The sequence below is a fragment of the Mesitornis unicolor genome, unplaced genomic scaffold (genome assembly GCF_000695765.1).
Source record: "Mesitornis unicolor isolate BGI_N332 unplaced genomic scaffold, ASM69576v1 scaffold14214, whole genome shotgun sequence".
In the NCBI taxonomy this organism is placed as follows: Eukaryota; Metazoa; Chordata; class Aves; order Mesitornithiformes; family Mesitornithidae; genus Mesitornis; species Mesitornis unicolor.
In genome coordinates, this window is record NW_010182141.1 from 1,484 (window position 1) to 73,572 (window position 72,089).

General features: G+C 38.9%; 1 protein-coding gene across 1 annotated transcript; it reads right to left on the reverse strand.

Annotated features, from left to right (window-relative positions):
* Nucleotides 1-1,305: 1,305 nt before the first annotated feature.
* PAWR (PRKC, apoptosis, WT1, regulator) lies at nucleotides 1,306-39,077 on the reverse strand. The gene is made up of 7 exons (XM_010183682.1): nucleotides 38,941-39,077; nucleotides 35,855-35,930; nucleotides 35,421-35,549; nucleotides 16,705-16,739; nucleotides 8,083-8,230; nucleotides 6,591-6,695; nucleotides 1,306-2,007 (listed from the first exon to the last, which is right to left on the reverse strand). Exons 1-7 carry the CDS (start codon nucleotides 39,075-39,077, stop codon nucleotides 1,921-1,923), a joined length of 717 nt encoding a protein of 238 aa, XP_010181984.1. The 3' UTR covers nucleotides 1,306-1,920.
* Nucleotides 39,078-72,089: the final 33,012 nt, after the last annotated feature.

Consider the following 72,089-nt stretch of genomic DNA (forward strand, 5'->3'; position numbering starts at 1 on the left):
TATGTTTGGCATGCCATAAATCAGTGTGTGCATTTCCTACCTAGTACACAGAGAAGGAAATCAGATGTTCTTCCAGAGAAAACTTTGTATTTATTCAGAAGGCATACATCTCAACTCACTTTTTTATTACTTCAAATTTTCAATTTCATGAAACTGATAAATTAATGGACTTCTTACTGTTTGAATAATATTAAAAGCAATATTCACTGGTGTATATTGGTGTTCAGAGGGCCTATACAAACACCCCATACCTTTTAAACCCCTGAGCAAAGGTTTTAAATGGTGTCCCATGGGATCTCATCCACCATGAGGGAAAAAGACAAGGCATCCTGGAATATGTCTCTTGAAAAATATTTTAAAGCTTAAGAAAGTTCTTCCTTATTAGAATACAAATGCAAAATAACCTACCCTATATCCAAAACAATCCAAGGAATAACAATAATACCTGGATTTTTAAATTTAAGAAACTCTTACGGTCATTAAATACACATTATGAAAACAATTGGCAAATCTGAAAAGGTGACTGTTATGATACATTAAGGTTGCCTTTAAGTTTTAAGGTAAAAAAACCTACATGCATGCAACTCTCTGACAGCAAACTTCAAAACAGACAAGAAAAAACACGGACTCTTCAAAATGTTTTCATTTCTAGTGTCTTGATTCAAATGACATACATACACTTATTCTGACCAGGAATGAAAAATGTGCTGTGTTAAGAAGAAATAAAATATCTTTAATAAAATAAAAATAAAATAGGCAAGAATTTCAAGAAGAGGACTGTTTAACTGAGGTCTGTGGTTAATGTCAAATGAAAATAATGTCTACTGTCATGTTATAGAAGAATCAGTACACAGTCATAACTGGATTGTAACATGTAAACAGGCACTTTTAAAATACCTTGTTAGTTTAAAATCAAGGATAAAAGATTTTCTTAAGCCATCGGATGTTTCAGAAGGGCATGAATCACACGTATGCCTCTCTACTTTGCTATGTACAAAAATTTCCACACAACTTAAAAAATGAAAACATCAAAAAACTTACATTGGTTATGAACACTACAAATTTTAAGATGACAGCTTAAAGTAGAAGAGTATTGCAGAAGTATCTTTGCTAAAATGAAAGCTCCAGGTTTTGTTTGAATTCTCAACACAGCAAACAAACTCACTGTCTGATAGAAAAACTTGCATTTCATTGCTAAAGCAAAAGCTTTTAAAATAAACTGCAATGCACAACTTCTATGATATTAATGCTGATACCACAGGTGATTTATTGTTTTTTTTGTTTTGGTTTTGTTTTGCTTTTAATAAACCTCCCCCTCCTGCCAGAATACTGTTATACAGAAAAAAACCCGCTACTCTCTACTATTGTCAGTCTTTCAGATATGGTAAAAAACCTCAGCATACAAGAGTTTTAGAGCAAGTAATCAATCTGCAAAATGTTATACATCAGTAATAAGGCATCCACTTTACAGCTGTTTAAACAAAAAAGGAAATATTTCCCAAAATATATATTTTGGATCTGTGTAAACAAAGCTCTTATGTATTGCTTCCATTCATTTCAAAAATATACACCCACAAGAACTGAAAATTATTTTGGTGCCATGAATTTTAAATTACTGTAATTCATCCAGATGTAATCTGAAGATACAAAACCCAAATATATTTAACTTAATATTTTGAAATATGACAAAAAACCTGAAATAATTCTTATGTGAAAAGAAAGCTAAAAATATACCCCAAATTTGATGCCATTTCATTGAATGAAGAAGAAAGTACTATGAAAATAAACATTCATCTGGTTTCCTAACAATAAATATAAAGACAATTATTATAACATACTGGAACACAAGAAGTATTACTATATTGACCTTAACGTTCAATCAGTAGTTTTTAAATCTTTCCTCATTGAGGCTTGCATCTTCTACCTTGTCAGCTGTCCAACAACTTTTAAGAGGGTTTTATTTTCCTGCTTCAATTGTTCATTCTCATCTTCTATATCATCTAGGTCCTGTGAAAGGAAAAAGAAAAATAAATGTTTCTGAGGACATAAATACAACCTTCTTAATTTGTAGCAGCATGACTTTAGCATCTTAGATCTGAAATTAAGAAGCTGGGGTTGGAAAGAATTAGTGTCACAGTAGCTACCCTAAAATCTGTTAAACCAGTCTTCTTCCAAGTGTTACTGTAATTACAAAACATTAATATTATATTAATGGAAATATTATAATTACTAATATTATATTATGGAAACATATAAACTAAAGCTACAACAGGAATTAATGCACCAAGAAACCGAAATAGGATGGGTGTGATTATTTTACTGGCATATGAAAAGAGTGTATTAGTCAGCAATTGCCTCTGCTCCCCAGACTGTGCTTGTCTGCAACCACCTCGCTTGCATTTACACATCACTGGTTATTACTGCAAGAAGACCTGCTTTGTGTGTTCAATTAAGTACCAAATTTTTACAGAAAAAGTGCTGCCTGCCCATTTTTTGTTAATTTTCTATGAAAAAAAATAAAAGGCATTTTGTAAGTTCTATCTGACCTGCTACTGAAAGGACAGACAGTATACACAGTAAAAATGGGTGCTTAAAACTGATTGCTCCCACCCCAAACGTTTATCCTTCTTCCACTGGTTATCATCTTTACCCAGTTCCCACTTAACTTCTTCACTTCCTACCAAGTCTTTTTCAGGCCTTTAAAGTGAAAACCAGTGAAATTGGCTGTTTAATGTAAGCATTACTTTAGTAAAAATAATTTTACTGTACATAAAACCATGGAAGAAACAGAAGATTGACCTCAAGGACAGCAATTAGTAGGAAAGTGAAAGGTGGGCAAAGGCAGAACCACCAGGATTCTCATTAGAGATCCCAGGTGCCATCTGATTGAAGTCTGCAAAACCCAGCTGTTGCAATGCTCCACTACACATAAAACAGTATAGAAAAGAGATTTTCTCTCTCTCATTCCTTTAAGTTGGTAAGCGGTCTTTGACATACAGAGTCTATTTTCTAGTTTCTTTTTAGCGGGGTTAATCCAGAAGTGCACGCTAAAGATGCTGTGTTTAATTGGTATCATGATTTTTAATAGCCTCTTCAGTTTGCCAAGCCAAAATCTGTACTGCAATACCTTCACAATTACTTTACTGTTTTTGTAATGTAGAATCAAGAATTCGCTACCAGAAATTCCTCGTGGCCTCACAGAAGTTGTGCTGCATCACAGTACAAATGACTTCCAGGAAAAGCATTTGACCACTCCGATATAACAGATACAAGTGACTTAAATATCTAAGCATCCCAAGTTTTAATGGATGGGCACTATAAATACAGTTTACTATTTAAGAAACACACTTTGTTTTCTCTCTTGTGCAGTTCACATCAATAATCAGATGAAAGGGACAACATTTCTCCAATAAAACAGTATTATTTAGTTCAGGATACATAATACTGTTTGAACTTGTCGGTAACCTAGCCATAAAATGCTGCAATTATAGCTTACCTAAAAACCTTCTGTTTAAAATGCCTGTAATTTACTCAAAATAAAATATTAAAAGTTTGTGAAATGTTTATGCAGCAAAAATAACATTCCAAAGATTACTACAAGTAAGAATTTCTTGAATACAAGCCAGGAAAAATAACTATTGGTCTTAAAATATCCACAGAAACAATATGCTGAGAGATGCAGGTGTTTTTTTGCCACTATGGTATTTAAAGTCCCTTATTCAAAATTGCAACATAAATTTATGCTTATTAGTAAAAAAAAAAGGTGCAATAGCAGGCAAGCTTGGCCTTCACATACCAAAGGAACTGACGGTAATTGGGTTGTAAATCCTCACTGCCAGACTCTCCAAACACACATTTAACTACAATGACATCTTGGTGAGGTCAGAGATGACCAAGTGTAAACTCGTCAACAGTTGAACTTAGCCTACAAATATTTAAATGTCTTGAGATGCCTTTCCCTTCAGATATTTGAGGTTTTTATGAAGCAATTACCCTTTTCTTACAAAAAAGTGGCAGACATACTTTTAGTGGCTAAGGTACTGGAGTGAAAGAATGCCATTTATGGCAGAAAGCCTTTCCTGTTTCTCAATATAAATGCAGCTCGTGTTCCTTAACTATATTTGTGATTCATTGACTGATCTCAGTAAAATTATACTGTTACATTAAATAAATATATTTACTTAAAATGAGAAAAAGCCTGCCAAAAGATTTTCAGGATTCCTGGAAAAACTATTTTTGAAGTGTTAATACAAGATCCAGGATGCATCCATGCTTATGAACTGACTGAAAGAGCATTTCTTTAAATATGAGGGCTGAGCAGTCACAAAGCTATGGCTATGCAATAAAATGGTGCTCTAAAAAGTCATTTAGGTTCTTCGACTTGAGATTCTTTCATACCTGTGCAACCGAACATGCAGTAACTGCATATTTTGATTAATAGTAAAGATGGAGAAAGACCACGAATGCTGGACGGTCAAATTGAAAGATCCCTAAATAGGTTACCTACCAGCAAAATCTTTTAAAAAGATCTCTGTGTAAGTTCACTCAGTAAAGTTTAGTTGTCAAGAAGCCTGAGCAGAAGGCTGAAGATCACAACTGTTCTTCCATGCAAAGCATCCAGTCCTGGTGCCAGGTCTACAGAGCACCATTTCATGGAGAACTGATGGATGGCCAAGTGCTGCCTCTCATGCTCTCAGTTATGACAGTAAGCTCTAGGCAAATAAAACTGCTCTATTAACTTTCATCATGGAAATGATGCAGTATTTCTGTAGCCTTTCTTAATATTCTAAAGCTTTCCTCTTTCTAAATCCACATGGATAGCCAATATAGAAGCAATCATAAATCCAAAAGCTATTTAAGACAGACAGTAAACCTACATTTGTTTTAATGGAAGCATCACTTGAGACATGGGTTCAAACTTTTCTAAGACACCAAATTGTGAAGCTGGTCATAAAGTCAAGAGGCAGCTATTTCCTTGTTACGGAAACCCCAAGGGATGCAAGCATAAATAACCACAATTAAGCTAACAGACAATGTTACAACTATGATAAATGATGACCTGATGGAGAAAAAAATAAGAAAACATTCTCTTCTGCATTTATGAGAGGCTAACCAGGCAGCACCAATAATGTAGCTTTGATGATCTCATGGAATGGTATTATTTTATTAATTTTCTGGAAGGACTATATTCTGTTTTACGTTTTCTTTCCATGCAACATGCAGCAATTGCCATAATACTTCAACTCTGGAAAGGCACAGGCACTGCTTGACTTCACTGCTCATGTTTGACGATGGTTTCTAGTCGGACACGTGATGGATTGAATTTAGGATACCATATTTCAAATATAGCAGGAAAAAAATAACATTGTTTCTGGAAGAGCAAACCTTGCAAACAGTTACGGTCCTAAAACCCAAGCTTTCAGTGATTTAAGTTCTTTTGACTTGTTCTTTCTGACCTCAGAGCCAGAAGTCAGATGTGAGCAGCAGTATTAAGCAGATTTGCCATCCATTATGTAGAAGGTAGGAACACTTGCCTTGACTGTAATAAGATCATCAGCTTCCACGTGACACAATCTTTGCAGAACTAAAGAATGGCATAAAGACCTTTTCTTCAATTAAAATAGAAGTATTGTCTATTTTGGAGAGTTTTCATTTATCCTACAAATTAACTTCCAAATGTATTAAAAAAAAAGAAAATAAAAAAGAAACTTGTTTCAGAATAATCTCGGCTACTTTAGTCCTCTAAATTAGTTTCAAATAAATACTGGAAAATGAATGTTTGCCACTATGCACAGCATTATTGCCTCCTCTCACTGCTGGGTTGACCAAAGCCAGTTCTGAAATTTTCTTCTGGATTTTCATGGGAATGTCTGCACTGGACCAGGAGAAGCACAGTTTCCCAGAACATCCAGGCTGTGCTCCTCAGCCAGGAAGTGCAAGATGAGGTGACTAATCCATCCTACGAGAGCTCCAGTCTGCCCATAAAACTGGGACTTGTTAAAATCTTCTATCAACTTTAAAACTTCTCATCCTGTCACATTCCCAAGCATGTCTCACTCTTCTACCCCCTCTTCTCCTGCCTATACACCTTGCCTGGATGATGACAGCCCAAGTCTCCTGCCCCCATCTTGATCTGCCTTTACTTGAGGGTCAACAATGAAGATTATGAGAATATGTGTCAGAGGATAAAGCACTTACTTCTAAACCTTTCTAAGATTATCTAAACCATTATTAGTAATTAAAAGCGTACTAAAATGAAATTAAATTTATAACTACTTTGTCTAACAATTTATTGAGAAAACTGTCAAAATCCTGACTTAAAATTATTTCCTGGTATGCTACATACTGAATTTACAAAAAGAATCTCAGGTGTTCCAATAACACACAACTTACAGAAGTTCATACTGACAAACAGAAGTCACCTGGAAAAGATAACACTTACTGATATGCCTCTATGAAAAGTCACACAAATACGAAAAAAGCCTCCATACTTAATTTTCATCTGATGTGTGTCTGAAGAACAGCACAGAAAATGGAGAGGCTTTTGTCCCCCTCTTTATATAGTACCATGTGAGAAAGTATGTGCTTACTCTGTTTAATAAATCAATTTCTTCCTTCAGCTTTCCAATTAGTTCCTCTTTGTCCTGTGTCATCTTCATTAATCTTGCATTTTCCTGTCTCTCCTTTACAAGTTCCTAAAACCAGAAGATGCAATGAAGTTTGAAATGTCACTTTTGGTTTCAAGAGACAGTTTTAAGTTATTACCACTTCAAACAAACAAACAAAGAAGAAAAACCCACACACACTGACATGTAATTCCTTTTCTACAGCAAGTCAAACACACATTTCAAGGAGCTTAAAGAAGCATGTTTTACCCACAGCAAACTTGTGTGATATCTCTGATTCCAGAGATAATGTTTTAATTCATATTTAACTTAAGCCTGAATTCAAAATTGGATAGGATCAGAAGTAAGTAACTGTAATGTATCAGCTTCCAAATTTGTTATGTTCAGAGGGTTAGTCTTTTTTTTGAAGGGAAGGAAAGGAAGGAGCAGGGCAAGTTTCATGGTGGTTTTGGTTGGTTGGGATTTTTTGTACTACCATTAACAAGGAATGAAGACTCAGTGTTAGATCTGTGGGCCTGAATGTGAGACATAATAAATGTGCCCATTAGGAATTCAGCAAATATGAGTTCAGGATACTGAAGGAAAGCCCTTAAATCTTCCTCTATTTTCTGTGTTACTGGCAGTTAAATTATTTCAGAAGGAAGCTGATGTGGAAGGGAGGATTACAGAGTACTTCTTTCAAAACAGGCTTCCCAAAGTCTTAAAAAGAAGTGATTTCTACAAAATATGCTTTATTTTCATCCTTTCCAAAAAAAAAGAACTATTAAAATTGTGTTTGCTTAGTAACTTTCATCCATACAAGTTCAAGAACACTTCGCAAATTACCCACAAAAATCCACTTCAGAGGAAGACAGAGAAGCCAGTAATAATTGTACAGATCACATTATTTAGCAAAATACTGGTTTAGGTGAAAAACTCAGCTTTAGCATTATTACGTTTTCCCAAAATTGTTCATATGAAGCATGTCTGAAATAGTGAAAACTTTATATTAAATATATATTTTAAACATTTAAAACTTCAACAAATAACTGGATAAGAATTAAATTTTATAATATTTCAGTACACTAAAAAATCCAAACTAAGAAGTAGACCAAACAGGCTCACTAATTTTCTGAACAGCCAGTGAGCCCCTCCTTCCCCCAAGTTCTTTGCCTTGTGTTGATGTCACGAGGTACACATGAGAAATATGCAGAGCACTGCTGGCTCTCTAAGCGTATTATCTTCTTTACCTCAACTATTTCTCACTTATACACCAAATGAAAACTAAACATGTGTGACTAGGAAGTTCACATTCTTCTCAGCCAGTCTGACTCTTCATTCATTTTTATAGACATAACTATCTGTACTTCAAGCATTTAGCATCATTTCTATAGATTTCAGTTGTACATTTCCCCGTGGAATTTCAAAGGTACTTTATTTCAGATCTATGCCATGCAGATGTTAAGGTGGTACTTACTCTTTCAAGTTCCTCAATCCTCTTTTCCAAAGCGCTACTTGGTACAGAACTGCCTGAAGAATTTGCATCCCTGCTGTATCTGCTGTAAGTTGTCCTGTCTGTTCGGGAATACCTATTTGGACCATCGTCTTCTGGTGCATTAGCTGTGCTACAAAGGCAAAGAGCAAAGCAGACATGCATTTAAACATGTAACAAAATGGAAATTCCAAAGCACTCAATAGGTCAGTCTCATAAACTGCAGAGAACTCATTTCACAGCTCTTGTGCTGCTGAGAACTCACTCAATCCTCTACCTCAGGGAGTCAAATACTTGGATAATGCAGCTCTCATCTCACATAGGTAATCAACTTTAAACTCATACTTTACTTATCCTACTTTTAAAGATTTTAAAGTTTTATGCACTGTGCACATTAAAAACCAAGCTAAAAAACTTTATTTTAAAAGTGAAGTACCACTATGGAGTTTAAACCAAGCATATTTTTAAGCAGACAAAGGATGGAAAAAAAAAAGTACACGTCTGGAATGTAAGAAGCTTACACATGTCAATAGACTTTTCAAGAACTATGAATATGACCTGTGAGAAACTAGAAAGCAAATCAAAGTAAGGAAGTGATTAACTGATTGACCCAACATTAATTTTATGCCATTTCCAAATATTTCACTTCATAACTTGGATATGCAGCAGTTTGTCATAGCTCACTATGTGAGTAGGCACTCACCCATTAACTGATGATATGATTTTTGCTTTAGACTGTGTGTCTATTTCTTAAAATCACTGCAATGGAATCTTAACAGGTAAGCACTGCAAATGCATATAAGCTACTTTTAAAAAAGCTTATATATTCTCCATTGTGAGTGCTATGTACAAAAACAGTGCCATTTAAAAATATATGTATTATGAGTCAAGCATTTTCAAAGTCAAAGATTCAACAGTGTTCTTCCCATAGCTATTTTCTTCCTAATGGCAATGTTATTTACCTTCAATGTAGACTATAATGAATTATTAAGAGCAGCAGAACAGAGTGCCGTGGGACCAGGCAGACAAATACAGACCTTTCCCTTCTCAAACCACCAAATCTACACTTCTTTGACTTTAAAAATGCATAGCTAAACAGCCAAAAAAACCCTGTTCAGTCTTCACTAGGAGAACTCAAATGGAGATCCTCAAAAGCAACCTGGAGATGGTCCTGGGAAACCAGGTTTGGGTGGCCCTGCCTGAGCAGGGGGATGGACAAGATGCCCTCCAGAGGTCCCTTCCAACCTCACCCAGTCTGAGATTCTGTGAAATCACACAGCTGAAATATGTATACATGGTTTTCTAGACCACTTAGGAAAAGAATGAAAAGCACTACATTTCTTTTAAAACATAGGAAAGTATGATTAATGTCTTCATTTAACAGCAATGCATCTCATAACTCTAGAAAACCCCTGCTGACAATGTGCAAATCTAGATGGATACGGTGCAAATCCAAAGCAGGAGTATCTGGCAAAAAGAAATATTTTCGTGGATATAAATATTGTTTTGCCCCAGTATGTGTGAAATTTCCAAGGCACGCTGACACAATTGTAAGGAATTTTGTAGCTCAATGTTATTACCATATTTAGCACTGCTTATGCTTCATCTAGACGATTTTTTAAGAAAAAAAAAAACCCAACATTTCTAGGACCGGATACACATGTTGCAACACAACATAAGAGAAATATTTTAGCTTAACTCTATAAATTCTAGATTATTTAGCTTTCCAAAAGATGTGCTGTTTTGTGCTGTTAGTCTCAAGGATAGTCCACACAAAAAAGGCTCAACTTTTCATCACTCAAAAATGAGCCCTTTTGCCAATATACTGGAGTATCTCAACTCAGCTCCAGCGAGTGATCTTGGCAGATACTCCTACAGGAAGGTTAGAAGAAAGAATACCTACATAGGAAGGGTTTCATTAACACTGAAAATTAAAAATACTTTCTGTATATTCCCTGAAACTCACACTCAAACGTTTCCTCAGCTATTCCACTGGGGAGCAGACCCTACTGGACACATTTCAGTATCAGCAAGTACAATGGACATATCATGAAGACTTCTAGGAAATGTGATTTAAAACAAAACATTTAAGGTGGTATTAGCACGTAATGTAAAACAAGGAATGTGACAGATGTAAAGGTCATTATTTTGGCTGTTACAAGCAATGACCAGTACATAGCAACAGCAAAAAAGGTACGTGCAAGACATAGTAGACATATCCTTCACAAAGAATGGAATTTTAGTCTTCAGATACAACGCCGCTTTGTGAGCCTTACACAAGAAAGAAAACCTATTCAGAATAACAATATCACTGAACTTGGTGTCTATGCTTTACTAAGAGAAAATACCTATCAAGCAGCCCCAAAGAAAGATACCTCTATGGAAATAAACCTGGATACTTTTAATATATAAACACAAAATACATTATATATATCAATATGTAACAATAATACTACTTCTGCTGCTACTACTACTAAGAATCATCTGCCAAAACCAAAGAGCTTTGTATACTACTAAGAACACAATTGGGATTTTGCCTTCCTTTGCGTGGGGGAAGTACATGCCTGTGACAGCAGAACCTGTTTCTCTTGAGACTGCAACTGAAACCCTACTTCCTCCACGTCCTAACTGAATTAAAGGTTTACAAATACCTGCACCTTAGAAGTTGCTGGAATCTCACAATAGGGATACAAGAAAAGAAAGTCTATTGTCAGCAGATGTACATTGAATAAAAGCAGTCATTAGCACGAGAAGAAAAATGACAGGAGCCTGCAAGTTGAAAAAAACTTAGAGGCGCTGCTCAAGAAAGCAATTAAAAATGTATTCCCCTTTTTAGCATTCAAGTACCTTATGCACATGGCAACACATCTAACCACTGGTTGCGGCTGCAGAAAACAGTATTTTTAAAATTATTTTTTCAAGAAGAGCATCTAGATTGTATCTGTAGCCATATGTAAGCCGGATCAGAGTGCCCACCAGGAGAGTAACAAATGAGAATGCACCTGGATAGAAACACCCCTCACGACTGCTTCAAAGGGGAGCGTTCGACAAGAAGTTTAACAAAATTCACCTACTTGTTCCACTACTGACTTCCAATTAGCCATTATCTAGCCATTATTTGAGCCTCATCTCAAATGTGTATTCCTGTACTAGAATGCTGAAAACAGAAAATGCTTTTGGAACTTAAGACTTGCTTTGAAAGTTCTTTCTGGCTGTATTTAAACAAAAAAAAATACAGCAAGATTAAACCACATCACAGCTTGACTACTCTACACGGAAACAAAAGCTTTGTTTCAGAATGATGGTCTAGTAATTTCCCTAAAAATAAGACCAGTTATTCACACAGGGACAGGTTTAGCAGCAATATTATAGAAAGATGGAATAAATCTTGCTCCTTCTAATGCCTCTTCGGTTGTCCCAACGTCTTCCAGAAGCACTTGCCAAATTGCAGGTTCATCCAAATAACATCAGTCAGTCAAAACCAGATTTCATTGATTTAAATTATTACATGTTCGTTTTTATTGCCAGAACCCTGTCACAGTATTTGATTTGGAAACACCTAATTAGTTCTGTCACTGCAACCCAGTCAGTTGCTAACAGCTTCTCTGGAAGAATGAGCAAAAGACAGCATTTCTAAATAGGCCACCTTGGACTTCTCCTACTTGGGACTGTTTTAAGCTGAGTTCAGGCTTTCAGAGCTGAGCTAAGGAAGAGCAGTGCTGTCTCCTCTAGAGCTGCACGTTCAAAGCCTCCTGCACATTCCCTGGCTCTGGCCTTCAGGTGCCTGAGAAGGAAACCATCCAAGGAGCTGATGCGGCAATTGGAAGCCATTGACCCCTGCAGCACCGCCCTGTTCAGTTGCACAAGCACTGGCACAACGAACAGTGAAGAACTGCCGCTGGCCCAACTCGGACCATCAAAGACTCCTGCAGAAATAAACCCAAAGTGTTTCTGCCTTCTCATAACATCAGCACAGGCTGAAAGGGGGATACAGAAGTCAAGAAAAGCACCTTGAGTGACCCCTGTCTATTTTAAGCATTCCTATCTGCACAGCAGATAGGTCCTAATGTCACAAGCTAGATGGGACAGTGTTTCAACAGCCAATCCTGGCTGCCAAACTCCCAAACTTTTGCCAGCAGGCAAGTCTGGGCACAAAGTTACGAAACAGCATTTTGCAGCTGTATTTTTTTTTGCTAATTAGTGAGACCAAGGTTAGTACGATGGAATGTAAATTGTTATAGCTTAAGCTTTGTAGTCATCTAAAAAAACACTGAGCAAGAGAATTTCAACAGGGGTCTAATATTTCCTTCAGAGCATCTCCAATGAGTGCTGTGAAGCACGAGCTGCTTCTCTTCTTGCGCTCTCTGCTTCCTCATTTCTTTTCCAATTGTACAATGCAGTCTTTTAGAATCAGTGGGCAAGGGTCTCCACCTGCCGTGTTCCATGTCAACATGCTGTATTACTGTAAAAAGCTCTCCAACATTTTGTCTGGAAGCCTTAAAACCATAGCATATTGTATTCATTTCCATTAATAAGGGGAAACTTATAAGGAGAACACACCCCTGAGCCACCAAGAAATTTTAATCTGTTTCTGTAAACTGATCCAGCCTGATCTGTCTGATCCATGAACCATGTAAAAATCTTCAGAGTTATTTTAAATCCCAATTTACAAGGTTTTCTTTTCACTGTAGGGCATTTCTAAAAAAATTAGCTAAATTAGTTCAGAAGCTAGTAGACAGTCTTAAAAATAAGTTTTTAAAACAAATTCTCTGTTCTTATAAAAATATTCCTATGTCTACGTACCTATCTTGCTTTACTGTTACTTGCAAACAAACTTTTTAGTTCACAGAACTCAAGAAAAACATTAATTCATGTTCACATGTAGATCACACTCAAATATTTCAATAAACAGAATACACTCTCTCTTTTTTGATAAATCAGTGGTGACACCAACCATGATGACAGCATCAGACCCGAATCAGAAAAACATTCTCACTAATGGCAGTGTGCCTGTTGCTTTAAAATAACTACTCACAAAGCAGAGCAAAAACTGGTAGACCCAGTTAACAGTAACGGGAGTTGGGAATGGCCCAGATGAGGCACCATCACATGAAGAAAAGCTCAGGGGAAAATGAAAGGTGAGGAAGTTGAAACGGGCTATCACCACTGAAGGGTATCGATACATTTTAATCCCATGAAGCTCACAGCCAGGACAGACAGCTACTCACAGCTCCCAGATATGCTCATGAACGTGTCCTGTGGATTCATGTCAGCCTGACCCTGAAGGTTCTGGTCAGGTTTTTAACAGATCTTTCAGTATTAACTCCAAAGCACAACTGAACCACCACTTGCTCCTGAAAACATTTTATGCGGTTGATCGCGCAACTACAAAAGAACCCCTACACAAACTTTTGGGGTGTAAATATGAAAATTTTTAAAGTAAATTCAGAAGACAGGCTAATGCTAAAGATCCTCATCCCAAACTCTTATTTACTTTACTGCCTAAGGAGACAAGCTCAGTTTGTCCAACTCAACTAGAACAGAAATAGAATAACACAGCAGCAGCCAGAGGTCACTTGTAAACATCTCTTTCAGTCAATGGGCACTCAGTGAAACAGGTTTCTTAGCGATGTCATATAAAAGTTTAACCATGGGTTTCTGTAGCCATATAAAACAAAGTAGCCAGTGTGTCTGATTAAATAGGTAGTAAAATGGATGTGATTCCTTGGGCCTGGAAACATACTGAGAGAACAGCACAAGATAGATCCCTCCTCTCTTGTCTCTCTTGCTTTGCTAGAAAGGAAAGGGAAGGTACCAGAAGCCCAGGATGGCATCAGTAACCCAGGAACAGAAGTCAGGAAAGGACAGAGACAAAATAGAGGGAAGACAGAAAACTAACAAAGAGTAAACTAGTTCCTCAGTGGTTACATATAAGAATGTATATAAAGCAGGAGAGCAAGGAAAGGGTGTCTATCTGGGCTAGGAAAAGGAAACCAGTGAAGTGAAGAAAAATGCTGAGATGAAGAGATGTCACTTCTGGTACAGAACAACTGGGGAAGAGGGAGAAAGCAAAAGAGACAGAGCAGAAGTAGTAAAGAAGAGGGAAAATGACCTGAAAATTCCTGACAAACAATGAGTCTGTAACAGAGCCCAAGATTTTAGGTAAACATCTTTTCACTTTTGCTGTCATTTGCCTACAAAGTCTACTAACAGTCTCTTCCCCACCCACAAAGCACTGACCACCTATAATCAGAGTAGAACGAGTTTCAAATGGGATCTCAAAGTGGTTGTCCGTATGCGAGAACACGCTTTGCTCTCCGTTTGCTTTGAAAACCTAAGGGAGTATGCCCAAATTTGCTAAAAACACGGTAAATTGAACACATTCAAGCCTTCGAGCAGCTTATGGTCTCAATCCAGCCTTTTGGAATGCAAATTCCAGTTCCAGGTGTAATCACAGAACGGCATTTTCTGTTTCCAAAGGACTTCTACTGTATGTGGGACTCAAGTGAGAGCTCAGTGACCTGAATCTCTGCAGAGAAGGCTGTTTGCTGTAAGACCTGACTGAAGACAGTGGAAGGGACAAACAAGGGAAACATTGGCAGAAGAGGACTCTGGTCCCGACCCCTTTAGCATTCACACCAGAAGTGAAGCCACTGGGAGGCATACTTTGTTCAGGTACTCTTATCTGAAAAAGTACTTCGGAAGAGGCAGAAATTTCCAGATATAGAGGAAAACCAACAGATACTGTTAGCTCTAATCACAGTGGACATTGCATGGAGGTACAGTTAGAATAAAACACACTTAGTACTTGTGAGCACCAAGCCCTGTGGTGACCTGATAGGAAAATAATCCTGTTTTCAACATGATGTTTGAAGACTATGCAATGAGTAAGACAGAAGGCAACATCTATAACAAAATACTGAACAGCAGCTCACAGGAAGTCAGATTCCTCCCGAATGTGATGCCAGTCCTGAGGGGGAAAGTTCACAAAGAATGTACATCCTACACATAACTAAAGCTGACCGAATGAAGACTCCACAAACAAGTCTTATTTTAGCATTTTCTAGCTTTCGAGTATCCTATTTTTGCAACCCTAATCAGAAGAATTAGCTTTTTTACAAATACGCTACGAATGTGATTGCACAAACTTCTATTTATTACCACCTTTCACACAACCAAGTTTTTGCAAGTGAGGATACACAGCATGTGAACAAAATAAAGATAAGGTTTATGAAAAGCCACAAAGTACGATGACACACACCACTAAGTATTCGGCAGATACAAACAGCAATGAAATTCTGCCTGAGGACCGAAGAGGAAATGGAGACTGAACTAAAATGTGTTTGATTAATAAGAAAGTGATAATGAAATTACACAGTTGTAAGGTTGTCACAGTAAGTTCACCCATTCTGCAAAGACAAAGTGATTTAAAAAAAACAACCCTAGAGCAATAAAAAGCATCACTCAACTAGATTTATGAGAAGCCAGGAATATAAATATAAAAGACAGTACCACGCTAAGAAATCTAAAGCATAACAGGATAGGTTATTATTTTTCACTATGAGGGTGGTGAGACACTGGCACAAGTTGCCCAGGGAAGTTGTGGATGCCCCCTCCGTAGAAGTGTTCAAGGCCAGGTTGGACAGGGCTTTGGGCAACCTGGTCTCGTGGGAGGTGTCCCTGTCCATGACAGGGGGTTGGACTGGATGAGCTTTAAGGTCCTTTCCAACCCAAACCATTCTATGATGCTATAGGTGAACAAGTCTGAGGGGTGGAAAATGCACCAGTGAAAACTAGATAACTGAAGGTGCTCTTTGCATTTACTTCTATAGCCAGGAGATATAGACAGATATACACACACACACAGAGATCAATTAACCATCTACATGTTTTACCTGAGTAAAGGTTATCTAAAAGAGAATATACTCATTTGTCATAAAAATGTCTACAAAAATGCCTTGCTTCAGGTGACATATATTAGACACCATGTTACCATCACATTTTCCTAATCATTATGATAGCTTTGCCAATATTACTTGCACATGGGCAAAAATTTCACACACTGGTCAGGTGCATTAGGAGCTTCTGAAATATCTTTCAGTTTAAAAACTTGAGTATTGACCAGGGTAACACTTGGCTCAATGACAACCAACCAATAAACAGGAAATGCTACATCTGGGCAGCATCCCCTACAACTGAGACAGCAGTATGACAAAACCATAGAAATTTATTTCAGTATTACTGTGGAGAGTAATAAAATTATCTTCCTGTATAAATTTATGAACCACCATCTTCTGAAGTTTAACTGTGAACCTATTAGCTCCTAGGTAATGTGTAGTCAAGTCAGACATTTGCTTGGGAAACTGTATTGCACTGGTATATATAAATACCAGCTACAGAAATACCAGCTGAATTTTTTTTAAAACAGTAGCATAATAGAGGGGTTTGGATAAGTTTGCTGCATCTCTCAGGTCCTTACCCCAACATCACGCTATGTATCTACAGTAGCAGTATGATGGCCTCTACTACAAACATGCATTAAAATCAGCTTTATTTCTGGCAGAACTTTATATGTAGATAAATGTGTTGTGTACAAAAATCTCATACCTTTTATACCTGCTTGAAACCATCCTGGAGGAGTCCTAAAAGAAACAGAAAAGAAAAACTAATTAACATTTTTCTTGTAATTGTACTTCCAAAATACTTTATCACTCCATAGAAAATGAAGCCTGCAGTTAAGAGCAGGAGGCCCATGCCTCAAAGAGCTGCTGTACAACTCAGTTTTGCGCTATCTTGCTGTCAGGAACAGAGAGAACACCAGGATTACTGTGACCATGTTACTGCTTCTGAACATCAGCTCAGAACCCTGAAACAAAAGCTTCTGGTTACATCTTAAAACTGGAGGCACTTTCCATGCATATGGAAACAAAAAGATCAGTGGGGAAAAGGGCTCATTTATTGTGTCATAGTCCCTGAAGAAACATCTGCATGTTACATACAAATAAGAAAACCTGAAACAAAATGCTTGCATCAGTAATGCTACACTTGTAGCTTTCCAACACCAGTCTGATCACACAGAAAAATTAAGACATGTTTCAACTGGTAAAGGATGGCTCAGATTAGGCAGAGTAAGTCCACAAGTATTTTTTAGGATGTTGTAAGAACACAAACCAATTATTTCAGCAGCCATAGACAAAATTTCCCCCAGCATCGGCAAATAATAGGTACAAAGTCAGGAAAGAATATTTAAGGAGTTAATGAACTGAAAAATTGTCTTTACTGGAAAAATAATGGCAAGCATGAAATTTTCTCTAGTTATGACACTAACTGCAGGCAGAGGAATAAATGAGTTCTCAAAACCAGATGCAAGAGAAATTCTATCCAGTAAAAAATCCCACAAAACACTGCACTACCTTCACTAATCAGTGTATTAATGTCTTTTTAAGCAAATAAACAACCTAAAAAATAGGATAAAAATACTTACTTTATTACAGAAAGTAAAGTTGACAATCATATTTGTATTATAGTAGCAAAATTTGATCTCTAAGTGCATTTTATTTTATGAAGCATTTTCAACTTCTGCAACATGTGCTACACTTCCCCTAATACAAGAAGAACAACAACAAAATTCAACAAAGTCAAGTCACAGGAATTATCTAAAAAACCCACAAAGTGGCGTAAAATTGCTTGCTTAACATTGACAACTGTTTTATCATTACTGACAGTCTAAAAGGTCACGTAAACATAAATTTTAAGTGGTACCAACACTATTATTAAAGTTTGCAACGGGTACCTTATCTCTGAAAGGTCATGGCAGCAGGGGGAGGTTTCTGAGGACTGGAAGGAAGGAAGGAAGGAAGGATCATTCCTATCTTGAAGGGGGAAGGTCCAGGGAACTACAGGTCAGTCCTTACCTCAGTCCCTGAGTAGGTGATGGAACAAGCCCTGAAGGACAAGAAGGTGATGTGAAGTAATCAGCGTGGAAACACAAAGGGGAGGTCATGTCTGACTGACCTAACAGCCTTCTCCAAGGCTCTGAATGGCTCAGTGGATGAAGGAGAGCAAATGATGTTTATCTCGATTTAAGCAAGGCTTTCAACACCTTCCCACATAACACATGAATAGGCAAACTACTGAAATATGGGCCAGGCAAGTAGACTGTGAGGTGCAACGAGAAGTAACTGGACGACTGGGCTCAAAGGGTTATGACCAGCAGCACAAAGTCCAGCTGGACACCAGTCACTTGCAGAGGTTGATCTAGGGGCCAGTACTGTTTAATATCTTCATTAATGACCCAGAGGATGGGACAAAGTGCACCCTCAGCAAATTTGCACACTACGCAAAACTTGGATGAGTGTTTAATAATACATCAGGTGGCTGTGCCGCCATGCAGAGGGACACTGACAGGCTGGAAAGATTCAACAGAGATCTCCTGAAGTACAAAAATGGGAAATGCAAAGTCTCACACCTGGGGAGGAATAATGCCAAGCACCAGTACATGCTGTGGACCAGCTGGAAAGCTGCTGGGCAGAAAAGGACTTGGGGTTCTGGTGGACACCAAGCTGAACATGAGCCATCGATGTGTCCATGCGGCAGAGAAGGCCAATGGCATCCTCAGGAAGTGCTGTCAGCAGGTCAAGGGAGGTGATCCTTCCCCTCTGCTCAGCCCTGGGGAGGCCACATTGGAGTGCCAGGTCCAACTCAGGGCTTCTTACTGCGAGAAAGACATACTGGAGAGACTCCAGCAAAGGGCCACGCGGATGATTTAAAGTTTGGAGCACTTAACATGAGGAGAAGGAGAGAGCGGTGGGAATGTTCAGCCTGAAGAGAACGCTCAGGAGGTACCTTGTCAATGTGCATAGACACCTGATGGGGTAAAGAAGATGGAGCCCTACTCCACTGTTCCCAGAGAAAGGATGAGAGGCAATGGATAGACACAGAAATACAGGAAGTTCAACTTAAACATAAGAAAATACTGTCTCACTGCAAGATTAAGCACTAGAGCAGGTTGCCTAGAGAGGTTATGAAGTTTCTATTCATGGAGATAATTAAAATCCAACTGGCCACAGTCCTGAGCAATTTGCTCTCATTGACACTGCTTTGTCTGCCAGGGTTGGACAAAAGACTTCCTGGGAACCCTTCCAGCCTTAATGATTCTGTGCTCCTGCTCTGCTCATCTGAGCTCTGCATCTATATTCCTCTCCCAGCTTAGTGAGCTTACGTGAACACATACCCAACATCTGGCAGCTTCAGAGGATTTCATTCTGCCTTCTACTACTGTTACTTAGGGACTTGCCTATCTGCATTTTTACATACAGAGGACTGTAAGGGCCTGATTTTTAGCTTTAAGACAGTCAGCAATAACTGATGTGTGAGAGGAGATCCAAGTAGTTTCGTCTCATATGTTAAGATACTTGCTCACTGTATAAGAAAACTGAAATACCTGATCAGTACTATCAGTCGCAGCTGTTGGTGGCAATGGTCTCAAACATCTTGGTTGTCCCATTAGTCACAGACAAGTGGCTCAACTGTCTCAAGCTTGGATGGAGAAAAGAGACATGTACATGACTGGGTCAAAATTTTGCCTGTCTGTAGATACAACTCTTGCCAATAAAGTAGGAACTCTGAGCTCTCAGCTTCTTCAGTTCTTATTTTTTAAACAGCTTCTTTTTTAGGAAAACGCTGAAGCCTTGATGTTATATACCCATGCTTTCTCATGAACACATGACTCTGCTTATAGCGAAAGGCAGAACTCACGAAAAAGGGAGAATCTGAACGTGAGTTTGCAGACTAGTGAAACACACATCTGTGTACAAACATTTCTGGATCTTGGATGCTTGTTTTCTACTCTAGGCACCAAAGAAATGCAACGTATGCATCCTATACCCTCAAATTTGCTAAGACCTTTTCATATAGTAAATGCACATATAAGCTGTAAAGCAATCAATATACACAGACTTGTACATTTGTCTCAACAGGAGACTTCTACAAGTTTGGCAGTACTATTCAGAAAAGCCAGTTCTTCAGAAAGAGAAAGCTGGGAAAGCAAACAAATGCTTAAGGACAAAGTACATGGCAAATACTCACATTTGCCACAAATGACAGCTGTTAAAACTAAAAAACCAATTAACTAGCAATTGTAGCAGATGTTTCTACAGCAAATATGAGTGGGTTTTAATTTTGTATTTAAAACTAACTATGAACAAAACGTTAAAAATATACATCTGATGCATAAAAACAATCTCTTCTGATAACCAAATCAACACTGGAGATTTGGTAAACTGCAACTTCTATTATTCTGGAATTTCTAAATGCAAACCAATCATTCTTAAAGGTGACGATGCAAGTACCAGGGAAATATTATTTGTCTCTGTTCTCATGTTATGAAATTTATTTTGTGCGTTATTTATCAAAAAGTTGCTGGGAACAAGAATATATGTAGTTATACTAGAAACAACATTATATGTTTATTAATCAAAAATTAATCTAAGCTTTCAAACTAGTCAAAAGCTCTTAAAATGAGGCAAATATCTCTTACAGTTTAAGATCTTGTCTTCTCCAGCACTTTTGGAGAAGAGCAGGTTGGCAGAAAATGAAGAAAGGAAGGAGAAAGGAAGAAGATTCCTGCTCTGAAAAGAATTAACCTAAAAGCAAATGTTTAGGCATGTATGTAAATACTAATTTACAAACTTTGTTTATATCCTTTAATATTTTTAAGCTTTGAGTTTTAACCCATGTTTAAGATACCTAGTAATTATTATAAAAATGAATGAGTTATCAATATAATTGTTTATGAGCAATGAAGACATCAGTTTATTTGAACATCTCCCTTTAGAAAAGGAATTCTCTTTACTGTCTTTGGAAATCCTGAACTGAAAAGCAGTCAGTAAAGAACTAGTCCATAGCAATTATGCTAATGGTTTCCTTCATAGCGGTGAAAAAAATACTGCTGCCAAAGACATCTAACAACATCAGTTCTTTATCCAGGGTTGGAAATCAAACACTTGTTTCAGTACAGGATTCAAAATGCAGTTTTAAAACTACTTTTATTTCTTGCACATGGTCTGTGGCAGCTTGCATTACCTCTTAACAGTATATACTATTGCTAATAAATGACGATATAATCAAGTAGTCTTGCTCCATCTCCACTGGGAGCTCAAGAACTCTGCAGACTGACATAAAGCAGCACTGCTCCAGAAAACTGATGATTTCTGGCTTTTGCAAAAGTGTTGGTGCAGCCACATATTAATGCACAACAGGGTGAGATCTAAGTGAAAATGACCAAGGAAAAGGCAAAGATCTGTCTGCAATGGCACCTGAGCTCCTTCATCTGATTCACCACACAGCCTAACACACACACCTGCTGCACAAGGGAATGTGTAAAGGCAGCTGAGTCTATTCCTATTAATGAAACCATTTTCTGTCAATTAAAATGTTGTCAAACCAGGATGTAAGCAACTTTGCTAATTCCCCCTCTCTGCTCCTGGCTCGTCTTGGTATTTCGTCTGGCCAATACACAGATTCCATAAACAAGCTGGTCATCAGGCTTTAAATAAATAAGAGTTGTCTGCGTTTACAAGTGTTTGACAAAGATTTCCAGATGTTAAACCACCCCTACCATTACAGATCCACTAGTTAAAATGCACTAAAAACATTGTTTTTAAACATGTACAAACAAATTCTGGAGTCAACTAGACTATGAAAACACTTCACTGGAATCCCTTGAAAGACCACCTAAAAGTTTTGCAAACAATTAAAGCAAATTGCCTGGATCAAGTCACGCTGCCAGGGCACACTGGTATTTATACTGGCATGCAGAATACGTGCAGTTTTAGAATTTGACTACAGACTGGTGTAAACTATGGCTAAGTAATCATATTCTTGCAACACAGGAGATTAAATTTTGACTGACATTACGCCATCAAAACAACTTCAGTTTTCGCACGCAATGCACATACGGGTTTCCTACAAAGCTTCCTATAAGTTCTCCAAGATGTGAGCAGAAACAACTTCAGTGCATGAAAGGAGGAGGTCTATTGCTGGGGTTTCTTGCCTTTTTACCTATCAAGGAACAGGTAGGTTTATCTCCATCCAGGCAGTCAAGTTAACCCTCATCTCCTTCTTGAGTCACACCTTGATTAACTACAGCCACTTTCTTCTTACATTCAGTGCAACCTCACGTGTCCTTGGAAATGGCAGCCACGTATCTCCTGCAATGCAGACTAAGTTTCATTCAGATATTAAAGTGAGATAACATCTGAATGCTGACAGCTGAAAGGCAATCTGATCTAACACAGATCGGGAATAATTGCAGGTATGAAAAGCAGGAGAAAAAGAAGTACACCCCTTCCGCCTCCCACTGAAATTCCCCAGAAGCAAGAATATCTCAGGAGCAACAGAGTCATGGAGATATCATTCAACTTCCATTCATGATTGTAAACCCCTTGAAAATTTCTAGAGATGTTTTTCAAGGAATGCAACACAAATTCAACTTTAAATGGAAATGCTTTCAGCATGGAGGAGGGGAGGAAAAGAGCCAAAATCTCCACCGATTATTTCCACAGAAACCACTTTTTCCAGAAGCAGCAACTCTATCACTCAACTACCTGCACCCCTTGTAGCTGTGCACTTCTAGATCTCTACTTGGACAGAAGAGTTGCACAAAGCAAGCCCCGCCAGGCTCCCTCTCCTCATTCTCCCAGCTGCCAAGATTTTACATCTATTTCCGAGATGCGTTATATTTTCTTTTTTCCTGGTGTGGGTTTCCTAGAGATGACCTTAAAGACTCTTTACTTACCCAATAAATCTCTTTTATAAGCAGCCATTCTAAAAATGAGCTTTTATTTCTAAAACTGTTAAGAAAGCACGAAGTTATCACCACCTATTAATCAGTTACAAAGTAAACTGAAACAGGAACCTGCTAAAATTAACCAAAACCAAAAGCTGATCTACTGTTCTTAAACAGCCTGACAAAATTTTCCATATTTTGATCTTCCTCTGATTTGTACTGTCAAGTTGGAACCAACACATTTTAAAAGAGCCCTGCTTCATTAATATCCAGCTGATCTTTTTAAAATGTGCCCTAATGAATAACACAGAAAAAGACATTCCTATATTCTGGAGATTAAAACCCAGAACTATTTTGATATCATGTCACCCAGATACTTAATTCCAGATCAGCAATATAGAACAACCTCTTCCATGTGAAGTAGTTGGTGTAAACAAGCAAGATCTGAAATAAATGTCACAGGGGGAAAGGAAAATCCAGGTTCTTTACCTGTGCTAAAGAGAGGAAATTTAAGGTTAATATACCCTCTGGTCACATATTGCTGAATAATGAGTGACTGCTTCAGGTAGGCATTTATAAAAGTAGAAAGACAATGGCATTACAGTCTATACAAGGATGATGCTTTCTTTAGGAAGGAAGCCAGTTCCCAACTCACCTCACTATCCAGTCATCCAATCCACATTTCTTAAGTTTGGCTGTATGTCATGGGAGACAGTGCTGAAAGCCACATCCACTGCCCTCCCCTCAACAATTCATCCAGTTATCCCATGGTAAAAGCACTGGTCAAGCATGACTTCCCCTTGGTGAATCCACATTGACTACTCCTGATAACCTTCTTTCCCTTGACATACTTTGAGATGCCACCAGGAACAAGCTGCTCCATCACCTTTCCAGGGATGGAGGTGAGGCTGACTGGTCTGTAGTTACCCAGATCCTCCTTCTTCCCCTTTTTGAAGACTGGAGTGACATTGGCTTTCCTCCAGTCCTCAGGCACCTCTTCTGTTCTCCAGGACTTCAAAGATGATGGTGAGTGGCCTAGCAATGACCTCTACCAGCTCCCTCAGTACTCATGGTCACATCCCATCGGGGCCCATGGATTTGCAGATGTCCAGCTTACTTAATTGCTCTCTAACCCAATCCTCTTAGACTGAGGCAAAATCTTTCTTTTTCCTGACTTCCTCTGTGGTCTTGTAGGTCTGAGATTCCTGAGGGCTGACCTTAGCAGTGAAGATGGAGGCAATAAAGGCATTCTGGCCTTTTCTGCATCCTATGTCACCAGGGCACCCAATTCATTCAGCAGCGGGCCCCCATTTCCTCTAGCCTCCCTTTTGCATCCAATGTACTTGAAGAAACCTGTCTTGTCCTTGATCTCCCTTGCCAGGTTTAATTCTAAGGAGCCCTTAGCTTTCCTCGTTGCATCCCTACATCCTCTGACAACATTCTTGCATTCCTCCCAAGTGGTCAGCACCTTCTTCCATGTTCTATAAACTTCCTTCTTCCACTTGAGTTTAATCAGTAGCTCCCTGCTCAGCCATTCATGTCTCTTGGCTCCCTTACTTGATTTCCTACTCATTGGGATACTCAGATTTTGAGCTTGGAGGAAATAGTGCTTGAATATTAACCAACTATCTTGGGCCCTCCTACCTTGTACTGCCCTATCCCATGGGATTTCTCCACGCAGTTCCTTGAAGGGGCCAAAGTTTTGCTCTGTGCCTACTGTGCCAGATCCTGAACTCCACCATCTCATGGTCACTACAGCCAAGGCTGCCCCAAACCTCACACACCCAACCAGTCCCTCCTCTTTTGTCAGTACAAGGTCCAGCAGCACTCTTCTTGTTGTCTCCTCCACCACCTGCACCAAGAAGTTATCAATGCACTGCAGGAACCTCCTGGACTGTGCACGCCTGGCTGCGTAGCCTTTCCAGCAAACGTCTGGGTAACTGAAGTCCCCCACAAGAACCAGGGCCTGTAATTATGAGGCTACTTTCAGCTCTTTGTAGAAAGCCTCATCAAATTCCTCATCCTGATCAGATGGCCTGTAATAGACAGCCACAACTGTGTCTCCCATATTAGTCTGCCCCTTAACTCTTACCCACAAAGCTCTTAACATCTGCCCCTGAGCAGACCTCAATACATTCTGGTTGTTTTCTCACATGAAGATCAACTCCACCACCACGCCTGGTTTGCCTGTCTTTCCTAAAAAGGACATGGCCATCCATGACAGCATTCCAATCACGTGAGCTGTGCCACCATGTCTCTGTAATTGCAATCAGATCATAACCCTGCGACCACACACAGCTCTCTAATTCCTCCTGTTTATTCCCCATGCTGTGTGCACTGGCATACAGGCATTTCAGAGAGGGAGTTGAGCACACAGCTTTCTCCCTAGAAGGGTGGAAGGCCTTCTGGTTATCACCATGGCAGATAGCTGAGGAACCCCTGTTCTTGCTCTGACTCGCCAAGCTTATTCCCCAGCTGGATGTAATGGCTGTGGCAGAGCCCTGGTTTTGTGACATAGCAGGGTCCAAGGTGGTTCATACTCAGTGCTGTCTCTTATTGGAATCGGTTTCTGAAACCATCTGCCTATATTGTTTTCATGTTGATTGATAGTCATGTGATTTAAGTAAGACTATAGTATGTTTACAGTGTCCTGAAGGTTTCAAAATTATTACTTATCACTTGTGAAGCAAAAAAAAAAACAAACAACCCAAAACCAAAAAACACCAGGGAAAAATAAGTTCTAGTCAGGGAAAAGCTGTGTCCTTAATTCTTGTTCACTAACTTAAGTGAACCTTAACTTTTTTTTTTTTTTAACAAACTCATCCAACTACCTTTAATTAATATGTGATTAATAAGGACTTCAAACAAAAACTAACATAGGCTTGTGAAAACGCCTGGGTTCAAGTGAAACGTATTATTCCTCTGAAGCCAAAGAGGTTATGACTCATCTCCCTGTTTACACAGAGCCAGGAGGCCACGGAGAAACACTGCAAGAACATCTAGGGAATTAAATCAGGCATCTAACAGGAAGGTAAGTATCCTCAGTTTCTACCTATGAAGAAATAGATCAAGGACATTAGGTGAGAGGAAAAAAATTAAAGAAATACCTGCAAGTAAAACAAGTAACTCCCAGGGAAGTCATGAATCATCAAGAAGAAAACAGCTCCCAGAAATAAGAAAACTGAAAATACATGAACCGAGCTTTTTCTTCATTTGTTATTCTTCATTTCTATGGCCAAGCAGTACTTGACACCAAAGAGCCAGAGCAGAAGTTCAGGACAAGTAGGTGGCACTCAGTGCAAAAGCTATGAAGGAGGTGAGTAGATCAGGGTGACAAAGCCTGATGAAGTCTCAGGTGCTCACTGACACAGCAGAGCTAGGAAAGCGATCAGAAAGACAGTGATAATTTCCAATATATGACCCCCCATGGATCACTGTTGAATAGACATAAACTGAAAATGTAGGCTTCCTAAAATTCCCTAATGAGCTAAGTCATGATATGAAACCCACAGTAGAGATAACGGCAGCGAAAACACAAACAGAATTTACTGAAGTACTTTATAGGAAGCGTGAATATAAAATCCTGCATGGATCTACATGCACAGCCCCTTCACAACACACCACTCTGTATCCAGACATACAAACAAAATAAAGTTTCCCAAAATTATTTTCAATGGGATCTGTCTCACATTTTACAGAGCACTGTAACTTTTTCAGCCTCACCTCAGAGTGTCGAGCTGCTTGTTGACTTGTCTGCACAGTGGTTTGCACACTATGCACTGGAAACACAACCAGTGACAAAGCCAGCTTCTTCAGTGGAGCCAGCTGAAAACAAGGAACCATCCTGCCCACCTCTACTAGGTGCTGGTTCCAAGAAAAGAGGAGAGAGGCCACTGTCAGTGAGTTTAGCAGCAGAATGGGCCTGACAGCTTCTACTAACAAAACAGTAAACGGAGGCAGACAAGCCAGAGACTACTCTATGGCTCCAAAGTGGAGCCACTGAGGCCAAGTGACACAGTCTCACCACATCCATACTGCAAAGCACGTGACGGTGGGTCTCCTCCATGTCCCACGTGGTGTCCCTAAGAAATGTTAATCTGTAGGTTCCCTCTCAGTCAAAAGCATCTGAAATAATGTGAGGGCTGAACTACAGCCCAAAGCAGTGTTTTCATAGCATGGCACCTATGTCTGTGTTGCACACTGCAGCATGTTGACTAAGGGCACGCAGCTGTTTCTGAGCCAGCAAAGGCTTGTAATGTCCTTGCAGCGCTACACAGGCAGCCAAATTTGGTGCTGTGATGTGCACATGTGAGGAGTGGCTCCTGGCACATTATTCCTCAAACAGATATGACACAGGAAAGCACTAGGAAGCATGAACCAAAACCATGCCAGAAAACCTTGCTAATAATTAAGCCATAGGCTCTATCAGCAGTGCAGTAGTTGAGCTCACACCCAGGTCTTGCTTTTTAGCAATATAAACTTAGTCAACACTGTCTCCACCAAACAACTCTGAATTCCAGATTCCTCCTCCCTCCTGAGCCATCACATTAATTACAAGGATTAACTGCAAGCCAACACAGGCTACAAGGAGCGAGTTGCCCCCCCCCTCCACCTTGCACAAAGACATTCAGCAGGGATCCCCTTGGTCCGTGCAGGTTCTTGCCGAAGAACGTCCTTCCCCCTGTACACGCCCCACAGGTACTTACAACTTTGTCAGCTAGGCTTCAGACTTGTTCCTGGCATGAAAGCAGTATTAACTAAAATTCTCTCTCTAGAATAGAATGGCAGAAAAGTGTAGGAATCAGGAATATTACCATACCTTACAGAAGCTTTTGCTAGCAGTCAGGCTGTCTCATCTACTTGTATAAGCAGATATGGCTGGAACTCTTTCCTTTTTCAGTAAATTTGTATTTACCTGAGGACTCTTCTTCCCACAGAAACCTCAGCTATGGTGTATCATCTACAGGATCACATTTCCCCACCCCCGTCAAGAAATGTTAAGAGAAGACTGGGAGGAGACACCCACTTAGACATCATCATTTTTGACAGCTGAACATAATTTCCATGTTGACCCTTTCAGAGGTAAAACAATCTTCTCAAACCAGCATTCAGTTAGCGGAGTTAAGAAGTGATGCCAGTTCAAAAAAGAAAGCATGCAGGAAAGAAAATTAAGTCCTTCACACGAGGCTCTTACCGACTGCTCTAAACATTATTTGGGAATTTGAGAAACTGCTTCCCATTCGTTATGGCTGTATAACAGCTCCAAAGCAGTGTAACACCAGCTAATGCACCAGCCTATGCAATTCTGGAGCACAGCTTCATGAACAGTAAAAGAAACAGTGCAACACCACCACAAACACCTGCTCATACAGGCTGAGTACAAAGCACCAACATCTGTAGATAAGGAAAAAAAAATAAAAGTAAACAAAGCCCCTCCCCCTTAAAAAAAAAATCTTAATGGAAGGATCACAACCAAACTTGAGGGTAACTACAAGGAAGAAATCCTGACTTACACACTCTGCTTCCCACTTGGTCTGCACAGGGATTTAGCAAGTACCTGAGGAGGAGGCTGTGCTGAGACCCCAGCTGTTCCTAGGCACAACCATCAATCTAAAGCAGGAGTAAGAAGCCTCCACACCGCCTTGCCTTCGCAGATACCGGCTTGATTCAGTTTTAGTTCTAATGCAGGCCCTATGATGAACAGTTGTACCTGTGCACAGGCACAAAAAAAGAGTATTCAATTATAAGAGACTTCATGGGTACATTTCACTTTATTTACTGAGAGTGAAATGCATTCCTGAAACCAAATTTTAAGCTTAAACCACTTACCCACTAAATTAAACTTTACTGAACACAGATGTTAAGAGAGATAAACATTCTGTACTTCTTTCTAAGAAAAGCAAAGTTTGCTTGTCAAAGGAAATCAAATTTATGCTGACAATGATCAGGCATTGAACACTAATGACCCTTTCCACAAACAAATGTTTGATCAGTTATTAAAACAAATGTTGATAACCATGTATGAATATTTTCCTAACAAGGGTGGTTGTCAGATGCCTCAAAGTAAGGATGCCCAACCTGCGTCCACCAGGCTACACACCACTGGCCAAACAACATCAGGTGGCTCGAAGCCAGCTGACAGCTACCCCCTTTCCCTTCTGTCCACATCAGTAACTGCTGGCTCTCAGCTTCCTGACTTCTTAGGGGCAAAGAGGACCACAATTTCACATGTAAGCACTTTCCAAAAGCAGCGGTATCAGATAGTGCACGCACAATATAGTTGAATCAGATTTGCTGAGCATGTGCAGATCCTTTGGGAATGTAAAACCCACTGAACATGCATGGATCAGCAGCACTGCACATAGGCACACATATACTAAATTTGCTCACATGAGAGGAGTGGAGGAGGATTTTGGCAGAGAAACCTATGCCACTACAATAATTTCTATTACACAGCCCATTCAGCTGAGAAATCCAGACTCCACTGTTCCAAAACTCGGTTTCAATTAAAACACACACACATAATTTAGCTAAAAACTAGTTCATTTCTGTAAAACAATTCATTCAGGGTCTTTAAAGCCTTCAGTTATACCAGACAAGACCATGATGCAACATTTTTACTCTTGCACTCGGAGAAGTTACTTCGAGGATTAATTAAAAAGTTACTACATGGTGTAGAGTTTGTTTGTTGGGTTTTTTCCCCGTCTCCAGTAATACAGACAAAAAGCATTTACACAAAGTTAAGAATGCCAAGTCAACCAATTCAGAACGGGTCAGAACATTGGCTTTGCAACTTTCATTCAAATTCTTATTACTACATGCATCGTGATACAACCTTTCCCGACATCACTACACAATGCATTTTTCCACAAGATCTCTTAGGTGGAACACACAGAAGAACACACTGAGAGTAGTGTTCACTATTTTGCATTTACTTGGTTTTCACAAAGTGGCCACCATGCCTTATTTACTGCTATTACCATGCTCAAACTGCTCTGAACACATACCCATATTGTTAGAAACCACTTGAGTGATGGCTTGGTCATATGCAACCATGGAAAGATGGGATTTCTGTGTTCTTGTTTTCCTGGGTCTCCCCAGCCATACCAGCAATGGCAGTTAAATATAGAAGCACAGAACGCTTTGGTTTGGAAAGGACCTTTAGAGGTCATCTAGTTCAACTCTCTGCAGTGAGCAGGGACAACCTCAAAGAGATCAGGTTGCTCGAAGCCTCATCCAACCTAACCATGAAAGTTTCCAGAGATGGGGCCTCCCTCACCTCTCTGGACAACCTGTTCCATGTTTCACCACCTGCATTGTAAAAGATTCTTTCCTTGAACCCAGTCTAAATCTACCCTCCCTTAGTTTAAAACCATTACTCTTTGTCCTGTCACAACAGGCCCTGCTAAAAAGATCGTCTTCATCTGTCTTGTACCTTTATTTAAGTACTAAAAGGCCACCATAAGGTCTCCCCGCAGCCCTCTCTTCTCCAGGCTGAACAATCCCAACTCTCTCAGCCTGTCCTCATAGAAGAGGTGCTCCAGCCCCTGAATCACTTTTGTGGCTCTCCTCTGGACCTGCTACAACACTCCCATGTCCTTCTTGTACTGAGGGCTCAGAGCTGGACACAGTACTCAGCTGAAGCTCCTGGCTGCTGTCATGAACTGTGCGGGGCAGAAAATTCTGTGCAACTCATGTCATTTACTTTAAAAACACTGCACACACAAGAATTAATTTATATGCAAATATATTTTAAAATTTGAGTGATCTTTTAATACTTAAGCTACATTGAATTTGAATACTTTTTAACACATTCTTATAGGAAAATTTTTTAGACATACATTAAGATTTCCTCATGAGTCTTTCTACTGTGTTCACTACTATTGCGTAAGTGCTTTGCGAGTACTGACGACTGTTTTCATACCATCCCTGTGAAGTGGGTCACATTCTCAATCTGCAAACAGAAAACTCAAGATTAATACTATCTGGTAATTAACTGTCAAATATTAGAGTCCTATAACCTGATCTGGCAGAATTACATAAAACTTCATGTACTCAAACACAGCTCCTCCCAATTTACATATTTCTGTATTCTAATCACATTTGGTTTACTCACTTTTTAAAAATACTACCAATGTTATAAACACATTATTATGCAAAATAATCCTTGGCCAAGCATCTGAAGAAACACAGCACAGAACATAAAACACACGCCCTAACACATTTGGGCATGCCCTGTAGCACAACTGCAATTTCTCTATGGACAGAAATTAACACCAAGTAACATCATGACAATGTACTTATAAAAGATGTATTACTAACTCTTGAATGCATGCACGCAGTTCTCCTTTGCAAGAACTACGTGCAACCTAGATTCAAAACACCTTTGAGAAGCTGTGGTCAGGTAAGAACATAATTACCACATACTCTGGATAATGAGAGTAATTGCAAAACGACGCCATAAGACATTACACTGCAACACAAATAAAGAGTCAGGAAATGCAAAATAGACAGGTATAAACTGCAATGCCAGTTGGGAAGCTTATTTGGCACCATATTCTTGGCATAAGATGCAAGTACAAAGCTCTGGGGAAGCTTGTGTGAAGCAGGTTTTCAGCTGCGTTTCCTAATGGAGATGCATGTAACTCTTCAGCTCCCCGTGTTCCTCACACATACAGCTAACAAGTCACTGGAGACATTTATTCTCTAAATATATTTTATTTACTGCTTTCAGCATAGCTTATAAGGTGCCTCTATTAAACAATTACAGCTTTGTAACACTGGCATATATCACCGCTTCAGAAAATTTCAACGTGTTGGGTCACATCTGAAGTAAAGGTGTTTAAGCACCAGAGCACTTCTGTGGAAATCTCTTTGAACCATGTTCCTCTTAGAAATTGCCAGCAATGTTCTGGTGAAATGTTAAGCTTTTTTAGAACAAAAGGTTAAAAAAAGATCAGATGTCGTTTTCCTTCAGTTTTCATAGGCTCTTGGATAACTTACAACTAAATGGTCATGCTAATAAATCAAGTTCAGGTGACTTCATCAGCCATCCAACCTATTCACTATTGAAGTTAACTACGATGAACCCAATCTGCTGTGGCACTAATTTATAGTTATACCATTAGGTTTGGGTTTGAAGGGACCTTAAAGATCATCTAGTCCAACCCTCAAATGCCCATTACAATTGCATACACAAATTAATGGTTGGAACAATTTGATCACAATTTCTACCTAGAGCACAAGGGTCCTTAACGAGGCCCTGGGCTTCGCAGCTGTATAGAATACGCCATCAGGTACAGCAAAACTGTTGGTGTGGCTTAACAAAAAGAGCGAGTTCTGTCTCCCGTTGGGATCACAGGCTTCAGAATGCTTGAGAAGCAAAATTCCTCTACCAGTTTCATGCCAGCAGTACAAATCCAAGAGCGAGTTTCTAGCAGATCACCATAGAGAGATCTTCAGTAGTCAATCCAAACACAGAAGGTATTGGTAACTGCAATAGTCATGATCTGCAATTTCTTAACTAGAAATTAAGAAATACACTGGACAAATTTTGCTACTATGTGACAATTATAAAGATCAGCATTTCCTTTTTACAGCAGGATACTCTAAGTCATTCTTATTTTTATAAATCGTTACCTTTCACTTGAAGGATTCAGAGTATTTATTTCGTGAAGGTTGACCCTCATTATTGAAGTGACTCAGAGCTTCCCCTTTTCATGCTCACAGGCACAAAAACTGGTATCTCATGCTCCCTCTGATTGTTCTCTATTTCCAAGCTATATCAGTAGCAAAAATCATTCTGATGTGCTTGGTCCAGGTTTGCCAGTGAGAGGAAAGGATTCAGCCCATCTAAATTAAGACACCTACATCTGATCTAGTGAAACCCCTTTTGTCGTCAGCAGGGAGAAAAAACACACATCTAGAACACAGTAAAACCTATCACCATGCCAATGTCAAAAACAACTGTGAAGATATCAAATACCTTATTGTTTCCTGGCACTTTTGACAATAAATATTTACTCAGCTGTTCCCAAATCTTACACTTAAATGTCAAACTGTTCACAGCTGAGGACAGTTTCTGCAGTCTGTTTGTACAGTGCATAGCACAAGAAGTAGCACTCATAGACACTACAACATTTGAAATAAAATGAGAGCAGAAAAGAATCAAAGATAATGTGAAGCAAAGTATTGGGAATGACAGCTCTGTGTGATTATGGCATAATTTCCAGAAAAACAGCCAGTTGTGATTTGAAGGTTTTAAGGGATGGATTAATCTTCTCAGCCTTCTTAATCTGCTCTCCAATTTTCCAAGAGCACCACAAAGTAATAGACAACACAATAAGGTACCATGCTCAGATATCACTTCTATAATGATGCAGAAGTCGTATTAACCCTTCCTGCCACAGGATTACACCAAGAAGGGAACACATTTGTCCATCCAGTCTCCTAAAATATTCCCCAAACAACTGAGTTCCAGGAGGCAGAAGACCATGGTGACCATGGAATCAGCACAACCTGGATTCTTCCACAAAAAATGCAAGGCCTTGCATATGCTTATTGGGTTTGAGTATTAGCATAATAGTAGCGTTTTTCAACCTTCTGGAATTCAGCCAGGCTTCTAAGAGACTTTAAAAAAAATCATCAGCCAAATCTTGTAGGTTTTTTGATGCATGCTGTCTTTATACCGAGCACACATTAACATCTTCTTCAAATATGAAAAGAGGTGGTGTTCATTACCCTAAATATAACTTCATTTCTAGACAACTGCTAGGAAGACACTGATATCAAATACTTTCTTATTTGTAAGAGTTCTTAGCTTCATTACATATAACATTACTCTTGGTCTGCACCCCCGTACACATCAGTGAGTAGTAGCAGTCCACAGCACAGTGACCCACAAGCTGAGAACCCCTGAACTACAGCATTAAATACAGCAGAAAAGTCAAGCAAGGAAGTCAGAGCCAGACATAACACTTGCTTTGTGTTTGGGAGTGGATTAAGTGTTGATTCACCCAGTGAGGTGGGGCTTTCCACACCATCTTAACTAAAGTAACAGTTAAGTAACAGTTCTGATTGTAATGGTTTTTCAATGTTTACAAGATTGCCAAATCTGTCATCTTCCATATTTCCAATGTAAAATAATTGAGAAGCTGATTTCAGCTACAGTCCTGCTACAGGAAAAAATAGTCTCAGCTCTGATTTATTTTCAGATCTATTCTTAAACAAATCACGTATCTCTCTCTGCTTTGGATCAAGGACTTCAAATTCAGCCAGAGTTTCAAAAAACTGTGCATTTTGTCCATTAGATGGGCAACAGCAACTTCTGGCAATGTCAAAATAAAACTGAAAGGTCAGGTTAAGCATTGGAAACAAAATATTATTCAGCAACATATTTATCCATCATATATTAAGTCCATATTAACTGTCGTGTTTGACCACATAAATGTCACAATAAATATATATATTTACAAATATAAAATTATTACTGGAATGGACAAATCGGTGAACACGCCTATAAACTCAGAAATGTGTTCTGCTTAGCAGGTGGAACTACAACAGATATGGGTTCGTGGCAATTAGAATTGACTGAATTTTCAGATGTAAAACATAAATTGTATGGAATTTTTAGGAATGGGATTAACTGTTGCACAGAGCAGAATCAAAAGGAAACTAAGTTGCCACAGCTGCACTAACACTGCTGTCAAATCTGTTCAAATTGGGCAAGTTGCAAGTCTCCTAATAAAACGCGAGTTGAGAGAGTCCGAAATAGACTGATTAAGTCCTAGCAGCTACAACTTTGTAAGGCTCCATCTGCTGTGTCCATGTGCCATCCTGAGCCTCTGCCAGATCTAGGACTGGGACTCGCTACTGCGTTGTCGGTGACAGGACCTCCTGCTGTGCTCTGTCAACAAAGTAGTAGTGCCTGTTTGAACACAGAGGTGACAAACTTGGAACTGTGTAGGACACAATTAATACAGACAGCCTGGTGAATAGAAACTGAGATTGCTGGACAAGAAGAATAGAAAATATGGATGACAACACGGAACATGGGAATACAGCCAAAGCATTAGGTAATAATGCCACTAGGGGAAACTAAAAGTGACAACTTTCAGAATATTTGTCGAAGAAGTGCAAACAGAGTGAACACAATAAGAAAGAGTCTAACAAGCAGCTTGGAAAAAGTATAAAAACACTTCAGAATGAGGAATCCTGCCAAAGAATCTGCAATGACAATAGATCAAGTTATAAAGAGGCACGCTCACAGGAGACAGTTTCTCTGCAGAAATATTTCTGTTGGTGTTCATCATGAAAAAACATGGTAAGGGTCTCACATCAGAGCACTTCTTTATGGAAGACTCAAAGGGTCTGTTTCAAACACCATTTTTAGTAACATGACAACACCTGACCTTCACCTTTGTTTCCTATAACCTGTAACAGTGTAATCTACTGTTAAGTAGGAGTACAAATAAGGCAGCAGTATGAGTTTTAAAACTGAGTAAAGTATCAAAACAAACGAGTGTTAAGATCTCACCTGTAATAAGTATGAGCCAGAGGTATCTGCACTGGAACTCTCATTCTGTATCGTATTCTGTTGGGTAATAGCATCCTCCTTCTTTCGCTCCTTCTGCCCTGCTTCATCATCTTCATACTCATCGAGGCTCTAAAACCAGAAATATTCAGTTACAAAATAGTCTCTGTTGCTTCACATGCTTCCTATATTTCACAAAATCCGTGCACCTGTGAATGTTTTCAAAAAATAATGTAATATTTCAGAAGCTTAATTAACATTTAAATGCTTTTCTTTCCACAGATATTGGTAACTCCAATACAAGAATAAAGTTGACAACTAACTGCTTTTACTTAATCACCGAAGTAAGAAATAATCAGATCAAGATCCAACTTGACAAAGCTTCAGGCAATGTTGTCCAAATTCAGTGGTACTGAGAGCAGAAGCTTGGACTATACCTCAGGTCCCTTCGATTTGAATGGTTCTACAATCCCATTTGTCATAACCAATAACTTTACCTCTGTGTAAGAGATTCTGAGAAAGTACAGAAAAGGGAAAAAAAGAGTTAACTGTATTCTTCACTCTACAGCTGACCTCTTCTGACACCGTGGCATCTGCTGCGATTTAAGTGCCAGTCTGAATCACCCATCTTAATTTTGCTCTCTTTGGTTTTGTCTTTGAAAATATACCATTGAACATTAGTAATTTTAATTAGTTGAACTGTTATTAATTACTAACAATTAACATATATATGTAACATTTTGGTTCTTCATCACAAATGTTTCATATTAGACTTGCTGAAATAATTTATTCAAAAGGATTTTGTTTCTAAAGTACTGACTGCTGACAGGTGAGAGATGGGGAAAATAAATAAAATTGATTAATTATTTAATAAATCCTCAATGGCACTGTCTCTGTTCTAGTTCAGCATCATGCTGAGGCCAGGGTAGAAGTGTGAGGACTCAATCAGCTTTGGACTAAGTCAGCTATGTCTGCACCAGTCTATTAGGTTAACATACAAAAATTCACAGAAATAAAAAGTACAATCTTGTATTTAGAAGATCAACTTGAAGAACACATGAAACTCAAAAAATATGTGACCACAACACCACAAGCTGTTCGCCAGCACTTTGCATTAAAACAGGAGCTATGTGAGACTTAGTTCCTAAGCCACAGGCAATGAACCATGGTAAGGTATCAGAAAATGCTTCTACATGAATGTGCAATGGAGTGATCTGCAGCTCTTACCAAATCAGCCTTGTTCGGAAAGAACTATCAGGCTTACAGAACGCCTCACATAAAGACTACTGTCATACAGATGATCAATGATACCATGTTAGAAAACCAGGAAAACTTCTGGATTGTTCTTCCAGCCTCCAAGTTGTTCATGTAGGAGAATGAAGAACCCAGATAAAGGGAAGAGAGAGTTTTACATGAGTTGGTAACAGCAGCCTCTAATAAGTGCAGGAGAAAACCGACTGGAGAGAGGAGACCAGTAATCTTTACACACCTCAAAAAAGCTCTGCATTTTCAAGGAACAACATTCTTTAAGAAGCATACAGCTCAAATTACAATACTGTAGGTAAAAAAAAAAAGTCTTTGTAGAGGCTAAGTAGACAAGTACTCCTTTATTCACAAATTCCCTCTTTCTTCAGCTACATGCTTCTCACAAGCTTTCCAGAAACCATCTGCATTCCACAGAAATACTTTTCTCCCAATACAATTACATCCATGAAGAAGAATGTTTGTCTCTCTTTCGATATAAGGTCACCTGCTACTAACTATTCTCTTAGCAATTTCGGACAGGAACAAAATGTCATCATCTGACATCAGATTTCCAGCCACAAAATTTTAAACTAAGCGTTTTCAGTTAGGATTTGCCAGCAGTGTCCATTCCCACCCTTTCCCTTCTCAGGAAGGTTCAAGATCACACACAAGACTGCTAAGCAATACCATCAAAAGGTATTAACACCACCACCCCCCCAGCCCCAAATAATACATGTTCCTAAAGTTAAAGGCTTTCTTCCCAAGCATGGAAGAGTTACCAACAGTTTATGTAACCCTGATTTGGAGCACAAAACCTGCTTTGAAGGCTACTGGGGTTCCTGTTCCCTTCACTCGAGCAGGCCCCAAGCCAGCCGGGGCCTACACAAGTTTCAGTGGTGAGACCCACAGAAGAAGTGGGGTTTTATTACTTGTTACAGATGAGGTAAAAGAGTCATGGACAGGTTGATCCTCACCATTTGCAGCCGATGTGGCACATTTGGCAAGTGTTGCAAATACCTTCCTACCCTAAAGCAGGCTACCTGTAACTGTCAAGGCCTATCTGTGGTTTCTCAAAGACAAAGGTTATGTTCCAAACATACAGACACGCACATACCCACACACTGTTTTAAATCCTGTCCATGAAAAGCCTGCTGAGCACAAGTGAACACAATAAGAACTACAGAAATTTAACATTTTAATGCTTTTTACCAAAGTTAGTAAGTTTTGTTTCATTAACCTTAATAAGGAAATCACTTTGGTTTGACTCACAAGGAAATAAGTTTTCTTATGCAAAATAATACTGTAAATTCAGTGTTCCGCTTATGCACCTCTTCATCAACCTCAGTTAGATCGCTGGTCTTAATGCAATTTACATTCTAGGCTACCTTAAAGACTAGTAAAAATGAACAAAAGCCAAGTTTCATTTGACAGATTAGTTATTATTGAAGAAATTAAAAGTGTTGTTACACACTTTAAAACCCCTTTTTGTTCAAACTGCCCTGCAGCCGAAACTGCCTCAGCCCACAGGACACTTCAACCAGATGGATTACTGCCTTGTTCGCATTGCAGGCTCCTCTCAAATACTCCACTATGCTTCAGAAACTAGTTTGACCTCATTAAAAGAAGACAGAAATGCAGGTACCACTTTCTCTGTCAGCACAGCAGAGAAATGGATTTGTCATCATCAAGGTGTAATTCTGGCCCATTATATAATTTTCTCTTCTGTCCATTCCCTTCCCCCTGCTTTTTTATTTGGCTGCTAGGCACATACCATTTCAGATACTTATTTTCCATTAAAATCATCTGAGTTTTGTACAGCAGATATTCAATGTGACATTCCCACATCTGATCCTAATATAAGGAATCCACAGAAATTCTTTAGGTTTTCCAGCATTTCAGTACATGTTTGAAGCTGTAGTATAAACATTTTTCTGTAAACCTCTGGTATGGAAAACACAAGCAGAAGAAGATGCTTTTCCGAAGAATCAGACTGCTGAAGGAAACAGCAGCAAAGATATCCCCGCATTCCAGTGCCCCACCAGCCTGCACTTTCAGGAGACATTGTAAAAAGAACATTTCACTGAGTCACTTGTTATAAACCTTGTGCATTGCTACGAACAAACAAAAACTGGGGAGGGACTGGCTTTTCCATGAAAACAAGCAGTACCCCTACATGTAAAAAAAAAAATCAGTTTTTGAGCACGCACAAGCTGCTCCTGCCACAAGAAACGATGCGGAGTCAAAATGTCACCATCCCCATCCCCCTTCCTGCACCAACTTGCTTTTGCCTCCCAGTTCTGCTGGCTGAGCACATATCGAAGGGCTTCCCAGTTCATTTCGGGAAAGGTCAGGCAGGTTGGTTTCAGCAGTTCTAATTAGCCCAGATGATTTTGCCTGAACCAGATGCAAGCCCATTCAAACGACTTATTTCACAGAACTCCAGGGATGGTTGCGCTACATCAGCTTTTTGAAAGCGATGAGCACTTGAGATAATAACAAATTTAACCAGTACAGCAAGATGTGCAAGCAGATACATACTCTCAGTAAAACCCTGTGTTCAACTTCACATTGGGCAATATTAAGAATCTCCACAACAAAAGCACCTTCAATTATCTTGACTTCTTTTTAGCTTCTTAACCATGCTAACAATGCAGGAGAGGAAACAAATGTAGGCTTTTTCCCATTGCCCCAAAACAACTTTGAAAATTAAAAAAAAAATAATCTACTTTACTGCAAGGACATTTTCCATGTACAGTAAAAGCTCAAAAGCACTATCACAATTCATATCAAGATGCTGGAAAAGTGTAAATTTTTCTATTAAAAGTAAACATTTCCTAAAAATTTCCACAGTAGAAATACAAGACAAGATATAAGAATACTGTTTTTAATTCTGAATAAATGTAAACTAAGCAATTAATTACAACAAAATACATATTGGGAATAAATATTCTTTTTCTCTCAACTGATCATGCAGAAAAGCCTGGGGAAAAAGGTAACTGCAAATAAAAGACAACTATTTTACTCATAATTTCTTTATAATCACTCTACTTACTGCAGCAGTGAGAACCAAATGCTTCCTTGCTTCATCATGTGCAGCTCTGATATCTGTTAAATATCATCTTTTTACCTCTTTGCACAGTATCAAACCTTTGCCATCAGCTCTCAAAAAACACAGCAAAACCAAGCAAAAATCCCAAACCTCAATCATTTGAGATTGAATTATTCACCTTCAGAAACACTATTTTAAATTATATTTTTAAAACACACTCTTATCACAATGTCCAGACAGCACCCACAATATTAAGTAAAATGGGCTTACTGTAATATAATCTTTTATTGGAACAACAGTATAATTGGAAAAATTGCATCTTTTTAACTACGCAAGCCTTTCATCAGGTTTAGCTTCCCTAAGAGCTTTTCTTTACAAGTTGAAAAACATCCTTATAGAGGTGAAAAGAGCTAACGTTATTCATAGGAACTATCCAAAACCTACGAACAGTTTTACAGATATGGATTACCCAGTAAAAGATTTTATTTTTGTAAGAATACTTGACTGTAATTCTCACATTAAGAGAGTCCAAAAAAGGATACTGAACTCGAACACCTTATCTGAATGATCTTTGTGCACTTCTCAAAGTCTACGTATCCAAATGGAGCAGCCCAACATCAACAATTACTATGATCACAAGCATGGATTTTAACCCCGAAAAAGAATAAAAGCAGGAATCTCTGGTATCTGAGATCAAAAGAGCCCCAAATGCAGCCCCGGGTCAGTGAGCAGCAGGTGGGCCAGGGCACAGCTGACTGCAGCCATGGATGCGCTCATCCCTGACCACAGCACCAACAAAGCAAACCAAAAAGAGGACCATCACTTAAGAGATGCATGAGATGCACATCTTGCTCTACAGAACTCACAGCATTCGTGATTATAAGGCACATTTACATTTTGTTTGAACTTTATCCTTTCCTCACCCATAATGAGAACTTACAAGTCCCTACTTTGTATACTGAATTGTATTTCAGAGTAAATGCAATTTCCAGTCTTAAAATCCACTTAGAAATGTTTCTGGAAAAAAATCCCCAACATATTTGTCCGTATTAGAGCAAAATAACAAAGTATTTTGAATTCTTTTAAAGCTTTAAGTAAAACATCAACTATATCAACACCAGAATGTCAATTATCCCTCCATTATAATAACAAAAACCAGCTATGTTTGCAGTTTGTTATTCAGCAAAATACATTGTTTGGCCACCACTGTCTTCAAACATACCACAAGAATGAGTCCAAAAGTTGAATGTTTAACTTAAACTAATTGCCAAAAAATCCTTTATCACAAGGCTTGTCAAGAGTGATTGGTGGAAATGCCCAATTTAACTACTTAGTACGAGATATTATTATTAAAGGCACAGAGCAAAATACCAGGCATATAAGAGAAACTGCAAAACACAAGCATCATTAAAATGTTTCTGAAAAGAGAAAAACATAATAAAAGATATGGATTGGGAAGCTATCAGAATTAAGCACCAAATTATTTAATACTATACCCAAATTTAGCATCTTAGGCCCTTTTCAGATTGATCTCCACCTAGGAACAGAAGTACCAAACAGCACAACTCACTGAAGACTCTTATGCAAAGAGGTCAAACTGCCTGACACCTGCTCCATGGGGCAATTACTACCTGAATATAATAACCACTCATCCAAAAGAAGTACCAAAGCCCTGCTCCTAAAAATAAATCAGATACCAACAGCAAAAAGAAACAAAAGCAGCCAAATCCTCCTCTTGCTGTTGGTGTGGTCCACAGGCAGCTCCAGCCCACCTGGCTTCCAGAACTACAGGGCCCAGATACAGCACAGCTCTATACACCCAGAGTAAAATTAAACTCCCCCCTCGCTTTTGAAATTTTGCTCACTGTTCTTACCTCCATGTTCTAATCAAATTTTGCTGGTGACAACACATCTTTCTCCCTCTTCTGCTGATGGTTTACACCTGATACAGAATTAATGAAGACTACATTCTGTACACAGAAATCACTAATAGCACTGAACATACCCAAAAGTTACAGAAGTGTTCCCAAAATTCACACACACACAAAATGATCATAATTTTGCTCTGAAGTGGAGTCAGGCACCAAACCCAGCTCCCTAGGCTCCTAATTGACATTCTGAAAGGATGCATCCTACTCAATACAAAGATCACAAATCAGTGGCTGAGCATAAGAAACCTGGCAAATAAAAGTTTGCCTGCTTCAATCAGCCAGGAGGAAGAGAGAGAAACGTGGAGGATATTTGTACTCTTAGCAGGAGAAATGTTTATCACTTTGCATCATGCCATACATGTTAAGAAACAACAACAGCAGGTTGCAAGAACTGAAAGGATAACTCTTCCTGGATGTATAGAAATCAAGCATCTACAGACTCAATGCCCACCTACACTATTTTTCCTATAAAACCGTATTAGATGGGATTCTTGAAGACATTGGTAGTAGAGACAGTGTAAACTGTCCGAAATCGGAGCAGTTTCCCCACCGGGAACAACAGCTGAACAAAAGCCACTCAAATAGTTAGGTAATGGGAGTGAAAATGCCTGTAACCACCATCATTTCGACTTCCATTGCCATGTACTTCTGCCAAAACTAAGCAAATACAAACAATGCTTCAAAAGAGATAAAGATGTATTGTCATGCAGATAAAGACCATACAGATTGAGCACCCTTCTCTTTAAAGCCAAAAATGCGGAGAGAAACGAATCCTGGAGACTAGCACAGTATTTTCAAAACAGAAGTATTCCTTTTAACGTGACCATGTAATAGAAAAGGCATCTAATTCCTGTTTTCTTCCCTAGTACATCTATGGTACTTCTAAAAAGAAATAAAGATGAGATCAGTATTTGAGGAATGTTCTGAAAGGAGATCAAACAGGTTAATCAGTATACTGTATTTCTAGCTATCCTATCCTCTGAAGCATGCAGTTTGGAGCAGTTTATACTGTCTGAATATCAAGTTGCATGTAAAATGGCTTTTTAAAAAAAGAAGTACAGTGCCTTCGCAGGTTTGTGCTCACTTGCTTAACAAGCCAATTGTCATTTTTCTTTTTCTAAGCAACTGAATCTCATGCAGTGTTTACACACAGTGGGTGTGGGATTGGTAAAACTAAACAAAGCCAAAGAGGCTGCTGACAGCCAAGGGAGCACGGACAGGCCACGACAACAGACTGAACCAATTCCAGGGGAAAAAGAAAACGTTGGCACAGGGCTTTTTTGAGAGTTCTACTGCATTTCTCATCCGGGAGTGGGATCTTCTGAATTCACAGAAAAACTGATAAAACATCAAGCAGGTTTTCTGCTCTCCCAGCTGTTTCTTTTTGAGTCCTAATATAAATAGCTAAAGTTCTACCTAAAGAGATACAAGCACTCCATACTCAGCTGCAGGGCAGAAAGGGAGAGGAAGTACTGAAAAAGCACATTAAACAGGACAGGCACATATCTGGATAATGACTGCTGAATTTGACTTTCAAGGCAATAAGCAAGCCCTTTTGAAGCCCTCAGCACTAATGTCACCAATAGAAAGACAGTACTGATCAAAGCCATGCAGACAAAGCACATCTGTAGTGCTGAAGTCTGCTAGGATAGCAACACCCAGAGAAGAGGGGGGAAAAAAAAAATCTAAGGTTGCTGCTGCAGTTAATATGGTAACTATTTATTGGGAGAACACCTTATACCTACAAGGTAATCCTAGCAACAATGCTGTGAAGCTGGTTCTCAACCCAGACTTCCGAGACCACCCTTTAGCTCTGCATTTGGAAGGAAGACCTCTTCCTCAGGGGCCTTGCCAATGATTTTTTTTCTTTATAAATGCTCACATTAAGGTCTGAGGCTCCAATGGAAATCCAGTCCAGGTTGTCATAGTGCAATCCCACATTCTAGCAGCACAGAAGTCTTCTGTCACCCCTGTCACACAGCATTTGTACCCCTGCTTCTTACGGAAACTGTGCTCAGAAATCACAGTCCTTTTGTCCCTGTAATTTTTTGAAGTCACTAGTGACAGACGCGGGGGCGGGATTCAGACAATAATAAATAATATTAATAAAAGGTTCATACTGTCAAGATATGAAATTTGCACTTTTTTTTTCTTTTAATCAAGTCTGCTGAAAGTGAAAGATGCAGATTAGCTGCCCCAGTAATCCCAGAGCCAGACAAAGCAGGCCACTACGCTTCCACCTGAGCGGTCAGCGCTGCACAGCCCCTGAACCAGCCCAGCAGGTGCTTGACTCTTCCCATTCAAAGGCTCCGTGAGGAGCCGCGGGAACGACAGGGCTGACTTAAGAGTGAGGAGCAGAAAGCGTGGGAGACATAGAGAGCTGTGGGAAAGGATAACAGAAAGAACATGCAGCTGATGCCTACTGAGAGGGAGCTACGCAAGTAAACTGAAACTGCAGCAGCAAAAATAAGCAAGCGAGCAAAGAACACATCTGTTTCAAACGATCTGAGAAGCAAAACTACACAGTATACTTTTCTGCGGTCTTTGTCACTGTCAGCGTGATCCGCCTGCAGATTGCTTACACAAAATCTCTACATTTTGATTACCAGATCCAAGGCAGAGCTGGACATGCTCCTCTCCCAGCAGATAAGGAAAACGAGGATTTCAGGACAGGAGCATGCAGCTAGGCAAGACTTCACAACTCAAGAGCATTTCATGTGCACGCTTTAAGCCCACAAAACACTACCAGCAGGTTTAAGTACCTTAATACAGCAACAGTATTTGCATATGGTGAACTCAGAACAGAGCAGAACATGCACAGACACAAAAAGAAATCAAGCTAGGTGTGAGGAAACAGCATAGGATGGTAATGGGAGAAATGAGTCACGACATACAGTTGATTCAAAACAACTGTGCTCACTGGAACCTTGCACTACTGTTAACTCGTTGTGTAAGAGAACTATGGTACCTCTACAGCAAATCAAACCAGAATAAAGCAGAAAATAAATGAGACAAGAGAAATGCTGGATAAATAAAAGCTTATATACACAAGTGCAGTACAGAAGTTTGTACAAAAAGAGGCAATTTTCCATTAGTGTTTTTTAAATTGTTGAGTCACTGATACATTTTGGGGGGGTTTTAGCTATATAGTTACTTGCATATAGTATAGTATAAGTCTTGGCCGGGTCTTCAGTAACCAAGAAGTTTTTTGGATGTCAGCAGATCTACCTTTTCAGGCCAGACAGCCCAATAAAATCATTAAGATTTCAGCTTATAAGGCATTTGTTTTCTCAATTCAAAACATCAAATATAACACATTTCTCAACCGTAAAACAGGAATAAAAGGTACAGTCCTCTTCCCTGAAGTACTCCTAAATCTACCCATTAAAGATGCTCAGGAAACTTTGTTATAGGCTGAGATGGATCTGCTCTGGGTCCAGACCCCTGCATTGCTTGGGACTGCACTGGCAAGGGTCTCCCTGGCTGAGGCACAGGATAAAGGGCCAGGACACCCCTCCCCCATTTTCCTTTGAGTGTAAAGGCAGCCTAAGGTGAAGGTTAAGGCTGATACACAAATAAACGTGCATCATCTTCTCCATGGTTACTGCTCACACGCCTTGTTTTCTGTAGACCAAACTGTGGTAAACATAAGGTAAATTCAAGCTTTGCCATCCCGTAGTGAAAGAAAGGTAAACAATTTTACATCTCCTGTAGGTACCAGAGGGTAGGAGCATTCACAGCGTTGCCATGGAGCAGCCCTGAGCCATTCATGTGTCCCACCCCACAGCCTTTCACTCTGATGAAGGGGACAAGGAGAGGAATTAGCATGAGCTGACAGCACTGGGGATGGGATTGAGAGCTCCATTCAGCAACCCCTCACAGGCAAACGATACTTTAAAATCAGATTTTTTTTCTCGATTTAATGACAACAAACACGCAAAACTTTCAAAGATAAAATTATGCTTTAGTAGGGGACTTCACATTGTAAACGGGGGGTGAGGAGGAACGGGGACACAGACCAAAATAAAAACTACCAACAACAAAATAAATCCCCCAGCCATTGCTACACTCGCACTCCAGTCCAAACCGAGGGAATGTGAGGCAGCATCCGAGGAGGAGTCAGGACCGAGGACTCTGCTGTTCACATTATTAAAACGTGCTTTTAATTTCTCAGACTGCAAGCTAAAGCCTGTAATAATGTCACTTGGAAAACAGAAGGCTGAGCGAGCATCTGAGGGTGAAAAGGAATGTTTTCACAGGCGCAGTTAGTAAATACCACAGGCTCCTGCAGACATTCTTTCTTAAATGGAAATTAACATTGCTTTAGGTTACCAAAAAATAATTCTCTTGATACAACAGAAGTAATATACTAGCTATTAACCTTTTAGCACCTGTGCTAAAAGATACAAGTACTAGCAGAAGGCTTGATATACAGACACTACTTTCTGTTCAAGAGCAATTTTAAACCCTTCCCCTCCTCTGCCACATGATTCTTGGCTGTAGATTTGGAAAAGTGAGGAATCCAAAAGTCTCTCAAACACTATAAAACAATGTGGAAATCAAAAGTTTCTCTACATATCTGTGACTAACTGTATGAGGGCACTAGACAATTTAAAGAAAGGAAACTACTCCAGATAGAATCAGAACTGAACCTTCACCCTAAAGCTGAGCCAAACTTTATTTGGACACTGAAATAACTCTGCACTGTTTTGATTTTATTTTTACTTCCTATTTTTTTATTTTCACATGCCCCCCTGCAAGTGCTTCCTCCAGCCAAGAAAACAAGCATTTTCTCCCTCCTCCAAGATTCCTAACAAATTTAACATGACAGACACGAGCTCAGGCTTCACAGCAGCTTAAAGAAGCCCGTGGCCATTCAGCCCTACTCCAGCTCCTCTTTCCCACTCCTGCCCATGGGCATCTCCCAGTCCCCCGCATCACCTCCCCTGACACTGGGAAACAAGGGTAATTTATTAGCAGAAAGTTAACCCTGTAAGAAGCTGAATAGTCTTTTGTACATCTTGGTGTAGCTAACTACAGGTTCAAATGAGTACCAGGGTCAGTACGGGCAAGCCAGGTAAAAGCAAAGATCCAAAGCAGCCTGGACATGGAAAAGGTTAAACTCTCACAAAATTAAAACCTCAGCAATCCAAGCCAGATAAATACTGAAGCATTCATCTAAAAGCACATACCAGTGGGGAACATGACTAACTATTCTGGTGTCCCTGATAATAGTAAACATCATCTATTTTTAAGGGGAAACAAAGTGTGGATGAGGATTTCAGAGCTCTGACAGGTGGCCAAGGTGACTTCTTTAACCTGCAGGTTGTATGGGCTACACTTGTTTTCCCCTTGTAACCTGCATGGATGCTATGACTTGCAGCAACAAGGGTACTACGACAGAGCTCATCCCTCCAACCACTGGAAGTTTCACTACACCACATAACAGCACAGCCCCATGTTAGGATTCCTACAGTAAAGAAGCCCATCAGGAGCCAAAGACAGTGGATTAACGTGCTCCTTCTTACAGCTCAACCCCCCATGCAGCTGGACCGCTGTCATCAAAAGAAAACTGTAATATAAATATAAACGAACAAGATGGAGAGACAAGACAAGCTCGACTTCTCAACCTGGCTTTTCCACGACAAACAGCATGAACTCAAAAACACCTACAGACTGGTCAAACTGCCCAGTCTCATCTTCTGCCAATTCTTCTGTCCTGGCACTATGTTTACCTGTACGGGAACTGATCCCCTTGTAAATTAATTCATCAAAACTCAAAAAGGTTATTTTCAGACCTGTCACTTCCCCTATTACAAAAAGGGACGTCCACACACAATAAAAAGGACAGCACAAGGGCAGGAACCACTAGACCTGGCCTAACTCCTTGTGAAATTTTTATCAGATTACTCCCTCCCTCGGCAGAGATATGCAAAAATGTTACTAAAATATGCATACCTTGTATACATAGCGTTCCTCACATTAGCAATGTCTCCTGACACATGCAAGTGATTTTAGGATGAAACATCCATTGAAATAAAGCCACAAAGATCATAGCACAGCTATTACGCTATGCCTTATATACACTACGGGTTTGGTGCACTTACTACTGCTTTCAGTAAAAGTTTCCACATTCTTTAAAACGGAGCTCCTTTTTCTTAAAACAATTAGCACGCCATTCACACTTCCATGGGGTTTTTTTAATTGTATTTCTGACTTGGATTTGTAGTAAGATGAAAAGGAAGTATTGTTAATTAAGCCGTAGTAGTTTATGCCTGAAGTAGAAGTCTGGCCTAGGATCTTTTCTGGCTGTGAATACGAAAATGTGAAACAGCTAGGTTAACATTTGGCTATCTTTAAGTATAAGAGAGTATCTTATTAACTGGAGTTGGGATAATAAAAGGCTCTGACTCTCTTCTGTAGCTGCTTTTCCATTCATGGCTTGTGTTCGAAGGCCGTTTTTAAAATGCGTAGAGAAGGAAGGCTTAAGTGCATCTACACATTGTCATTTCAAACACCCACAAAGGCTTTCACAGTCATTCACCACTGATGTGAAATGCTCTAAGAAATTATTTCTCCCAAAAGTCCAGTTAACATTATAAACAACTTACTGGGTCAGTGACAGCAAAAAATCACCTTGTAAATAGGATGCAGATTGATTTCTCATCTCATTGAACCCAATAAGATTTTGTTGCAAAAGCAACAAATACATTACACACAAAAAAACAAAACACACACACACACACACACACACACACACACACACACACACACACACACACACACACACACACACACAGGGCACAGAGCAGTTTGCCTAGAAAAGCGATCTTCATCACTGGAGATCTGAAAGGACATATCCAAGTCACACACACGCCAGGGATATCACAGGTACAAGGATCCTGTTGGGACACAATGACAAACTCGATGATTCTTCAGGGTCCCCCACAGACTTATTTTCTAGGCTTCTGTACCAGTAAACTCTTTCCAGGAAAAGTTGTAGTGGCAACACATATCACAAATAAGGATAACAAACTGCACCAAGAATGTATTTCCCCCCACCAACATTCACACCCCCCACGTAACCCAACTGCAGCTGCACAGCAAACTGGGAGAAGCAGGCAGAAGCAGCAGGGCAATCCTGCTGTTGTACCACCCAGCATCTACGGGACAGCAGCACTCTGGATTTTCACCATAAAACGTGGACACGTGCGTCAAAATCTCCCTAAGTAGAATACTGCCCTAACCTGAAAAGGTAATAGTACAAAAAAAAAAAAAAAAAAAAAGGAGAGAGAAAAATAAAAAGTTTGTTTTACACCTGCTTTGCTCTATAATACGTTTCCACTCATCCTTGCCCAGAAAGGATGCTGGGATGGTTGGAGAACTTCTCTGAATGACGACAACTGCTTTTATGTCATTTTGATGTACAGACTTCTTTTTTATGCACAGAATATCAGTTCTTAAATTACGTTTCTCCCCTCTTGACCTTATCCAATCGTCTGCACCATAGTATTAACTTCAATTACAACTAGTCTACCTACTGCAGAACTGTGATCCACGTCCATTTTCCCTGCTTGTTTAGTCAAAATTACTACCTTTTTACAACCCCTGCCTCCCTATTAACACGAGCTACTGCCAAGATGACTACAACAGTCTCCTGTGATGAACGTCTCAAAGGTCCAGTTAAAATCCTAGGAAAGAAAAAATCTGCTAAATCACACTGCCTGTTCTTTAGTCAAGGAAATGAAATAAAATAGATTTCTCACTAATTTACCCGGAACTGACGTCTATTCAGCTAGAATCTGCTGAGCTGGATTTATGCTCCTGGATTTGCTTTTTTTAAATTATAATCAATATTATACTCCAATTCTCTGAAAACTTCTCCAGCATTCCAAGGTTTCTTAGAAATCAGTATTACTGGACAAGAGATTACTTTGGTTCATTGCTTTGAGTGCAAGCTATCTCGACATGCTCATTTCCAAATATTTACGCTTACTGGAGATGAACCAACTCCCTGTCAACTCCTCTTTTAACATGAATACTTACTCCTGTTTCCACCATGCAGAAAACAGAAATATTTCTTGCACACGTACTCCTAATGGCAAGCACAAATCAACGTAGCATAATGATACCAACCTAACCAGAAAGATAAAACAACATGACTTAGGTTATCACCAAATAATAGTTTGAGGAAAAAATGGCACATTTAAGTGAGACAGGATCCTCCAAATGAAATGTACCACTTGGCCATGGCCAGACCTGTGCACTGAAAGAATTAATTTAAAGTATCCAAACCGACTGTTTGAAACAAACTCTTTATTTTGCACTGGAGTGGGCTAACAGCACACCCACCATTAGCAACTCTGCGAAAGGCAAACAAGAGGCACAAAACCCAACTACTACCATTATGGCTGACCATAACCCCAAGCCTAAAGCAGATGTCCCTTGCAGATCTGTCTGGAGGCAGGACAGGTCCAGCCCAATCTGCAGTGGTCGCAGCTCTCAGTGACAGCTGCTGCTGTGCAGTGCAAGGGGAAACATTTGAAAGCCACTGGTTGGACCATCTGCGTGTGGAGTCAAGGGCTGGAAACATTGGGGATTTATCCGACCGCACCGGCTTTGACACGTTACTTATTTATAATCTTTTTAAAAAGAGACAATTGTACATTTTTTGGTTTTCTTTTTAATTAATCCAACAGTCTGTTTAATTTATTACACTCCTACAGTGCCTTAATTTGTGGTTTTCTTCAGATGTCACCCTTCCTGAGCTGCACTACTGGCAAAGCTAACCATGCTGGGCTTTTAGTCATTCAACAGCAAAGACTAAACATTTACCTCTATTTGCCAGAAAGCACAAGCACTATTGTAGTCTAGTCTTAAAGACAAAATTTTAATTGAAGTATTTGTAAAGAATGCCTATTTTGAAACACAGCTTTCAATTGCTCTGTGAAACGCTTTGGCAAGGATACTGTGCATTCCTAGGAGGATTTAAATTAGTTTGCTGCAGAACAAAACCTGGGTTACAGAGAGTAACTTGGATACAGTCACCCACATCCAGAAAGAAAAAAAAAAATAACATTCTCATTCCTCTTGATCTTTTTCCTTGAAAATCACAACCATCAATATGCAAAGTCCATTTTAATATGATAAAGTGAGTGGTTTGTCGGTAAGTGAAAAATACTTACTGCAGTACTGTTTCTATACCAAATTAAACCTGTTTGTACTTCTCTAAACTGCTGCTATGGACTCTAACTTAGTAAAATTCTACAGTATTTGAAGCTGAAGCTGCTAGTTTTAAACTGACATGTGAAAACATCATTTTACATTAAGGACTGGAATTGTACCTCTCTATTTCAAATGCAATTCCTGTTTGTTTGGTTTTTTTGTGTATGGTGGCTTTTTTTTTTTTTTAAACAGGATTTGAGACATGCTTGTTTCAAAATAATTTCTTACTTGTTCATTCCAATCTGATTTTTCCCCTCAGCCTATCAGTAGGGCATCAGAATAAAAACAGGCCTTAACATAAAAAAGAAACTTAAAACAGTCTCATTAAATCAGATCTTCTCAGCATTCAGATCCCATCTTCTAGGGAATCTTCATATACATGATAATTAGCTTCCCAAAAGGCTAAGGCTTAAATGTAATTTCTTTGTGTTGTAAATTCTAATTATTCACAGTAAATAAATTAGTGATATTCTTTCATCGCTTAAAGCAATGCAGAAGCTTGAAGCAATCATACAACTGGCAAAAATTAGGAGCTCCCAAAAAAGTAAGAAAAACTTCATTCTTTACATTCCAGTAGACTTAAAAAGGGCTCCATTAACACTAACGGGGAAAGGGCCAGTGACCTAGAACTTTACTCGTGGTCCAAAACTATTAGTGAAGTCTGAAGAAGAAAGAGTAATGGGTATTCACAACCCAGCTCCTGTGATGGAGCAGGAGGATGAATAAGCTGTGCTCTAATTTACTCTGACGTGCAGCACATCGTGGCTGCAGCAGTGCTACGTTGGAACAGACCATCTTTCAGGAGTCACATTCTTGGGAAACCGCCGGTTCCTGGGGATTCTCACACGACCTTTAGTTTAACAGAAAATTAGTAAAAGAACCAAACAAACAAACATAAAAAAACCCCACAAAAAACCCTCAAACAACTCTTCTTACACCCAAGTCATAACAAAAGAAAAGGAGTTGGAGTGGGGAGAACATCTTATTTAGCCTTAATTGAGAAGACCACTGTAACATCAAATGGATTTTATGACTAATCTAACATTATAACTGAACACTATTGAACTTTATCCCATCCTCAAATTGTACATCACAGACATCACACTTATTCACTACTAGAAGACAGAGCCAACCTGAGTATGCCCCTTAGGAAACTCCTTCAAACCATCAAAGAAATCGATTTTTAGGCATCTCAGTAGCCAGTTCTTGTTCCCTAGCACATGCTTTACTGATAAATAAACATAGAACATTGACAAATATTAGTACGACAAAATTCCTTTGAACTTCCCCCAGATTGCTTTTGGGCTCCACACCTAGATCAAGCACTTTATGCACAAAAAAACCATTCCACACCATTCTGATGAACAAAGCAAGTTCAGATTTCATTTTTGTATTGCCCAAGTATAACTTTAATATCAGCATGACTGAAGAGTCCAATCAAAGTCAAAGGATGGACCTTATTTTCAACCCAGGAACAAAGAAGAATTTTGTCACCAGAAAGGACATATTTGAGGATTCACATTGTCCATTAAAGGATGGTAAGAAAAAAAAACAAACTTTAAAAATGTCATTGAACACTGAATTTAGAATTTGGCTTTCTAAAAGGAAACCAAGGAAACAGAACACCATTCTTGAAAACACCAAGCTAAGTAATGCCTCACAAACAGTAGCATCATCCAGCTTCCAAAATCATCCTGTTAAAAACTCCCACTACACAGTCCTTTCTATCTCTAAACATTTCTTAAAACTTGTAAGAACAAACAAATATTCTTCTTAAAATACTGCAGTAAGTATTTCTTTCTTATCAGCACAAAGGCGGCAAATAACTTCTATCAGAACAAACACTGTCAGAATGACTAAGATACTGGGATGGACTTGAGAAGTTACGGTATTTTTCTACTTCTCTGAATAAACATTTAATGCTGTTTCCACATCCTAATTTAAACCCCAGCTACGTATAATAGGAGAGCAGACATGTTTGTACGTGCATTCCACAATTCGCCAAGATTATGAGTCTCCTAGATGGCTGCTGCAAGCAATAGCAGAATTCTTTAAAATACTAGAAATATGTGAGTATGTATCTATCCAAATAAACACTGACTATTTTCATTACTAGAAATACTTTTGGTTCTGTTAGCAATTAAAATGCTTCAGTTTAAAGAATGAGGAACAACCTAAAAAAAATGTCTGATTTAGAATTACTGCCCTGGACATATCCTTTCTGGATCCATCTTGATGCCATCGTCAACAGAACTGTTGAGGAGTTAATAACCAAGCTACCTTGGCCCCTGAAATATCTGGAAAGAAAAGGACCTGAGAAAAATGTAAACTTGAACTAGCTTCTGAGAAAGAGTTCTCTGTGTCTCAGTGTAATTTCCTTTGTTTCTTTTTCCTTTAAAAAAAAAACCCAAATCACGCTCTCTCTGATGTGCTTCTGATGGCAGGTAACTCCAGCAAGGAGAACCAACCAAAAGAATAAATAATGCCTTATACTTCCCTTACTCATATTAAAGCATGATTAAAGTACAAAATCAGAGTAATTTCTGAATGAGAGAACCAAGTGAACAAGAGGAAAAGAAACTCGAGAGGGTCTGTAGAGCGAAAGCATATGAAGTGCTTGTTTAGTTTGCTGAAGAAGTCAAGGAGCAATTCAACACCAACCTAGAAGCATTTGAAGGCTGGTTACGAAGATGACAGAGCCAGGCTTCTTTCAGAAGCAGCAGATGATGTACAAAATGCATCAATTGGACACCAGGAGCACTTCAGCGACAGGGCAGCACAGCACTGGGTCAGGCTACTCAGGGACGGCAGAAACTTCATCCTTAGAGGTCTTCAAGCCTCAGCAAGAAAAAGCCACGCCTGACCTGCTCCAGGGCTGCTGAGGTACTGTTCTGAGACTCCCAAAGGCCCCCTTCAACCAGCATTTATATGCATTTACAGAGCATCTGTTTGATTTCTTTTTCATGCCCCATCTCCTACTTTCCCCCAAACTGGAAACCTCCAGGTCCACTTGGGTTTTATTTTTCTTACATTTGGGCAACAGCTGAGTTTTATACTTTCTTCCTAAGATGATTCAGACAAAACATTCTGTGCTTCAAAGCTCTGTGCAAAGAAGGATTCAGGTACAAATCCAAAGATGCATCCATAAAAAACCTGCAGAAGCAAACAATTTGGCAAAAAAAAAAATAATCCAAGGAAACAAGTAATCAGATACATTTGTTAGGAAGAATGTGTAGAAAAGTTCTCCTAAAATATGCAAAGGATAAATATAAGAAAGAATAAAGTTTCTGGCTTTGAAAGAGCCAGCTGATACACTGTGATTCACTAGGAGAACGGAGAGATAATTTAAAATGCTCATGCTTTATCTGGATAGATGTACACCTCTCCCTCTAACTTAGTAAGTTACCCATCTCTAAAAGTGAGCTGCCCCATCCAAAGGTTTCTTCACTGCTTTACTGTTCCAACTCTCAAAGCCAAGTCACAACTCGTATCACAGACCACACAACTGTACATTGAGCAGAGAGCTCCAAATGCACCAAATCCAGTGAAGACTGGGTTCCAAGGGTGATCTGATGCTTCACTGAAATCAGATCAAAGTTGACAAACTCAGAAATCTCTCGCCTTTCCCTGAAAGATTTTCTGCTGTTTCTTTCTATTGCATATTTACAGGCTCTCCTCTTTTCTTGGCCTTCAGTATGCAATTTGTGAGAGCTTTATTACTTCTGAGAGTGGCAACTTTCTCAAATTTAAGGAAAAGAAGAAAAGGGACTGATGGCTTAAAAGCTGTAGAGGAAGAATCGCCAGAAAATATTTACTTTTACCACTACTTTCCCCAAAAAAGAAAGAAGTCACCAACCCATACATCTGGCAACCCTGCTCATCTTCTAAAGATAAAATGACACACGTGCATCTCACATAGATACAAATCCTATTCCTCGCATACAGCTGCATGGTCTTAGTGAGAAGCTAAAGTACACATGGGTGCAGCTTTTAACTATTCATTTTGCATGGCACTGAAATAAGTCCAGTGAAGGCCATTTGAAAAGGTACACTGGATGTATGAGTCCAACAGTCGTTCTAGCACACTCAAATAAGAACCAGCTCCATAACTGAATAACCTACGGTAATCATGATTTCACACCCATTTCTCCCCTTGATTTTGAAAGGCTGCTTTCCAAGGTTCCTGAGCAGGACTTCTGAGGAAAGGTGATACAAGTAAAAATAATACAAATACAAATTGCACAGAATTTAATAAACTGGATCTGCCTACAAAACATACTGTTTATTAAAGTCCAAAAGGTACCTACAACCATTAAACTAACTTATTTTTCACAATGATCTGGTGAACAACAAGGCCCATTAGGCCAACTACATTTTCATTATAAAGTAACTCAAGATGATTTTCCCAAATGCCCCTCTTAGACAGGAAAGGACTGTTTGATGAAAACAAACCTTGAGGCAATAACTGCAGTAAGCAGTGAGCATACTGACAAAGTCAGATCTATGCCAGAAATTAACTGATAGTAAATATTTCATAAAAATTAGGAACCGAAGAGAAAAATAATGAAAATCTTTGGCCAAATCGTAGCAGCATAAAATAAAATTGGTAAAGCTTCTCATGGGAATTAAGGCTGCCTTCAAATTAAGTTCAAGTAAAAGAACCACACAGCTCAGCGTATTTTAATTTTATTGGGTTCTCAGAGCAAAGTGTACTTAACCTTCCCAGCAGACATCAACATTTGGAAGCGACGCACCCCTTTCTGTCACAGCACTCTACCAGCAGGTACAGCAGTGATTTCCAGCATGTGAGCTTCACAACACCTTTCCCCCTCGCTATTTACTAGCAAGGGATAATGATCAAGATGCTTTTTACAGTGACTAACCAGGCAGCTGCCAGATGTCTGAAATGGGTCAGCAGCGAATGCCAATTCCTTCTGCCTCATTACAGGCACATTTAAGTATCTTGTAGCATGACTTAAAGCTTAAAAAAAATATAATTAATTAAAAAGTCTCCACTTTGTAGCTCTCCTTCCAAATACTTTGAGTGGGAATTGTTCCTTTTTGTTATTTTTTTGTCCAAGTTTTAGTGCTGTTGCTGATGACGTACGAACAACTTAAGTCGCTTCAACAGAGAAGCAAGTTTAAATATAACATAACTGTGTGAATTGAATTCCTCACAAGTGCTTGGCTGATGGCAGCAGTGGCATTTACCCGTATTTCAGCAATAACTGACTCAGTCATAGTGCTCAGTTCAAGCCCAATACTCCCTAAAAATTAAGGGATTCAATCCAACTGCTGTGTATAAAACATTCTGTACCAACAGATGAAATATTTAGTGGACAGTATTATGCCCTGAACAGTAAAGAGAGCCTTCTGGAGATAAATGGCTTTTTATAAAGCTCTTAGAAATAAATCCACCTTTCAAGGACGGTTTCATCTTTTGAAGAGGATTGGTCTTAAAAGTAAAAAGCACTCATCTATAAACTCATTAAAATTGTGAGAAGCAAAGGCATTTAGGCAGAAAATAACCACATTCTTGAAAAGCTTCCCAATTAAGAAAAAAACGAACACCACCTAAACATCCTTGCTTACACTTCCACCTATTTATATTGTAGGCTTTCAAAGTTGCTAAAACATTTGAGCAAAAGTAAAAGCAGCAAAACCCGCAAACAACAGCAAATGTTTATTTTGTTCAAAATCAGACCATTTTGCAACTAATAAACTGATTTTTAATTGAAAAGCAGAATCCACGCATACTTCTTCATCTCAGCCCTACCAGTTCTGTGAGCCCTTGTAGCACACTGTTCTGGGTAGAATGCATTTAAATATCTCCAAAACACCCCCCTCCCTCTTGCCACATTCCCTTCTCCCCCCTCCTCGCATTTTCAACTAATACTTTGACATTACTGGCCTCACTAAACTCAATCCTGCAAATTCCTGACATTCATGTCTCCTTAATCTGCAGCGTAACTTGAGGAGATGGTTAACATTTGACCTTTGCTCTACCTCAGACATACCTGGAGACAAAAAAAAGAGTCCAAGGCTCGCAATATGCATTCGCACTCTGAAAGGATGTTTTATTTTCAAGTTCCCAGCACACGATCTTTAAAAAACCCAACCCATTAAAACTTCAAAAGGTAATTTAATAAAAACTCCCCTACAAGCACAGTTTTGCATAAACGTTACAAATTCATACTAAGAATTAAGACCTAAAGCCATAAATGAGAAATAAATCCTTAGGAGCATACATCCAAGAGTCATAGTGAATTGAAGAACTAAATGGCTACCGCGCTAATGAAAACAGCCAGCCCCATTTAATTAAACTGGATACTATGGCAGAGAATTAACAATAAATCATACACTGATTACAGAAGTAGACACAGTACCTAACAGGCTATGAAAAAAATTAGTCAGAAACAAATTACTAAGACAAATGGAGGATCAGGTTAGGAGACAAACGGGAAATAAAAAAGCAACCTCTGTAAGAAAAGGAAGTCTATCTCTTTGCTATATAAAACCAAGCAAAGACCCCAGTTCCCCCTGCTCCTTTCTTTGTCCTTTAAGAAATGTTTTACAATTGAAGAATGTTTTAAAATTTTGAATCTTCAAAATTGTTCTAGTTCTTTTTATCCACCCTCCTACCTTCATTATATACACATTCATTATGTGTATATACCTTCATCTATTATGTGTATATACCTATAGACCACCTTCATTATATACACATAAAAAGAATATGTCTTTTAGAGTATTGCTAGCTGCACTTTAAATGGTTTACTCTTTTTGTTCCTCTCTAAGTGGTAGGGTTTTTTTGTTGTTCTATTTTGGGAAAATATATTTACTACAAATTAAATCCTTTTAGCGATCAATGAGAAATGCTCTACCGGTATCACATATTTTTACCTCACATGAACTTGTTCATATAGGCTTCACATCCTTTCTCCTCTTAATTATGAGTGCATACTACTGCCAATCTCTGCAGCGCCATAATTGTGAGGGAAGAAAGAAAAGCGAGGGTTGGCATACCAGGGATGAACATGATTGTTTAATGAGCCAGTGTCTCTCTGCTAGCAGATAGTCCCCCTTTGGGGTGATCTCTATCAGCTCCAGGCATTTGGTTTGTCACACAGCTGAGGCATGACTGAGCAGGCCACTTGCAGATTGTTCTTGTTAAACAAAACCTGCAGCCACAACTGATTTCAGGAATGTCCTCTTACAGACACCTACAATAGTAATCAAGTACCTAAAAGCAAAAAAAAAGTGAAAAATAAGGTAAGTAATTTTGTTTTCAAGAAAATTTCACTTTCAGCTGCACTTTTCAAATCAACCTCTACGAGCAGCTGCTAACCCATGAAAACACTGACTAGAAAATTCATCATTTGCTCAAAGCAAAGTATTTTGAGGTAGAGATTTCCATAACTACAGACAAGTAAATGGCAAAAACTTTGTTTTCAAACAAGCTTCCTCTATGTGTTAAAAAAATAAAGGAACAGACAGAACATACTATTTAAAGTCTTCTTTGGAAGGGCTGCCTATTGCACAGAAAATGTGCCCTTTTTTTTGTAACCGTTGCTGATTTAATGCCAAGACCCTTCCCAAATCAAATCAACTGCATTTAGATTGGTTCAAGCCTAGATGCAGAGTTGATTTCCAAGTCAGCCAGTGGATGACAAAAGAAAATCATATAGAAAACATTACTAACAAAGTGTGTTTTCTTCATGTTACGTTACTGACTAAAGTTCTGATGTTCTAGCAGCAAAGGGAATTTAGTATGTTCTGATCTCCTGTTTCTTCACTTTATTTACTATGGTAAATCATAGAAAAATAATAAATAAATAATTCATAATAATAAATAAAGTATAATGATTAGTGATCACAGTAACAAAGCCAAAAACATGAGCTTGGGCACTTGAAGCAGCTTTTAGTCTGCTTATTAATAAAACCGATTACAACCGAGGATGATATTACATAGAAAAATAATCCATACTTATGCCTGTTAGTGAGCTTCTTGTTATTATCATGTTCATTAGTTCCCTACAGATAGTGCAACTTGTAGTCCCAACTGAGAACATCCACAAATCCCTCTCTTCTAAACTATGCCTGTAGTTAGCTACCACTAATTATCATCTGCTTTTGTAAATATCAGGACATTTGTGACTGCTGACAAAGTTCTGTAACATATTAAAGGATATCCACATCTTGAACGAATCCTTCAGTTTCACCTTGTTATTTACTACAACTTCACTAAATGTACTTTTTAAAATTAAAACAATCAAACAAACAAATGTAAACAGGGTTTTTACAGGTGTATTTTAAAGGGACAGAAACACAGTTTCAGGTGTATATCTGCCATTCCATTCTGCTGAAGTGGTACAAAAGCTATTCTTTGTAATATCACTGCTTCCAGACTTCCACAGATCACAGGCACACGAACAACCCCCATTTTTTTTCTAAATAAATAGAACACAAAAAGAGTTTATGAAGACTCAAAAAGGGAAGCAGAATGGTAGCTTGGAATATTTCTTGCATGTACAAATACATTAATAAACCTATTTCTAATTTCTTGGTTTGCTTCCCCAACATTCTTGCATCTTATAAAAAATGTAACATGCTATGAGAAGAGGTTTCCAGTGTTGAGCTGCTTAGCAACACCTGTGTTCAAATGGCCTCCAGGTAAGTTTGACAAAAACTGATCTGACACCTGACGAGCCCAATGTTTTTAATTGAAAGAAAGAAGCAAACCCTCAAAAAGGGATTATATTAAAACACCCATTTATGTTTTAGACTAAGAAGACTGTCAGATAATAGGATGCTCCTCAGCGTCTACCTCAGGCTAAAAACAACTCCTACATTTTGCTGTAAAAGTCAACTGCCTGAGGTGTCTTTATTTCATGCACAATAATTACGATGCACATCAACTTCAACAGGATAAAAGATATCTTTATGTGCACTTAATGTACAAGTTTTCTTAATTTTAAGTTTATTTCCCTTTTCACAAAGAATTACCTTTAGGGTTTCTATGTCTTTTTAGCCATAGGAGTTCAGTAAGAAGTATTAAGGATTTGTCCTTTTTTAGTTCTTTGATTAGCAACAAATCAAATGAGCAGAGAAATAGGTTGAACAGGAAATCCTTTCACAGGTGTGCTAGGACCAACTAAAGCTCTGCCATTATCAGAAGTGTCTGAATACAGGCCCGTAAATATTTGACTGCCAAGTGCAGGCCCCTAATTTAATTGTTAAGTACACTCAAAGTGCCCAATTCCAATATACTTCACTGGAATGCTTTATTAGAGTACTTAGCACAGCAAATACATGCTACATACTTAAACATCCAGCTGCAGATTTCCAAGCCTGAAAAAATATCACATTTCTGGGTTTACTACATTATTTAATAACTTTGTGAAAGAAATTTGACTTCTTTGTAAAAGTGCTTCATTAATGTAGCATCCTTATGGTCAGACTTCCAGCAACACTTTGCCATTGCCCACTGCAGCACTAACTTCCCTAACGCCCAGTTCTGTAACATCCTTCACAGTATGTTTTGCATGCTGCTCCTCTCTCACTTTTTTTCCTCCCCAAAGCAGAAGCCTACAATTTGGTACACTCAAACATCATGAACAAAAATGAAAAATCAACTAATAATGGAAGCCCCAAGCACATTCTTTAAACTCTTCTCAGCATACTATAGCAGAAATGAATGTCATTTAGGAAAAAAAATAATAGTATTTGATGCCAAAAAACCTTACATGAAACATCTCAATTCATCACATCTTAACTTTTTTTTTCTTAAAGTACAAACCCAAAGGACTGCTCTCTACATTATTTTTTTTAATCATTCAGCACATCTCAGCATTTTACAGATATTTGTAGCTTCTGTCTAATTGAAATCACAGTGTCATACAATTATCCTTTGAAGCACAACATTACACACACAGAACTAAATCTTTCATCTTGGAGTTAGTACATTCATTTAAATATCACTTTTTCACATAAGGATCTACGAGCTTCTATGAGAAGGAAAAAATGGTAATGCTAAACATGGCTGTGCAACAGACGGAAGTTAAGCAACTCACTTAGCACAGGTCTACAATTTGCAACAGGACCAAGCACTTCCAGGCTCCACTCTAACTCCTATATTCCAAAATACCCAGATCTTCACTCAAAATTGATTTCACATGTAAGTATGTAAGAAATCACATGACTAGTGACATGTGCTGAAATGGTGTTTCTCCATTCTAAAGAACAGGTGCCATATACCACAGGGTTGAGGAGAGCTAATCAGTTAACTAAGGTATTAGTAAGGTACTGCTAAGTACTTCTGTCTGACCAGTGATCAATACAACTTTGTTTTCAACAAGCCAAATATCCAAAGACTGAAGCCATGATACTATTTCAGATTGGATTTAGTCTACAAAAGCGAATAAGCCACATCAGCACAAGTGAAAAAAGCACACAGTCTGCATCTCAATTTGTCATTAACACTCTGGGACACTGACTGCAAGCACAATCCCTGCCAAATGTAGAACGACTGTACTTTAAAAAACTAAGGCTAAAACACTGGCAATAAATCTGCCTTGGCAAAACATTGTTTAACTGATCAACAATAAGAACAATGAATAATTCCTAGTTTAAACTGCCAAGACAAAAAGATAGTTTTATGGAAGAAACTGAGATTATACTTCACGTCATTGACAAGTCTGTCTGCTACACCTGGGGAGAAATACTTACATTAAAGTAGTTCTAACAGCTCTGAGAACACACTAAAAGTTCTCAGATCTCTTTCTAAATGGCTACTCACAATACAGTCTTGTTTTAAGAGCTTTTTTGAAGTTAGGTTTGTTTAATACTCTGCTTTAGGATACCAGAGCTTAAGTTAGCTCCTAAACTTTGCAATAAAGGTAATCTTTCATAAGTTCAAAAGATCTTGAAGATTACATCTATTTTTTAAATTCAGGGAAAACATATCAAATTGAAAAGCTTCATATTCCTGGCCAGAAAAACAAATGTTCTTAAAAAAAGATGGAGGAAGGGAGAAAATCTGTTTTATTAAAAAAAAATTTTAAAAATTTAGCATGTTTTCTGCTTGTTAATGTAAAAAAATAGACCTTAGTATGCAAATATGTACATAAACACCAAAAAGGATGGAAAAAACCCCTTGCAAATAACTCATTTCTCATTTGTTACAACCTAATTTAGCACAGAGTATTAAAAATTTCTCTACCCTTTGCAATTATAACAGACATAGCTGAGCTTAATTTCCTTTAAAGCTGCTGGCTTGAAAGAGGAGGTAAAACAAGACAAAAAGCAGTATGTAAACAATTAAGAAACTATTTAAAACAATGACCCATTCAAGAATCAATCTTGTATTTATTTATTTAGCCACCACCTCAGTGACTAGGAGCCAGCTTCTTATGTAGCCTTCATCCACATACAACTTGTAAACACGGGAGGCCCAGCCTCTACACTTAGCGATTTTTACATACAAGCAAACAAAATTTCAATAGCGTTCGGCAATGTTTAAATAATTTTCCCCTCTCTCTCCCCAGAATAAAATATAGAAAGAAAAGATAATATATACAAGAACAACAAATGTCAGCATCGTGAAGCTCAAGCCAAATGTTGACCTGGTAATGCCTGGCTACTTCTAGATGTTACAGCACACAAGTTTCTTATGTGAATTATAAGACCAATCTGTAGCATACAAAAAATACCCAGGCCTATCTGGGTGAATACTACTTCCAAAAGCAAGAGTCTTTAAGGGAACATGTGGTGGATGTGAACGGACCAGCAAAAAACCCCTCATCTTCAGGTATGGTTCCACAGCAGCTTAAGCCAAGGTTTACAGCAGATGAACCACAAAAATCTAAAATTTCAAGTGCTTGCACAGAGTAAGGAAAAGCACCACAGCCCCCATAATAAAAACCCAAAACAAACCCTAAGGGACAGCAGCAGATCGATGGGTAAAAGTAACAGACTGTCAAACAAGAGCAAGAGAACAGACCAAAGCACCCGGCAAATGAAACAAAATTAAATTAGAAAATGCCTCTCAACCATGAAGACAGCCCTGCTCTAGAATAACTACTGAACAGGGATCATCACATGAGGCTAACAGATACCATGTTGGGGTTTTGGGGGGAAGAGGAGGAAATAATAATCATAAAAAGGTAGTTCATCACATACAAGGGTTCGCAGAAGTGTGGACCTCATCACCCAATTTTTTTGTATGCTGTTTACACAGGTTCAAGGGGAGACTTAACAAGTACTTTGCAGATAATTTCACTTTAATTTCTATCTATTTAGTAACCTCCTTCTGACGCTGCAAGACTTCAATATTAATACTACCAAAAGGCTAGAAAACTAATCCACAGCAAATACCTGGTAAGATTTCTACATTCTTTCTTCTTCTTATGTGTCATTTTATGGCCATTGCAGAAGGAGGACATCAAGCTAGGTGGCTCCTTAGTGAGACCCACTATAACCTTACAGAGTACAGAGAGGAAAACTTAAGCTAGAGCTTTACAAAGCATTTCAATGCACCTTATGCGCATACAGTGGGAACAGACTGGTCCAGATCACTGCAGGTTTCAACTGAAATACCACAGTCCTACAAACACTAAACTGCACATTGCATGGGAAATAGTTCATAAAATACACACCAATAACTACAGCAGACAAATTAGGACATGCACAGGTTCCTGTGACCCAGAAAGAACTAGCAAGGTCAGAAAGTGCTGAAAGGAGGGATGGTGAAAAAGGAGAAATCCCAATTGCTGCTTGCTTGGTTTCTGCCCACTCTGGTCACTGCTGTATGTGCAAGAAAGCATCTTTCCCCAAGTTGTCCTACACAGCCACCAAGCACAGGACTGGGCTCTCTGCAGCAATGCATGGCAGGAGACCACTGACAGAAATTTGAAGGGGAGGGGTTGTGACCAAAAGAAAGGCAAACACTTTCACTGTAAGGACAGGCAGGCAGCAGAGCGGTAGCCCAAAGAGGCTGTGCTGTCCTCATCCTTGGAGGTTTTCAAGATCTGATGAGATAAAGCCTTGGGCAACCAGGTTGGATTAAAGACCTCCCGAGGGTCCTTCCAACCTTAATTACACTTGGGTTCAACGTTTACACAAAGAAAGCACTCAGCGCTGCACCAGACCGTGCTTCTACAAGTCTCTCACCCACTAAGAGGTCTCTGATAAGCTTCAGATCAAGAACGTAATGGTATCTCATTGGTGATGAAGGACTGCAGAACACACTGTGGGAAGCCCATGCCTAGCACATATTTTTGTTTCATATTTTTGTTTGAAGGTAGGTGAGAGTTGAGAGCTAAGACAGATAAAATTTGCATTTGACACAGTGTTATTCTGTTTCTCTGAGGGTCTTTTATTTGTTTGGTATGTTTTGGTTTTTTAACCTTACCTTCACCCAGGATGATGGTCTCAGATTAGGCACAAAACCTGGCTGCAGTTAAGATGACGTGATTATTACACAGTAAGACTACATGATAGAGTTGTATGACATTTGCAGTCCTGGACCATGAGACACAAATGTTCCATCCAGTCCTTTCTAGCAACATGCAAGCAGAAATAAAACATCAGGGTTGTGGTTTTTATTTTAATTTCCCATGACCTTGTGAAGCATGGGAAATAGTCATCCACCTACAGTCTTCCAATTGGAAAGTCTTAAGTACACAACTCCAACTTCAAAAAGTATCAGAGAAAACCATACATGAGTTTGGATATATGTAATGAATGCAAATCAGATAAAGACAGCTTCAAGAAATTAGTACAAACTTGTGTGGAACTCAACACTGAGCAGTGACCTTTCCAAAAGCCCCCTGTACATTTGGAGCTACAGGAGGATTTAGAAAACAACTGTGTTCCAGAGATGCAATGAAGTAAGAAGAATGAGAAGTTTCTGCCAATCAATATCTTGCATATCAATTCATATTATCACATTTAATTTAGAGTTGGGGTGGGATTTTTTAACCTTTCCTTGTGAAAAAGGAATCTACTTTCTGTCAGCTCTCACTGAGCTGACAGAAACTACGTTTTTGACGCAGGTTGGGAGTTTTGGGGGTTTGTTTTTAAGTAGCACGGAAAGATCCGCTCTAACTCAGTTGCCATTGGAGATGCATAAGTACTGAAGCTCCATAAAGCAAAACTGAAATAGGGTAAGGTACAGTCAAGAGTTGGATGATTTTTAAGGGGATGGGTTTTTTCCTTCTCTCACATAGGAGGTGGAGGGTTATTTGTTTTGGGAGGTTTTCTGGTTTGCCTTTTTTTTTTTAAGCTTGGTTCTTTTTAAAGTAACACATCTAGGATATAGCACATTCAAAGCACAAACAGGCTGCTGGAAGTTACGATACAAGTCTGGAAAAATCATAAAATAATTCACAAGGCTTCTGGTGGTTTATGAATGACTGAGGAAACAAATTCATTCATGGTTTTTACTCTCCTGTATCCTCAGTGAAAGTTACATCTGTGGAACTCAGGCAAGAGGGGTTGTATTTTTAACTTTTTTCCAGTTTTTAAATTAATAATAAATTATGAAAAGTAGTTCTCACGCATACAAAAATATTGTTATAAAAACATGTATGCTCCCCAGTCTAGACAGAAATCTCTTGCTCTTTTCATTAAAAATGCCCTACTCTCCTTATTTTGAGAGAGCATTCTTCAGTCTACTGAACCTACAGTAGAAAATGTAAACATCAATTATAAACTAATTTACTGTTAGCTTTGGAAATTAAGAACTAGAATCAGCCCAGTTTCACTAAAAATACTCAAACCAAAGTTAAAAGGGAAAGTCTAAAATGCATAGAGTCAAATTATAATTTGTTCCTTCTAGTACAGAAACAAACACAAAAGTCTAATTTCCCCAACTCATTACTCATCATACAGGGTAGCTTCATTAAAATATTATGAGGTTGTAGGTGTGTATCACATTGTTTAAGTATTAAATAGTTAAATAGCAAAATACCACAAGTTTTCCACAGAAAATCTTTTTTAATATTACTCTTCCAAAGTATTAATAGCTTCATCTACCTGAGACAATACAACAGAGCAACAAGATGGACTTCTTGCCATCTTTCAAACTACTTATTCCTTTGTCCTGCTACCCCGGAAAAAAGCAAGTTTTACAGCACTTCCACTACCAAAAAGAAGCTAGAAAACCCTAAACAACTTCTTCACATAGACAATTTTACTGTTTCAGCTGTATTCGCATGAAGAGCTCTCATATAGGGTTTTCTGCACCAGCAGTTCCAGAAACTCTTAAAAGTTCCCTTCAAGAGTGAAGAAAGGCCTTTGACGTGGTCCCCTGTAGTATCCTTAAAGCCAAACTGGTTAAATATGGCCCACAGAAGTGTCCTATGAGGTGGCAGAACACTGGCTGCCTCTCCAGGCTCAAACGGCTGAAAACAATATCACAAATTTCAACTGTTAAGTGCCATACCTCTGCACCTAATATTAGAACCAATAATACCCAACATCTTTATTAACAACCCAAACAAGGGGACAGAAGGTACTCTAAGTTTGTGGCTGACACCAAACTGGTAGGGGCTGGGTAAGAGGCTGGAAGGCACAGCTGCCATTTATACCAACCTCAACTGGCTGAATTATTCAAAACTTGACAAGACCGTAAGCAACCTGATCAAAACCGGCCCCATTTTGAGCAGCAGACTGGACCAGACAACTTTTTTCAGAGATCCCTTCCAATCTATGTTACTGTTACGATTCTGTGTAATAGAGTGTAATGTATTACACACCAATGCCAAAAAGTCTTCAGTATCTAGCTTTAAACACACGATCAGACCCAGGGCAGCTTGTCCATATCTGTCTCTTGTGCTAAAGTTTCAGCTGCAGTATAACTTTACAATATCATTATTACATTCATATTTAGGATACAAGTTGAAATCTCTTGAACTTATCTTGAAGTGATTACTTTCACATGTATATGCCTGAGCCACCAGTTTCAAATAGCCAAAGCAGCAGCAGCAGTTTCTTTCTGATTTGCAGGAAACCATCAACCTACCACAGAAGTGAAACATTTCCAGTTTGGGATTAGATAAAGATATTTTTATAAAACAAGAATTAATATTTCCAGAGCAACTACAGTGAAGCTACATACAACTTTCGAAAAAAACCCTGTCAGGTAAGTAATTCTTAGCAACACTTAGCAGCACGTTCACTTCAGTGCAATAACTGTCACATCAACACTTCTCCCTGTGCTTTTCAATGAGACTGAAGTCACCCACTTTCCATGGGAAACCAAGACGCTTCATATTTGAAACAAAAGGCGGCAAACATACAGCTGACAGGCTGTTTGCCCTACAATATTTGTTTCAGATTACCTTGTCTTTAAATTAGGCTTCAGGAACAAACAGCAATAGGCTAGACAGTGTTTCAGTCTTCAGTACTCGAGAAATAGCCTAGAAAGAGCATAAAGGGATGTTTCTCCTCAGTCAACCAACATCTACATTTATTTAAGGTTACTGGCTATGTGACAGACTGGCAAGAAATGGCAGTAACTGGCAAGGCTGAACTTTAAGAAGCTTTCAACCACGAATTACAACCTAAACTAAATACTTCTCTTATTTTCTGAGGAATTCAGTCCTCGACAGAAAACACTGTACTTACATTGCGTTTATTTTCCACCTCGTAACTGTATCATTTCAGATGATTCACCCCAAAGCAGAAGAGTGAAAAAACCCAACCACACAATAATGTTTCCCAATTACACCCAGCTATTAAAAGATCATTATAAAAAACAAACTTTCCAAAACTGCACTTAGAGATAAATGGAAAGTCAAAAGAATTAGAGGGGAAATTAACGGCTTCTGATACTTTTCCATCACTGTCCTTCCCACTCCAGTGGGAATGAGTGCTGAACTAAAGGGAACTAAGCACGTAAAAAAAAATCTGTATTTTCTGGTTGAGTTCTGTGAATGCCAGCTGTAGATACTGTTTCTCTATGAAAACATCCTTATTAAATTCAGCAAGAATAAAATTATCTGTACCACCTCTTAAACAGAAATTACGCTACTTCCATAGATCTTTTCCACTAGAAAACTACTGCACTGCCTTGCCTTACACCAGAACAGTGCCGTCCTGGGAAACAGAGATTCCATGTTTGGAAGATGTGCATGTAGTGATTCAGAAGCTACTACAAGGGTTTTTCCAATTGAATACTAGCTTAGAAACCTGGAAAGTTATATGATTTATTTAACCAAGTATCTCCCTTACCTAGCTAATTTTTAGGATATTACAGCATACCATTAAACATGGCGGAGGAGGAGGAGAGAACAGGCATGTAAGTTTATCATGTGCTTAAAAAAAAAAAAGGAAAGAAAAAAAAAACATGCCCTTGAATGGGTACTACCAGAGGCGTGGTCAAAATAAGAATTTACAGAGGCATCAACAGTGAAAAAAACTGATGTAAACAAACAATGTGAGAATGCTTGTATTGCACCTTTCCCTATGCCACATCTGAAGGAGGAACCGTAACTGGAACCGTGATATGATGAACATGTTCACTAGCCAAAGCAAGCCTAACATATCATGAGTGGTCATCCGGGTCAAATAAGCATATTTCAGACTTCCATCGTAACACTGAACAGCCCTGCATGGATGGGAAGGGTATCAGTGGTCAGAAATATGGGGTTTTTTCCAGTATTTTGAACAAACACTTATTGGGACTTTTTTCTCCCCCCAACACATTCAAAAAGAAGTTGTTTTATAAGAAAACACAGAGAGATGTGGGACAATGCAAAGACACTGCCTCATCAATATGAAGAGCTGGCTAGAACTACTCTTTCATTTAACTTAATCCTTAGGTAAGGAATCACTAAGAAAGATACTGCTGAAGGCAAACTTCTGGTCAGAAGAGCCCGACCACTAGTACGGGATTGCATTTCTCCCTCCAGTTTCCAGCCATTCAGAGGAGGATTTTAGTTCCTTTACAAAATACCCAGTAATTGCTACTCTTGACACGTTTGGCATTTAAATTTTCCTAAAGTTTTTCCAGCTGGAATGCAGCAACTTTCTGTCAGTCTACACAACTCAGCATGCTGGACTATTCTAGGAGCAGGAACTCTTTCTTTCCCCATGGAAAGGGCTCATTGCCCTCTGTTTCCTTACAACGCTGCTGTTTGGTTGCAGCACCAACCACGCACCACATACGCAGATACTGCTGAAGAGGCAGGCAGACTCCCGGCAACCAGGCAACAGTGTGGTTTCACAAACTCATACCCTCATTAAGAGGAAAAGAGCTCAACGCAGACCTGCTAAACATCCTATGCAGATTCCACATTTGAATCACTTCTACCTTTTACTCTGTTAATATCTCCAGTGCTTCCCCCAGATGGGTCAGGAGACTGTTGTGTCTCGAATCTGGCAGCTTCAGGTGCAAAATACACAGATCCGAGTCCTTTACACCTTTTTACATCATTCATCACCCCGTTATTAACAGAAAAACACTTCTGAATTTAGATGACTTCCATCTGGCCAGGTGAAAATGTAAACTTTGTCTATGACCACATTAAATAAAACCCACCAATCTAACTGTCCTTCCTAGATGGACCAAGATTATATATACATCTCTTTTAAAAAGGTAACCACAAAACCAGCTGCTCTTCTCCTGGTTGTGGTTCAGAAAAACCTTACCCGCGCAGCTATGCCAGCAGAATCCTCCAGTGTAAACAGTTAAAGTAAAGTTGCACTTTCACTAGTGCAGCTTGTTTTGCTTGGAGCAGGACAGAAGAATTGCTACAATAGTACAAAACATAACTCTCATCCTATACGTGGGTCCTCACTAAGCCCTGTCAGGGTGGCATAACAGGAACTCTGTGTGTTTCTTGGATAGACACTGGCACAGCTCTAAGCGAGAAAAATGTGACCAGTCAACACCCATGTCAAGTGAATACCTGCAAACTGAGAAACACTTTCTAACATAGCTAAAAATGCTTATAAAACTTAACACTTAACATAGTAATGATAATTACATACAACTTAGTTACCTTTCACAACCTGAAGCGCTGTTATGAGGCAACAAAACCCCAATCCCACAGCACTTTAGAGTGAAATCACCTTTCAAGAGTCAACAAGCTATCTAGAAACTAGATCCATTGAAAGGAAAAAAAAGCTGCAAGTATTTCAGAACCCATTTTCAAAGGCTGCCATTACTTAGATAAGCACTAGGGCTGGGAAGATAAAAACCAGCCCTTACTTCTATCGCAATGGCCTCTAAATACAAAGTGCCACCACTACTGCCAACCTGTCACCATCCGTTTTCACAGCTTTCCCTATGGCTTCTGTCCTCCACCAACTTCGATACAAAACACACTTAAGACACAGAACAGTTTAAGAGCTAGCTCCAGTACCTTCCTGTTGAAGGAGATTAATCATTAATGAATAACGATCTGCTAACATTTCTCATGCCTATTTCAAGATAACAGAGACAACACAAACTTTTACTTTCCTTATTCCACCACCTATCATTAAATTCTTCAGCTGCACTGCAACTGAAATTAGATCCTACTTCTCAGGAGTAAAAAATGTTTTTATATCCTCTTTTTGGCAGAGAAGCTTCTAGGCTGTATGTATGTTTGGGTGCATTCTGTTGAGAGTTACCTATTTTTGTAATTTCAGAGTATCAGAATCTTCTCCAGCACAGTGGCGTGCTGATCATGAAGGGGAGATGTTTAGCATAAAATAGCAACTCTATCCTAGAGAAAGACTGTTTCCTTGAAAAATAAGACAATAAAATACCCAGTAAAGCTCCAAAATAACATCTCCAGAAAAATAATTTTAAAACATACACCACGCAAAGCTACAAGTACTAAGTGGTTAAATTCAGTGTGTACTACTACCATGTCACTATGTATAGCATGGTAAAGCTACACCTAGCATCTAATGAGAAAGACAGCAAGAAACTGGAGTGTTTTGAACTTGGTAATTCTAACAAGTCATCATCTACATCACAGCCAGCTTTTGTCTGAAAACTTCAACTGACCGTGTTGAACCAGTGCTTTAAAGTATTTTTCCATGAATAAACAGATATATAAAGACGGTGCAAGTAAATACTCTGCAAAACATTCACTGGTAAGTAGTTACTCACATTGGCCACTGGACACACTTTTTGAAGCTGTCCACCATCAAGAATGACCTAGTGTTCCCTAGTTAAATAATTCTTAGGAATGCACATGGTAATGATTAAAAACATTTCATAAATGTTAAATACTGAAAAAAAAGATAGCTTTGCATAAGTATATGCTGGTCAAACATGCAACACTACTAGCAAGTTTCCCCACTAACACTTTGAACAACAGGTATCTGTTTATTAAAACTTGACTCTGAAAAGGTGATAGAATGCTTAATTGCTAGTTACAGAAGTAATCAGTACAAAGATGCAAGAAGTTTCCTAGAAATGCCAACACATGGTGACAGACAGCAAAGTTACTAGGTCCTCAGAAATTCATGAACGGGCAAGAGCTTGCTTCTCAATGTCTAAATATGTTAACCTTAATAAATAAACCACCCTCAAAGAGCAGAAGCAACAGCAGCAAATTCACATATAAGATTCTAATGGCTGCTGAGCAAGGAATGTGTTTTCCTAGAAAGCAAAACATATTTTGAGCAATATCTAAACAAAAACAAAGCTTCCAACCACCACAAAACCCACCAAACCAGCAAACTCCAAACCACATCACCCAAAAAACCCAAAGAAACACTAGTTCAAAGAACTAGCACACCAGTTGCAAAGAAACCCACCACCCAACAACAAACCAAAAAAATAGGGACTGTGGATGGGGTACACAGCAGAGGCCTCTGAAATATCATGTTGTGCAATGCTCGCTGCAATGTGCAAAACCATTATTAACTGGACTAGGGCCAGTTTACTGAGGGAAATAAAGATACAGCAACCTAAGAGCTCCTACAGGAGCACAGGGGGCAGGTATTTAAAAGGGGCTTGGTATAAAACAAATAAACCACAGCCGAGGAAGCCTGCATGCACTTAAGCCAGAGAACTACAGAACTCATTTGAATTCCTCACTTTCAAAAACAAGAATACTGAAGACCTATGACAAAACACTTCACCTCAAACTAAAAACTGTGCAAGTAACTAGTCTCAAAAAACACAATTGCAAAGATTTCTGCTGTTCCTAAAACTCATTCCTCTCTATCTGATACCTTCTCGCATGAAAGTGTCTGCTGTGAAAGTGCCTAGGATGT

Coding starts and splice junctions, on each gene's coding strand:
- PAWR (XM_010183682.1), bottom strand. CDS start 39,077: ATGGGCTTGCATCTGGTTCAGGCAAAATCATCTGGGCTAATTAGAACT. Junction 35,550..35,854: donor TCAAATCGAAGGGACCTGAG/GTATAGTCCAAG, acceptor TTCTGGTTTTAG/AGCCTCGATGAGTATGAAGA. Junction 2,008..6,590: donor AAATTGATTTATTAAACAGA/GTAAGCACATAC, acceptor TTCCTTTCACAG/GACCTAGATGATATAGAAGA.